Here is a 72,089-nt window from a genome sequence, read left to right on the forward strand (position 1 = left end):
ATCTTGTCCCACAATTATTTCAATTTTAATGGGGATTATTTTCTACAAACCCAAGGGACTGCTATGGGCACCAGGTTCGCCCCCAGTTATGCCAATTTATTAATGGCCAACTGGGAGGAGCAAATGGTAACCCCCAGACTGGGGACGGACCTGGTGCTATGGCAAATAACATCTTTTTTATTTGGAAGTCAGGCAAAGAAAAACTGGATGTCTTTTTAGAAGAAATTAATTTTAATATATTTAATCTTAAATTCATGGGTGTAACAAGTAAGGAACGTTTGGAATTTTTACATTTGTAAATTTATGTGGAAGATAAAAAATTAAAAAGTTGTACATTTATCAAGCCATCAACTAGGAATAGTTACATTTTATATAGTAGTTGCCATCTCCCAAGTTGGCTTATTAACATTCCTCAAGGCCAGTTTCGACGAATAAATCGTAATTATATTATAGAGTGTCCATGCAAACAACAATATGTTGGTAGGACCAAAAGATCACTGAAGAAGTGAATATCAGAACATATCAGAACATATTGCCAACAATAAAAAAGGTTTGGAAACCCATTCATTATCCAACCACTTTAGAATTGTCCACGACAAGAATCCATCAGGCCTAAAGTTTGCGGCCATTGATAAAGTGGAAAAGGATTGGAGGGGTGGTAATCACATCGCTAAGATGTCTAGGTTGGAAACCCAACAAATTTTTGAGTTGAACACCTTGCTTCCTGGTGGTCTGAATGCAGAGTTCGAACTCTTTGGTTTCCTTTAGACACCAGGTGGGCGATGCTGTTGACGGACAACTTAGCCAGGTATTTTAAACGTCCTGGCTGGTTCTCCCTTAGCAGGGGGCCTCCACCCTTTGCTACGATATTCTTCCCGACAATAAAGAAATGCATGTTTGGATATGATAATATGTTGAATATCACAAAATACGGGTCATATGCTATATTATAGTTCCAATAGACCTCTAGCCACATGAGGTCAAGGTAGATTTTCCATTTACCCTTTTTTTTTTTTTTAAACGCATCACTACCGCACCGGTACCGCATGGTGACCAGAAGCGTTTTTTCGACCAATTAAGAGTACCACTAGGATTGTACAACTGTATGGTGGGATTTTTAATTTTTATCATTGCTAGGACATTATTTGTGATTGTTTTTAATCATGATTTTTTATTGTTCTAGTTCATGTTCAAATTTTGTATACCTATTAACTGAAGTATACAATCGTGCATATACACTCACCTAAAGAATTATTAGGAACACCATACTAATACGGTGTTGGAGCCCCTTTTGCCTTCAGAACTGCCTTAATTCTACGAGGCATTGATTCAACAAGGTGCTGATAGCATTCTTTAGAAATGTTGGCCCATATTGATAGGATAGCATCTTGCAGTTGATGGAGATTTATGGGATGCACATCCAGGGCACGAAGCTCCCGTTCCACCACATCCCAAAGATGCTCTATTGGGTTGAGATCTGGTGACTGTGGTGGCCATTTTAGTACAGTGAACTCATTGTCATGTTCAAAAAACCAATTTGAAATGATTCGAGCTTTGTGACATGGTGCATTATCCTGCTGGAAGTAGCCATCAGAGGATGGATACATGTTCTCATTCTGTTTAAGCCAAATTCGGACTCTACTATTTGAATGTCTCAACAGAAATCGAGACTCATCAGACCAGGCAATATTTTTCCAGTCTTCAACAGTCCAATTTTGGTGAGCTCGTGCAAATTGTAGCCTCTTTTTCCTATTTGTAGTGGAGATGAGTGGTACCCGGTTGGGTCTTCTGCTGTTGTAGCCCATCCGCCTCAAGGTTGTGCGTGTTGTGGCTTCACAAATGCTTTGCTGCATACCTCGGTTGTAACGAGTGGTTATTTCAGTCAACGTTGCTCTTCTATCAGCTTGAATCAGTCGGCCCATTCTCCTCTGACCTCTAGCATCCACAAGGCATTTTTGCCCACAGGACTGCCGCATACTGGATGTTTTTCCCTTTTCACACCATTCTTTGTAAACCCTAGAAATGGTTGTGCATGAAAATCCCAGTAACTGAGCATATTGTGAAATACTCAGACCGGCCCGTCTGGCACCAACAACCATGCCACGCTCAAAATTGCTTAAATCACCTTTCTTTCCCATTCTGACATTCAGTTTGGAGTTCAGGAGATTGTCTTGACCAGGACTACACCCCTAAATTCATTGAAACAACTGCCATGTGATTGGTTGACTAGATAATTGCATTAATGAGAAATAGAACAGGTGTTCCTAATAATTCTTTAGGTGAGTGTATAGTAGCATTGATTATATTCGATCAATATTTAATTATGGTTGGTTCAAAGAACAAGAGGATCCGGACCGGATTTTGTATGACATCATATCCCCTATAAAAGAGGGGCATTCTGGGGGGACTAGTAACCACTGAGGAAGGGGTTATTTAATACCCCGAAACGCGTCTGGTTCAAACCCCCCCAAAGGATCACTTGCCATGTGTAATGGAATATTAATATAACAAATTGCCCGTCCAATACCGTCTGCCGCGCAGTAGGTGATTTAAAGCTTGTCGAAGTAAAGATCGTGCACAACTATCGAGGTCCACGTGCAAACAAGCCGCCGGCATGGGGATCTAGACGGAATAAATTCGTATAACTCGTAAGACTATGGTCGACTGTATCGAAAAACCAACGTCTAGAGCAACGTATGGGCATTTGTTTCATCGAATAGTAAGACTGTTCAATTTTTTGGCTTATGTGTGTGGGGAACACACAGCTAAGTGTTTCAGCGGGATGCCACTGAGAATCCAGTATAACGGGACGCCGCTAGGACAATCTTTGGGCGAATAGCTTATTATAAGCTGTATTTGAGTTCCAAGTGACTAATCTTGTTCTTCCAAAGTGATTCATATGGGATTTAGACTTTTATCTTCATATTCTAAAGATGGGATTGAATACTATTGATCTTTCCGATTCGAATGTTACATATTTTACACCTATGAATGCTGCTATTGAATGCTGATACAGTTCGAAAACTAATATAGGCATTTTATTTAGCGATTTTAATTAGCAATTTTTTATCGAATATTTATCGATTTTATTGTTATTGTGATTATTGTTTATGTCCTCGACTTTGCTTGTGATTTTTAACTGTGCCCAGTACCCTTCATCATAGGGTAGCACCTATTTTCTTTATTATATATAATAAATTCAATATTGGTCGTGATTAGAGTTGAGCTAACACCTGGATGTTCGGGTTCGAGAAGTTCGGCCGAACTTCCCGGAAATGTTCGGGTTCGGGATCCGAACCCGACCCGAACTTCGTCCCGAACCCCATTGATGTCAATGGGGACCCAAATTTTTCGGCACTAAAAAGGCTGTAAAACAGCCCAGGAAAGAGCTAGAGGGCTGCAAAAGGCAGCAACATGTAGGTAAATCACTTACAAACAAATGTGGATAGGGAAATGAATTAAAATAAAAAAATAAAAAATAACCAATATCAATTGGAAGGAGGTCCCATAGCAGAGAATCTGGCTTCACATCAGCAGAGAATCAGTCTCTTCATGCCATAGCAGAGTATCTGGCTTCATGTCAGCAGAGAATCAGTCTTCATGTCATAGCAGAGAATCAGGCTTCACGTCACCCACCACTGGAACAGGCCACTGTCACATATTTAGGCCCAGGCACCCAGGCAGAGGACAGAGGTCCCGTAACAGAGAATCTGGCTTCATGTCAGCACAGAATCAGTCTTCATGTCATAGCAGAGAATCAGGCTTCACGTCACCCACCACTGGAACAGGCCACTGTCACATATTTAGGCCCAGGCACCCAGGCAGAGGAGAGAGGTCCCGTAACAGAGAATCTGGCTTCATGTCAGCACAGAATCAGTCTTCATGTTATAGCAGAGAATCAGGCTTCACGTCACCCACCACTGGAACAGGCCACTGTCACATATTTAGGCCCCGGCACCCAGACAGAGGAGAGAGGTCCCGTAACAGAGAATCTGGCTTCATGTCAGCAGAGAATCAGTCTTCATGTCATAGCAGAGAATCAGGCTTCACGTCACCCACCACTGGAACAGGCCACTGTCACATATTTAGGCCCCGGCACCCAGGCAGAGGAGAGAGGTCCCGTAACAGAGAATCTGGCTTCATGTCAGCACAGAATCAGTCTTCATGTCATAGCAGAGAATCAGGCTTCACGTCACCCACCACTGGAACAGGCCACTGTCACATATTTAGGCCCAGGCACCCAGGCAGAGAAGAGAGGTCCCGTAACAGAGAATCTGGCTTCATGTCAGAACAGAATCAGTCTTCATGTCATAGCAGAGAATCAGGCTTCACGTCACCCACCACTGGAACAGGCCACTGTCACATATTTAGGCCCCGGCACCCAGGCAGAGGAGAGAGGTCCCGTAACAGAGAATCTGGCTTCAAGTCAGCACAGAATCAGTCTTCATGTTATAGCAGAGAATCAGGCTTCACGTCACCCACCACTGGAACAGGCCACTGTCACATATTTAGGCCCAGGCACCCAGGCAGAGGAGTGAGGTCCCGTAACAGAGAATCTGGCTTCATGTCAGCAGAGAATCAGTCTTCATGTCATAGCAGAGAATCAGGCTTCACGTCACCCACCACTGGAACGGGCCACTGTCACATATTTAGGCCCCGGCACCCAGACAGAGGTGAGGTTCATTCAACTTTGGGTTGCCCCGCAATATAATGGTAAAATGAAAATAAAAATAGGATTGAATGAGGAAGTGCTCGGGAGTACAATAATATATTGTTAAGGGGAGGTAGTTAATGTCTAATCTGCACAAGGGATGGACAGGTCCTGTGGGATCCATGCCTGGTTCATTTTTATGAATGTCAGCTTGTCCACATTGGCTGTAGACAGGCGGCTGCGTTTGTCTGTAATGACGCCCCCTGCCGTGCTGAATACACGTTCAGACAAAACGCTGGCCGCCGGGCAGGCCAGCACCTCCAAGGCATAAAAGGCTAGCTCTGGCCACGTGGACAATTTGGAGACCCAGAAGTTGAATGGGGCCGAACCATCAGTCAGTACGTGGAGGGGTGTGCACAGGTACTGTTCCACCATGTTAGTGAAATGTTGCCTCCTGCTAACATGTTCCGTATCAGGTGGTGGTGCAGTTAGCTGTGGCGTGGTGACAAAACTTTTCCACATCTCTGCCATGCTAACCCTGCCCTCAGAGGAGCTGGCCGTGACACAGCTGCGTTGGCGACCTCTTGCTCCTCCTCTGCCTTCGCCTTGGGCTTCCACTTGTTCCCCTGTGACATTTGGGAATGCTCTCAGTAGCGCGTCTACCAACGTGCGCTTGTACTCGCGCATCTTACTATCACGCTCTAGTGCATGAAGTAAGGTGGGCACATTGTCTTTGTACCGTGGATCCAGCAGGGTGGCAACCCAGTAGTCTGCACACGTTAAAATGTGGGCAACTCTGCTGTCGTTGCGCATATGAGGCGGTGAGCGGGAAGGCCGAAGTTACGCTGTAGCGCAGACAGGCGAGTAGCGGCAGGGTGTGAACGCCGGAAGCGCGAACAGACGGCCCGCACTTTATGCAGCAGCTCTGACATGTCGGGGTAGTTGTGAATGAACTTCTGCACCACCAAATTCAGCACATGCGCCAGGCAAGGGAGGTGCTTCAAACTGGCTAGTCCCAGAGCTGCAACGAGATTTCGCCCATTATCGCACACCACCAGGCCGGGCTTGAGGCTCACCGGCAGCAACCACTCGTCGGTCTGTTGTTCTATACCCGGCCACAACTCCTGTGCGGTGTGGGGCCTGTCCCCCAAACATATGAGTTTCAGAACGGCCTGCTGACGTTTTTCCCCGGGCTGTGCTGAAGTTGGTGGTGAAGGTGTGTGGCTGACTGGATGAGCAGGTGGAAGAAGAGGAGGAGGAAACTGAGTAGGAGGAGGAGGAGACAGGAGGCAAAGAATGTTGCCCTGCGATCCTTGGCGGCGGAAGGACGTGCGCCAAACAGCTCTCCGCCTGGGGCCCAGCCGCCACTACATTTACCCAGTGTGCAGTTAGGGAGATATAGCGTCCCTGGCCGTGCTTACTGGTCCACGTATCTGTGGTTAGGTGGACCTTGCCACAGATGGCGTTGCGCAGTGCACACTTGATTTTATCGGATACTTGGTTGTGCAGGGAAGGCACGGCTCTCTTGGAGAAGTAGTGCAGGCTGGGAACAACATACTGTGGGACAGCAAGCGACATGAGCTGTTTCAAAGCTGTCTGTCTCCACCAGCCTAAATGACAGCATTTCATAGGCCAGTAGTTTAGAAATGCTGGCATTGAGGGCCAGTGATCGAGGGTGGCTAGGTGGGAATTTACGCTTTCTCTCAAATGTTTGTGAGATGGAGAGCTGAACGCTGCCGTGTGACATGGTTGAGATGCTTGGTGACGCAGGTGGTGGTGTTGGTGGTACATCCCATGTTTGCTGGGAGGCAAGTGCCAACGTCCCTCCAGAGGCGGAAGAAGAGGCCGAGGCGGCGGCAGCAGCAGAAGAGGCCGAGGCGGCAGCAGCAGAAGAGGTAGCAGGGGGAGCCTGAGTGACTTCCTTGTTTTTAAGGTGTTTAATCCACTGAAGTTCATGCTTTGTATGCAGGTGCCTGGTCATGCAGGTTGTGCTAAGGTTCAGAACGTTAATGCCTCGCTTCAGGCTCTCATGGCACAGCGTGCAAACCACTCGGGTCTTGTCGTCAGCACATTGTTTGAAGAAGTGCCATGCCAGGGAACTCCTTGAAGCTGCCTTTGGGGTGCTCGGTCCCAGATGGCGGCGGTCAGTAGCAGGCGGAGTCTCTTGGCGGCGGGTGTTCTGATTTTGCCCACTGCTCCCTCTTTGTCTTTTGCTACGCTGTTGGCTCAGTCTCACCACTGCCTCTTCCTCCGAACTGTGAAAGTCAGTGGCACGACCTTCATTCCATGTGGGGTCTAGGACCTCATCGTCCCCTACATCGTCTTCCACCCAGTCTTGATCCCTGACCTCCTGTTCAGTCTGCACACTGCAGAAAGACCCAGCAGTTGGCACCTGTGTTTCGTCATCATCAGAGACGTGCTGAGGTGGTATTCCCATGTCCTCATCATCAGGAAACATAAGTGGTTGTGCGTTAGTGCATTCTATCTCTTCCACCCCTGGGGAAGGGCTAGGTGGATGCCCTTAGGAAACCCTGGCAGCAGAGTATTCAAACAGCATAAGAGACTGCTGCATAACTTGAGGCTCAGACAGTTTCCCTGATATGCATGGGGGTGATGTGACAGACTGATGGGCATCTGTGCGCTTTCTGCAGAAGACTGGGTGGGAGATAATGTGAACGTGCTGGATGCACTGTCGGCCACCCAATTGACTAATGCCTGTACCTGCTCAGGCCTTACCATCCTTAGAACGGCATTGGGCCCCACCAAATATCCCTGTAAATTCTGGCGGCTACTGGGACCTGAGGTAGTTGGTACACTAGGACGTGTGGCTGTGGCAGAACGGCCACGTCCTCTCCCAGCACCAGAGGGTCCACTAACACCACCACGACCATGTCCACGTCTGCGTCCCTTACTAGATGTTTTCCTCATTGTTACCGTTCACCATAATAAGAAAAATATTTTTTGGGCCAATGTATTGAATTAAAATTCAGGCCTTTTTTTACAGACACCTAACACTGTCTGGCTATCTATTTAGGTACCGTATTACACTAATACAGGCACACCAGTAATGACAGATTTAGCTGAATATAAATGTGAGGCCTATTTTTTAGGCGCTGGGTGACAGGTATACGTTTAATCACAGAATTAGACTTGGATCTGCACTGTAGCGTGTGTGTTAAGTTTTTCAGAATGACCCTATCAGCACCTTGAATCTAATATACCGTTTTAGGGATAGATTTAAAGTAGGTCTGATACAGCAGAAACCACTAATTTTGAGAATTGCAAATTTGGGAATTGTTTTTCAACCAAGAACAAAAACTGTGCTTTTACGGTCACTAAAAATAACTTGACCAGCTAAAACAGTACTGATTTGGAGGAATATAAATGTGAGGCCTATTTTTTAGGCGCTGGGTGACAGGTATACGTTTAATCACAGAATTAGACTTGGATCTGCACTGTAGCGTGTGTGTTAAGTTTTTGAGAATGACCCTATCAGCACCTTGAATCTAATATACCCTTTTAGGGATAGATTTAAAGTAGGTCTGATACAGCAGAAACCACTAATTTTGAGAATTGCAAATTTGGGAATTGTTTTTCAACCCAGAACAAAAACTGTGCTTTTACGGTCACTAAAAATAACTTGACCAGCTAAAACAGTACTGATTTGGAGGAATATAAATGTGAGGCCTATTTTTTAGGCGCTGTGTGACAGGTATACGTTTAATCACAGAATTAGACTTGTATCTGCACTGTAGCGTGTGTGTTAAGTTTTTCAGAATGACCCTATCAACACCGTGAATCTAATATACCCTTTTAGGGATAGATTTAAAGTAGGTCTGATACAGCAGAAACCACTAATTTTGAGAATTGCAAATTTGGGAATTGTTTTTCAACCCAGAGCAAAAACTGTGCTTTTACGGTCACTAAAAATAACTTGACCAGCTAAAACAGTACTGATTTGGAGGAATATAAAAGTGAGGCCTATTTTTTAGGCGCTGTGTGACAGGTATACGTTTAATCACAGAATTAGACTTGGATCTGCACTGTAGCGTGTGTGTTAAGTTTTTCAGAATGACAGTATCAGCACCTTGAATCTAATATACCCTTTTAGGGATAGATTTAAAGTAGGTCTGATACAGCAGAAACCACTAATTTTGAGAATTGCAAATTTGGGAATTGTTTTTCAACCAAGAACAAAAACTGTGCTTTTACGGTCACTAAAAATAACTTGACCAGCTAAAACAGTACTGATTTGGAGGAATATAAATGTGAGGCCTATTTTTTAGGCGCTGTGTGACAGGTATACGTTTAATCACAGAATTAGACTTGTATCTGCACTGTAGCGTGTGTGTTATGTTTTTCAGAATGACCCTATCAACACCGTGAATCTAATATACCCTTTTAGGGATAGATTTAAAGTAGGTCTGATACAGCAGAAACCACTAATTTTGAGAATTGCAAATTTGGGAATTGTTTTTCAACCCAGAACAAAAACTGTGCTTTTACGGTCACTAAAAATAACTTGACCAGCTAAAACAGTACTGATTTGGATGAATATATATGTGAGGCCTATTTTTTAGGTGCTGTGTGACAGGTATACGTTTAATCACAGAATTAGACTTGTATCTGCACTGTAGCGTGTGTGTTAAGTTTTTCAGAATGACCCTATCAGCACCTTGAATCTAATATACCCTTTTAGGGATAGATTTAAAGTAGGTCTGATACAGCAGAAACCACTAATTTTGAGAATTGCAAATTTGGGAATTGTTTTTCAACCCAGAACAAAAACTGTGCTTTTACGGTCACAAAAAATAACTTGACCAGCTAAAACAGTACTGATTTGGATGAATATAAATGTCAGGCCTATTTTTTAGGCGCTGGGTGACAGGCTCAACTTGCCCCTGATGTAGTATATGGCCAAAAAATAACCACACTATTGATGGTTAAATGCACTTGGGTGACACAGGCTCAGCCTGCACCTGATGTAGTATATGGCCAAAAAATAACCACACTATTGATGGTTAAATGCACTTGATGAAAGCTTGACCCTGATGTAGGATATAGCAAAAAATAACCACACTATTGATGGTTAAATACACTTGGGTGACACAGGCTCAGCCTGCACCTGATGTAGTATATGGCCAAAAAATAACCACACTATTGATGGTTAAATGCACTTGATGAAAGCTTGACCCTGATGTAGGATATAGCAAAAAATAACCACACTATTGATGGTTAAATGCACTTGGTGGCAGCTTGTGCTGGCGCACCACAACCCACAGAATGGCCGCCGATCACCCCAGAAAAAAGTGACTGAAAAACGTTCTGGTCAGCCTAAAAACACTGAGCAATTGAATAGAAGCAGTTCAATGATCCACAGCTGTAGATCGATCACTGAATGAAGTCTTTTGGAGGAGTTAATCTGCCTAATCCCGCCCTAACGTCGCAGCTGCAACCTCTCCCTACGCTTGTATCAGCAGAGTGACGTGCAGCGCTACGTGACCCAAGCTTATATAGAGGCTGGGTCACATGCTGCACTGGCCAATCACAGCCATGCCATTAGTAGGGATGGCTGTGATGGCCTCTTGGGGCAAGTAGTATGACGCTTGTTGATTGGCTGCTTTGCAGCCTTTCAAAAAGCGCCAAGAAAGCGCCGAACACCGAACCCGAACCCGGACTTTTACGAAAATGTTCGGGTTCGGGTCCGTGTCACGGACACCCCAAAATTCTATACAGTTCGGGTTCGCTCATCCCTAGTCGTGATATCTGAGAGTGCCCAGTGTACTTTTTGTTCATATATATATATATATATTTATACATGTGTGTGTGTGCGTGTTGTGGCTTCACAAATGCTTTGCTGCATACCTCGGTTGTAACGAGTGGTTATTTCAGTCAACGTTGCTCTTCTATCAACTTGAATCAGTCGGCCCATTCTCCTCTGACCTCTATCATCCACAAGGCATTTTTGCCCACAGGACTGCCGCATACTGGATGTTCTTCCCTTTTCACACTATTCTTTGTAAACCCTAGAAATGGTTGTGCATGAAAATCCCAGTAACTGAGCATATTGTGAAATACTCCGACCGGCCTGTCTGGCACCAACAACCATGCCACGCTCAAAATTGCTTAAATCACCTTTCTTTCCCATTCTGACATTCAGTTTGGAGTTCAGGAGATTGTCTTGACCAGGACCACACCCCAGTTGCATTGAAGCAACTGCCATGTGATTGGTTGACTAGATAATTGCATTAATGAGAAATAGAACAGGTGTTCCTAATAATTCTTTAGGTGAGTGTATATATATATATATATATATATATACTCATGGCAATGTTGAGATGTATGATGTAACCTGCTGATTTGCTGCGTGTCACACCACGTACTAAGTAATCATTTGTAAAGGGATGAAATACTTATTTTCCTAAATGTATATATACACTGCTCAAAAAAATAAAGGGAACACTTAAACAACACAATGTAACTCTAAGTTAATCACACATGTGTGAAATCAAACTGTCCACTTAGGAAGCAACACTGAGTGACAATCAATTTCACATGCTGTTGTGCAAATGGGATAGACAATAGGTGGAAATTATAGGCAATTAGCAAGACACCCCCAATAAAGGAGTGGTTCTGCAGGTGGTGAACCACAGACCACTTCTCAGTTCCTATGCTTCCTGGCTGATGTTTTGGTCACTTTTGAATGCTGGCGGTGCTTTCACTCTAGTGGTAGCATGAGACAGAGTCTACAACCCACACAAGTGGCTCAGGTAGTGCAGCTTATCCAGGATGGCACATCAATGCGAGCTGTGGCAAGAAGGTTTGCTGTGTCTGTCAACGTAGTGTCCAGAGCATGGAGGCGCTACCAGGAGACAGGCCAGTACATCAGGAGACGTGGAGGAGGCCGTAGGAGTGCAACAACCCAGCAGCAGGACTGCTACCTCCGCCTTTGTGCAAGGAGGAACAGGAGGAGCACTGCCAGAGCCCTGCAAATTTACCTCCAGCAGGCCACAAATGTGCATGTGTCTGCTCAAACGGTCAGAAACAGACTCCATGAGGGTGATATGAGGGCCCGACGTCCACAGGTGGGGGTTGTGCTTACAGCCCAACACCGTGCAGGACGTTTGGCATTTGCCAGAGAACACCAAGATTGGCAAATTTGCCACTGGCGCCCTGTGCTCTTCACAGATGAAAGCAGGTTCACACTCAGCACATGTGACAGACATGACAGAGTCTTGAGACGCCGTGGAGAACGTTCTGCTGCCTGCAACATCCTCCAGCATGACCGGTTTGGTATTGGGTCAGTAATGGTGTGGGGTGGCATTTCTTTGGAGGGCCGCACAGCCCTCCATGTGCTTGCCAGAGGTAGCTTGACTGCCATTAGGTACCGAGATGAGATCCACAGACCCCTTGTGAGACCATATGCTGGTGCGGTTGGCCCTGGGTTCCTCCTAATGCAAGACAATGCTAGACCTCATGTGGCTGGATTGTGTCAGCAGTTCCTGCAAGACGAAGGCATTGATGCTATGGACTGGCCCGCCCGTTCCCTAGACCTGAATCCAATTGAGCACATCTGGGACATCATGTCTCGCTCTATCCACCAACGTCACGTTGCACCACAGACTGTCCAGGAGTTGGCAGATGCTTTAGTCCAGGTCTGGGAGGAGATCCTTCAGGAGACCGTCCGCCACCTCATCAGGAGCATGCACAGGCGTTGTAGGGAGGTCATATAGGCACGTGGAGGCCACACACACTACTGAGCCTCATTTTGACTTGTTTTAAGGACATTACATCAAAGTTGGATCAGCCTGTAGTGTGTTTTTCCACTTTAATTTTGAGTGTGACTCCAAATCCAGACCTCCATGGGTTGAAAATTTTGATTTCCATTTTTTTTATTTTTGTGTGATTTTGTTGTCAGCACATTCAACTATGTAAAGAACAAAGTATTTCAGAAGAATATTTAATTAACTCAGATCTAGGATGTGTTATTTTTGTGTTCCCTTTATTTTTTTGAGCAGTGTACATTACATTTTTTTATGACTAACTCTTTATTGTGACACGTAACTTCCGTTTGAGGTCGGAACAGATCTCCATCACAATCTGCTGCTTCTCAGCCTGTTTACGGGTCTGGTCGTAGGCCCCGCTCCAACATACACTGCAGGATAAAGATGCAAGCATGTAATCCCAAATTTTTTACATGCAAGTAATGAACATTATGTCCTTCACAAAACATAAAAAAGTATTTAAGTCTTTGAAAGTGAAATATTACATTAAATGTTACCGTTATAAGATCTGATTGTATTAAAATTGGATGTGTGTCGAGTCGGAGCAATCGGATATTGGCCAACTGAGCAGAAATATACCTGTCTAGTGAAGTGACGGTACGATATGGGGTGTACAGCTGGTTCACCTCCCCGTGGTGCATCCTGGGTAGCGCTAAATGAACCAGCAAATAATGACAGTCAGACAATGAAAGATTCTCCAGAGTCCTGATAGTGAGTGACCAACAGGACACAAAATGTAATCTATTTACTGTGTTTGTGTATGCGTGTGTGTTTTTTGGAGAGTGGGGGGGCAGCGGAGGCGGGGTGTTTGTGTGGGGCAGGGGGGGAGGGGGTAAGTGTGCAGGAGGAAAATGGATGTGCAATGTGCATATGAGAGATATTTCGATGCTGTGCATAAATACATGCTACAGACACAGTTCTGTGATGTCACAACAATACTTACTGCACCAATGAGTAATATCTACTTAGACTTGTTAAAATGTGTAGTTGAATATCATGCGATTTTAAAAATCGCATGATAATGACCTTTCCCTAATGGCGATTAAAAAAGAAAATTATCTACAACTTTATTGTATGTTCAAACATAGGACATGTAACAAATACAGTGCTGGAATATCACATTACTTACGGTGATCAGGTGTTCTGTCTCCTTGGAGTCAAATATACTGTTAGTAGCCATTTTCTCCAATTGCCTCAAACTTTAGATATTTTTTTTTTTTTTTTTTTATAAATATTTTATTTTCTTCCAAAGTGATTCATATGGGATTTAGACTTTTATCTTCATATTCTAAAGTTTGGATCGAATACTATCGATCTTTCCTTACTGCACTTTTTTTTTTTATAAATATTTTATTTTCTGTAAAAATAGTAACATAGCATTTAAACATTTAGACAAAGCCGGACAAAAAAAGAATACAGACTAAATAAAGTTATAGACATAAAAAAAAAGAAAAAAAAAAAGGTGTTAATATAATTTTAGTATCATCACAAACCATAACATTAAGTCCGGCTCTATACACTCAAACCAAATACCTTTAAACACAAGTATTCCCCCCCCTTACCCTTGGCTGCTGTCGCTGGTAACCCGGACCCCATACTCCCCCCCCCCCGTACCCATCCATGTGCACTTACAGCGCCCAACAAGACGCGGCAGTCAGTCCACCTCACTGCTACGGATGCGGGATATCACATACCTTTCCTTCTCCGCCTCTCAATCTCCTCATACAGCTTTATTTGAGACATAATCCGTCTCCACTCCTCAAATGCGGGGGATATGGGGGAACCCCATCTCTTAACTATCAGAACCTTTGCTATCAAACTGCCCTTCAGCCAGATCAGCTGATGTACCGACAAATTTAGCTTTTTTGGTATATAGGATCCCAAGATCACAGAAATCATATCCGGTACACAGGATTGGGGGAAATCCGCCTGAAGAGCTGTAAATACCTGCTCCCAAAATCTCTTTTCTACGCGACATTCCCATAACAGATGGATATATCCGTTAGGGCTGCCACACTTTCGGCAATAAAATTCACGACCTCTGTTATTAGCAAACTTAGCCTGCATCTGCGGTGTATAATATAACCTATGCAGAATTTTAAACTGGATCAATCTATAACTGGTTGCAGATATTACCTTTATCGTATTTTGAAAGATCTGTGGCCATGGAAGTGGGGAAACTCTCAGTTCCTGCTCCCATTTAGGTATGCTTTTAAAATAAATCACCGTGGACAGTGAAGCACGCATTTTCGAATAAATCTGTGCCATTTTAAACTTTTTCCCTAAGTGAAAAAAACAATAATCAAAAAATAAGTGTTGTTGAAACATCATATTTGTTTTATTAAGTGTAGCTTCGTATGCATGTTTTAAACGTGCATACATAAATTGATCTAAAAACGAGGTGTTTGTGAAGTTAAAGTCCTCTAAGACTTTAAAACGGTCTGCGACAAACAGATTTGCCACTCTAGTTATTCCCATACGACTCCAATAGGTGTGATCAGTTATTTTCAAAAATTCTGGTAAGTTCTGATTCTCCCATAACGGGGTAAAATAAAACATGTGTAACACCTTCAAAGTCGTTTTCAATGTATCCAAAACCCTCTGCAGAGTTCTCGGGATTAAACAACTAATGTCCAAATTTCCAAATTGTGCTGTTTCTAAATGCATAAAAATATTATCGAGTGGCCTACCAATTACCCAAGTTAAATAGTGCCCAAGTGCATTCTCTCTAAAATTACAGCATCTTTGTAACTGCACAGAAAAAAAATACCCTTGAAAGAAAGGAAGTGACAACCCCCCTCTGACTCGGCCAGCCACAGATAGAGATGTCGCGAACATAAAATTTTCCGTTCGCGAACGGAGAACGCAAATTTCTACAGATGTTCGCGAACCGGACGAACCGCCATAGACTTCAATAAGCAGGCAAATTTTAAAACCCACAGGGACTCTTTCTAGCCACAGTAGTGATGGAAAAGTTGTTTCAAGGGGACTAACACCTGGACTGTGGCATGCCGGAGGGGGATCCATGGCAAAACTCCCATGGAAAATTACATAGTTGACGCAGAGTTGGATTTTAATCCATAAAGGGCATAAATCACCTAACAATCCAATTTTTTTTTGAACAACGTGGTTTAAAACATCCAGTGTGTGTATACGATCAGGTATGATGTTGTATCGATCAGGTAGTGTAAGGGTTATGCCCGCTTCACAGACATTGATAGACCAAACTCCCCTTTTAATGAACCGCAAACAACCGCAAACAGTCCATTTGCCCAACTGCAAACTTCCCATTTGCACAAGGTTGGATACCAAGCTAGCCATGTCCCATCAATGTCATTGAAGGTTTCTTCCTCCACCCAGCCACGTACAACACCAAGGGTCCCCGAAAGGTGAAATGAATAGATTTTTCGAACGGGGAGATGGTTGAAAAAACGCTGGCTCCCTCCCCTTTGTTTGAATCCACGCCACGGTCACTGTGTCTGCGCCGTGCAATCTACTGTCACACCCGTATTTTCTGTAGTACTATTCTCATCAGTTTGATCCCTGTTACGTCCCATATCAGGGTGGGATTGCCTTTTGTGAAAAAAAATTTAGGCCGGGTACCTTCGACTGCCTTCAAAGTGACAAATTAAACTCCGATGCACCAAACTGAACTGATTTTAGGAATCGGGAGATGGAAAAAGCAGCTTGGTCGGTCCTCTTACTCCCAAGTTGGGGCACTGCGCGTGCAGAGAGCAATGTGCTGTGACACCCTATATGAGTGGTGTCTTAACTAGTACTATTCCTATCAGTTTAATCCCTGAAAAATTGATGTTTTCAAGGCAGAAAGGTGACTAAAACATTGCGGCTTGAACCCTAGTTCGTGGCGGAGAATTCACGAAAGTCATCCGGTATGCAGACATTAAATACAGCAGTGTGGGGACCATTTTGAGGCCAAGGCATGTCATCAGGCCTTTTGTTAGTCAAACGTATCCCCCACTGTCAGTCCCTTCGGGATCCATGCCTCATTCATCTTATTGAAAGTGAGGTAATCAACACTTTTTTGACCGAGGCGACTTCTTTTGTCAGTGACAATGCCTCCTGCTGCACTGAATGTCGTTTCTGACAGGACACTTGAAGCGGGGCAGGCCAGAAGTCCTATCGCATACTGGGATAGCTCAGGCCACAGGTCAAGCCTGCACACCCAGTAGTCAAGGGGTTCATCGCTCCTCAGAGTTTTGATATCTGCAGTTAAGGCGAGGTAGTCTCCTACCTGTCGGTCGAGTCGTTCTCTAAGGCTGGATCCCGAAGGGCTGTGGCGATGTGTAGGACTGAAAAAGCTCTGCATGTCCTCCATCAACAACACATCTGTAAAGCGTCCTGTCCTTGCCGCCGTGGTCGTGTTAGGAGGAGGATTACTTTTTACCTCTTCCCCTGTTAGATTCTCGTTGCGCTGTGACATCCCCCTTATAAGCTGTGTAAAGCATATTTTTTAGTTTTGTTTTGAACTGCTGCATCCTTTCTGACTTTCGGTAAGTTGGTAACATTTCAGCCACTTTCTGCTTATACCGGGGGTCTAGTAGCGTGGCCACCCAGTACAGGTCGTTCTCCTTCATCCTTTTTATACGAGGGTCCCTGAACAACATGACAGCATGAAAGACCCCATTTACACAAGGTTGGATGCCGAGCTACTCATTTCCCGTTCCTCGTCCTCACTGATGTCATTGACGGTCTGTTCTTCACCCCAGCCACGTACAACACCATGTGTCCCAGATAGGTGACAACAATGAGCACCCTGGGATGCCTGCGGTGGTTGGTCTTCCTCCTCCTCAAAGCCACATTCCTCCTCTGACTCCTCTTCCTCATACTGCTCTTGCAGCGTTGCCGCAGGTCCGGCAAGCGATGATGACAAGGCTGTTTCTGGTGGTGATGGTGACCACAACTCTTCCTCTTCACGCTCATCTACAGCCTGATCCAGCACTCTTTGCAGGGCACGCTCCAGGAAGAAAACAAATGGGATGAGGTCGCTGATGGTGCCTTCGGTGTGACTGACTAGGTTTGTCACCTCCTCAAAAGGACGCATGAGCCTACAGGCATTGTGCATGAGCGTCCAGTAACGTGGCAAAAAAATTCCCAGCTCCGCAGAGGCTGTCCTAGCACCCCGGTCATACAAATACTCGTTGACAGCTTTTTATTGTTGGAGAAGGCGGTCGAACATTAGGAGTGTTGAATTCCAACGTGTCGGGCTGTCGCAAATCAAGCGCCTCACTGGCATGTTGTTTCGGCGCTGAATGTCTGAAAAGTGCGCCATGGCCATGTAGGAACGCCTGAAATGGCCACACACCTTCCTGGCCTGCTTGAGGACGTCCTGTAAGCCTGGGTACTTAGACACAAAGCGTTGTACGATGAGATTCAACACATGTGCCATGCACGGCACATGTGACAACTTGCCCAAATTCAATGCCGCCAACAAATCGCTTCCATTGTCACACACCACTTTGCCGATCTCCAGTTGGTGCGGGGTCAGCCACTGATCCACCTGTGCGTTCAGGTCGGACAGGAGTGCTGGTCCGATGTGGCTCTCTGCTTTCAGGCAAGTCAACCCCAAGACAGGGTGACACTGTCATATCTGGGATGTGGAATAGCCCCTGGGGAGCTGGGGGGATTCAGTTGATGTGCAGCCAGACGCCGCAGCAGAAGAGGACTCAGCCGAGGAGGTTATGGAAGAGGATGGAGTAGGAGGAGTAGAGGAGGTGGCAGTAGGCCTACCTGCAAGTCGTGGCGGTGTCACCAACTCCGCTGCAGAGCCACGCATTCCATGCTTGGCAGCCATCAGCAGGTTGACCCAATGCGCAGTGTAGGTGATATACCTGCCCTGACCGTGCTTTGCAGACCAGGTATCAGTGGTCAGATGGACCCTTGCCCCAACACTGTATGCCAGAGATGCCATGACTTCCTTTTCAATCACTGAGTAGAGGTTTGGGATTGCCTTTTTTGAAAAAAAAATTTGTCCGGGTACCTTCCACTGTGGTGTCCCAATAGCGACAAATTTTTTGAAGGCCTCAGACTCCACCAGCTGGTATGGTAAAAGCTGGCGGGCTAAGAGTTCCGTCAAGCCAGCTGTCAGACGCCAGGCAAGGGGGTGACTCTGTGACATTGGCTTCCTACGCTCAAACATTTCCTTTACAGACACCGGACTGTGGGCAGATGAGATGGAACTGCTGAAGGTGAGAGGCGGAGTGGCGGGTGGTTGAGAGGGGGCAAGGTGGACAGCAGTGGTTGACGTGGCTGAAGATGCTGGACCAGGAGGAGGATGGTGGCTTTGAGCTGATGTGCTGCTTCTACTCGTCATCATGTGTTGATCCCATAGGCGTTTGTGATGTGCGATCATGTGCCTTCGCAAAGCAGTTGTACCTAGGAGGGTGTTTCTTTTGGCACAGGTTGCAAATGGCATCGCTGTTGTCAGAGGCAGACATACAAAAAAAATGCCACACTGCTGAGCTTTGCAATGACAGCATTCTGGTGGTGGAAACAGCATGTGTTGATTGGCGTGCTGTCTGGCTGACCCCGGGTGCCGATACATGCTGTCTGACTGTGCCACTAGCTCCTTGCGACGACCTCCCCCTGCTTCCAACTCGTCTCCTCCTTCTCTCTGTCTCCCCTTCTGAACTTTCCCCCTGTTCTTCTTCTCTTCGAGCAGGCACCCACGTGGCATCCACGGACAGATCGTCATCATCAACCACTTCACTTGTATCTGACACTCAGCAAAGGAAGCAGCAGCGGGTACAACATCATCATCATCATCATCACACTGTACACCCATGTGTGTAATGCTGCCTGACTGAGACATATCCCTGTTATCTCCATCTTCTGGCAATAATGGTTGCGCATCACTAATTTCATCCAACTGATGTGTAAATAACTCCTCTGAGGGATCAAGTGAAGTGGCTGTGGTGGCTGTGGTGGTAGTAATGGTGGTGGCGGCGGGCGGGAGAGTGGTAACTTGAGAGCAGGTGACCAAAGCTGACCTGGAGGAGGATGGTGCGTCAAGGTTCTTAGCGGAAGCTGTTGAAGATTGGGTGTCCTGTGTAAGCTAGTCAACTATTTTCTCTGAATTTTTTGGGTTCAGGGTACGTGGCCTCTAGTGGGCCTGATACACACGGGCTTGCAAATGTGATTATATCACAGAAAAAGATTAAATATAATTTTTTTTTATCTGCGAGGTCACTGGAGTGCCCAAAAGCACAAGGTGTGCAATACTCAGAGACATGGCCAAGGTAAGAAAGGCTGAAAGACGACCACCACTGAACAAGACACACAAGCTGAAACGTCAAGACTGGGCCAAGAAATATCTCAAGACTGATTTTTCGAAGGTTTTATGGACTGATGAAATGAGAGTGAGTCTTGATGGGCCAGATGGATGGGCCCGTGGCTGGATTGGTAAAGGGCAGAGAGCTTCAGTCCGACTCAGACGCCAGCAAGGTGGAGGTGGAGTACTGGTTTGGGCTGGTATCATCAAAGATGAGCTTGTGGGGCCTTTTCGGGTTGAGGATGGAGTCAAGCTCAACTCCCAGTCCTACTGCCAGTTTCTGGAAGACACCTTCTTCAAGCAGTGGTACAGGAAGAAGTCTGCATCCTTCAAGAAAAACATGATTTTCATGCAGGACAATGCTCCATCACACGCGTCCAAGTACTCCACAGCGTGGCTGGCAAGAAAGGGTATAAAAGAAGAAAATCTAATGACATGGCCTCCTTGTTCACCTGATCTGAACCCCATTGAGAACCTGTGGTCCATCATCAAATGTGAGATTTACAAGGAGGGAAAACAGTACACCTCTCTGAACAGTGTCTGGGAGGCTGTGGTTGCTGCTGCACGCAATGTTGATGGTGAACAGATCAAAACACTGACAGAATCCATGGATGGCAGGCTTTTGAGTGTCCTTGCAAAGAAAGGTGGCTATATTGGTCACTGATTTGTTTTTGTTTTGTTTTTGAATGTCAGAAATGTATATTTGTGAATGTTGAGATGTTATATTGGTTTCACTGGTAAAAATAAATAATTGAAATGGGTATATATTTGTTTTTTGTTAAGTTGCCTAATAATTATGCACAGTAATAGTCACCTGCACACACAGATATCCCCCTAAAATAGTTAAAACTAAAAACAAACTAAAAACTACTTCCAAAAATATTCAGCTTTGATATTAATGAGTTTTTTGGGTTCATTGAGAACATGGTTGTTGTTCAATAATAAAATTAATCCTCAAAAATACAACTTGCCTAATAATTCTGCACTCCCTGTATATATATATTAAAATTTTTTAAAAAAGCAGACTGATGTACCTTTTTGGGGTGCTGTCAGGACGCTGTCCTTACAGCAGATGAGTCTGTGGACACAGAACACTGCCCTAGCTAACGCTTTCCCTATTGAATCAGCAGCAGCAGCACTGTCCCTCCTCTCACTGAGAATGCAGCTTTCGAATGAATCTAAAATGGATGATGTCCAGGAGGTGGGAGGGTCTGGGAGGGAGGGTCTGCTTCTGATTGGCTGTAATGTGTCTGCTGACTGTGAGGTACAGGGTAAAAGTTTACTCAATGATGATGTATAGGAGGCGGACCGAACATCGCATATGTTCACCCGCCGCGGCGAACGCGAACAGGCCATGTTCGCCGGGAACTATTCGCCGGCGAACTATTCGGGCCATCTCCATTGCTGGGTGACATGAACCCCCTTTTGCCGTGAATGAACCCCTGCTGTGCCTGGGTGACAGGGGCCTAAATCTCTCAAAATCGTCTGTTCTATTGCTGGGTGACATGAACCCCCTTTTGCCGTGAATGAACCTCTGCATTGCCTGGGTGACAGGGGCCTAAATCTCTCAAAATCGTCTGTTCTATTGCTGGGTGACATGAACCCCCTTTTGCCGTGAATGAACCCCTGCTGTGCCTGGGTGACAGGGGCCTAAATCTCTCAAAATCGTCTGTTCTATTGCTGGGTGACATGAACCCCCTTTTGCCGTGAATGAACCCCTGCTGTGTCTGGGTGACAGGGGCCTAAATCTCTCAAAATCGTCTGTTCTATTGCTGGGTGACATGAACGCCCTTTTGCCGTGAATGAACCCCTGCTGTGCCTGGGTGACATGGACCTCGTTCTCTCAAAATCCTCTGTTCTATTGCTGGGTGACATGAACCCCCTTTTTCCGTGAATGAACCCCTGCTCTGCATTGCTGACAGGGAACTAAATTTAGTGAAAACATCTGTTACTGATCGGAAGATGCGCGACTACAAGCGTACGCTGATAATGGCATTCCCACCTGACAGCGGGGGCACAGTGGAAGCACAAGGCGAAGGCAGAGGAGGAGGAAGAGGTCGCCAACGTAGCTAGGGCACCGCCAGCACCTGAGAAGGCAGGGTTAGCATGGGCCAAATGTGGAAAAGCTTTGTCAGCCTTGGGGGTGCTGACCTGGCCTGCAGCCAGTGTATAGTGTGAATGTGTGTTTAGCACGGCAGAGAACATTATCACAGGCCGCAGCCATTGTGGACAATCTTCCGTTTATTAAAATGAACCAGGCATGAAACCCAGAGGACTTGTCCGTACCTTGTGCAGAATAGACATTTATACCAGCCTCAACCATCCATTCTTGTGCACTTATTCTTTGTTTTATTTTGTTATATGTCCCAATATTTTGGGGGATACCCCAATTTAGCAATATAACAAAATAATAGCAAAGACAGGTGCGGTCTTACTACACCCTCAAACTGATTTTAAAATTGAGAGATTAGCCAACATATCCTACGGTGTAGGACATGTCTGAGCCCGAGCACCGCGCCAAGGTTTCTCAAGTAGCTCAGGAACCTAACACTCACCTACCTGAGCCGTATGGGCAATACCAGGAGCCATTGGCATTACCAATTTTGGCCCACTGGCTCCTGGTATTGCCCATACGGCTCAGGTATGTGAGTGTTAGGTTCCCGAGCTACTTGAGAAACCTTGGCGCGGTGCTCGGGCTCAGACATGTCCTACACCGTAGGATATGTGTAACGGGGTTCCGAAGGTGCACTCGGTCTCCCATTAACCGCAGACCTGCTGCTTAGCTTTGGGAGCGAGGTTCTGTGTTTGACCTCGTTCCCAGGGCGGCTTTGCTAGCTGGGAGGCCCCCTGCTCCTAAGTCTGCCTTCAGCGTCGAGCCGATCACTCGGTGCTCGACTGGTTGGTCTGTCGGTCATGTGACGCTGGCCACGTCACATGACCCTCACTCCCCACTATAAACCTCGGCTTCCACCTGACTACTCTTTGCGGACTCCTTTGGTACTTCTCGACTCTCCTGTTATTTATCACCCCGGCTTCTCCTGACCTTCCTTTGCTTATCCCTCTGTACTGCGTTGTCCTCTTGGTTCTGACCCGGTCCATTCACTATCCGTTATTTGTCTTGTCTGTCCTTCCCGCACGTATACTAAGTTAGGGACTGCCGTCCAATTGTCCCCTGTCATCAGGACTTGTGAGGCAAGTAGGCAGGGCCAGGGGTGAGGGTGGAGCGCAGTGGTCACTATCCTCCCCCCTGTGTGTGTGTGTACGTGTGTACGTGACCGTTACAGATTAACATGCCCAATAACCACTGTATAATGAATCGTCTGGTGACCCTGACTGACCATCTGACGCAGATGGTGCAGGAGTTAGGGGAAAAACTCAGTTCTTTTGAGTTAGGGCAAGGTTCTTCCACTCCTCAGGCCTCCAGTCCGCATTTTGAGCCCCAGATTAAGCTCCCAGAACCCTTTTCTGGAGACCGGAAGAAGTTTCTCTCTTTTAAGGAGAGTTGCAAACTTTACTTCCGTTTGAGCCCCGTGTCCTCTGGCCCCGAGAGTCAACGCGTGGGCATTATCATTTCCCGACTACAGGGTGATCCCCAGGACTAAGCGTTCTCTTTACCTGCTGGCGCTAGTTGTTTATCTTCTGTGGAGGGGTTCTTTCAGGCCCTGGGTACCCTCTATGATGAACCAGACAGGGCTCTAGTAGCCGAGACGGCTCTAAAGGCACTGGTTCAGGGCAATCTACCTGCGGAAGATTATTGCACTCAATTCAGAAGGTGGTGTGTCCCCTCAGGATGGAACGAACCAGCCCTGAAGAGTAAGTTCAGGTCAGGTCTGTCTGATAATTTAAAGGATCTTCTGGTCAGTTATCAACTTCCAGAGACCTTAGAGGAGATGATGACCCTTGTTGTCCGACTTGACCGACGGGTTAGAGAGAGACAACAGGAACAACAGTTCTCTTCTCAGATGGTGGTCCAGCCAGAGGCCTATCCCAGAGACAATGCTGAGGTCTCCACCGAGGAGCCCATGCAGGTTGGCATGACCCAAGGGAATCTTTGCCGCAGACGTGGAGAATGCTTTTACTGTGGAGATCCTGACCATTGGATCAACCAGTGTCCTAAGAAGGTCCTCTCTGTCAAGTCTCCTAAGGCAAGGCAACCTAAAGACCAGGTACACTCAGATTTTTCTAAATGTAAGCTTTTGGTACCCATTACGATTTCTCTGGGAGTAGATAAATGGCCGGATAAGGCCTTTATTGATTCTGGCTCAGCGGCCAGCTTTATTGACTCTGAGTATGCTGTAAGATTGGGTATTCCAATGTTTGCTTTACCAACTCCTATCCATGTCATGGCTATTGATGCTACTCCTCTTATTGGTGGTAAGGTGAGCTCATGTACCTCAGAGATTTCTCTAACCGTGGGTGTGTGCCACTCAGAGAGATGTTCCCTTTTAGTCTTGGAGAACCTACCGGCTGAGGTGGTACTAGGGTTGCCTTGTCTCCGACTACATAACCCCACTATAGATTGGTCCAATGGGGAGTTGGTGAGATGTGGGTTCAAGTGTGATCGTGCTTGTCCGTGGCACAGGCTGGGGTCTCAGTAAAGTCTGATACTTTACCCACTGTTGTTAGGGAATATTCTAATCTATTCTCATCACCAACCCCGGAGGTTTTACCCCCCCATAGACCTTACGATTGTACTATAGAGCTAGTAGAGGGGGCCAAGTTTCCTAAGGGGCGAATTTATAATCTTTCTAAACCCGAACGCAAGGCCATGGAAGATTATATTAAGGAGACCCTTGGTAAAGGGCATATTAGACCTTCTGTCTCTCCTATGGGGGCGGGGTTTTTCTTCGTTAAGAAAAAAGATGGTGGTCTTAGGCCATGTATCGATTACCGGAGATTAAATAAAATCACTGTCCAGAATAGATACTCTCTCCCATTGATTCCGGATTTATTTAACCAGGTTCTGGGGGCAACCTGGTTTTCCAAAATTGACCTGAAAGGGGCATGCAATCTAATCCGAATCAAGGAGGGAGACGAATGGAAGACGGCGTTCAATACTCCGGTAGGACACTTTGAATATCAGGTGATGCCTTTTGGACTCAGCAATGCCCCAGCTGTGTTCCAAAACTTCATGAATGACATTCTTAGGGAGTTCTTAGGTAAATTTGTTATTGTCTATCTTGACGACATTTTGATATTCTCTCCTGACTTCGAATCCCATGTGTCTCATGTTAAACAAGTATTAGAGGTGTTGAGGGAGAATCAGCTATCCGCTAAGCAAGATAAATGTGTCTTTGGTGCACAGGAGATTCTGTTTCTAGGGCATGTTGTGACTCCTCACGCCTTCAAGATGGATCCTGGTAAGGTACTAGCAATTAAAGAATGGGCAAGACCTTCATCCTTAAAGGCCTTACAACGGTTCTTAGGTTTCGCCAATTACTATCGTAAATTTATTATGAATTTTTCCGTAATTGCTAAACCGTTGACCGACCTTACTAAGAAAGGGGCGGATTTGGAGAATTGGTCTACTGAGGCCATTTCTTCATTTGAAAAATTTAAAAAGGCATTCAGTAGCGCTCCCATTCTGATCCAGCCTGATCAGGAGAGACCTTTTATTGTGGAGGTGGATGCGTCCGGGGACGGCGCAGGAGCAGTCCTTTCACAAGGTCCTGCTAGCCTCACTAACCTGAGACCATGTGCCTTCTTCTCCAGGAAATTCTCTCCCACGGAGAGAAACTACGACATAGGGAATAGGGAGCTGCTGGCCATTAAATGGGCATTTAAGGAGTGTAGGCATTTTCTGGAGGGGGCAAGGCATTGTGTAACTGTTGTCACTGACCATGAAAACCTTTTGTTTCTCGAGTCTGCTAAGAGGTTGAATCCCCGTCAAGCCAGATGGGCTCTGTTTTTTACTCGTTTTGATTTTTCCATTACGTTCAGGCCGGGAAGTAAAAATGTGAAGGCGGACGCATTATCTCGGAGCTTCCATGCTTTTCAACCTACTGAGGTACCACCTGAATCCATCCTACCAGCAAAGATCTTCATAGCAGCTCTAACCCAGGATATCTCGGCTCGCATTAGGTCTGAACAACATCTGGCACCGGTATCCACCCCAACAGATAAGTTGTTCGTTCCCGTACAATTTCGTCTCCAGCTGTTGGGTGAGTGTGACGATTCTGCCTTTTGTGGACATCCGGGTGTTGAGGGCACTAAGGATCTGGTTTCTAGATCTTATTAGTGGCCCACTCTAACTAGGGATGTCAAGTCCTACGTGTCAGCCTGTGAGGTTTGTGCCAGGTCCAAGACACCTAGGACTCGCCCTGCTGATAACCTACAACCCCTACCCATTCCCAGTAGACCCTGGTCCCATATCTCGATGGACTTTATAACTGACCTACCGCCGGCGGAGGGTAAGACTGTAGTTTGGGTAGTGGTCGATAGGTTTAGCAAGATGGTCCATTTCATTCCCCTGGCTAAACTCCCGAATGCCAAAACCCTGGCATCTACTTTTGTGAAAGAAATTGTTCGATTGCATGGTATCCCAGAAAATATTGTTTCTGACAGGGTGTGCAGTTTGTGTCCAAATTCTGGAGGGCCTTCTGTCAAAAATGTCAAATTTCATTGTCTTTTTCCTCTGCCTACCTTCCTGAGAGTAATGGGCAGACTGAACGCCTTAATCAGTCTGTGGAACAATTCTTGAGGTTGTATGTTGCTGATGACCAGCAATTATGGGTGAAATTTCTTCCATTGGCTGAATTTGCTTTGAATAACCGTGTCAATTCTTCTGCTGGGGTTTCACCTTTCTTTTGTAACCATGGTTTCCATCCCCGTTTTCGATCTGGGTCATTCGTCTCCTCCTCTAACCCTGAGGCGGATAGGCTCTCCTCTGAACTGTGCACAGTTTGGGCCCGGGTTCAATCGAACTTAGAAAAGGCTCAAAGTTCTCAGAAACTCAAGGCCGATAGAAGATGTTTAAGGGGGGTGAATTTGCAGATTGGGGATAAGGTATGGTTGTCCTCCAAGAATCTCTCTCTTAAGGTAGATTCTAAAAAGTTTGCTCCTCGTTTTATTGGACCATATAAGATCGCGGAGGTGATTAACCCGGTATCATTTAGGTTGGAGCTGCCCGAGTCATTCCACATTCATAATGTGTTCCAAAAATCTCTACTTAATAAATATTTTGAACCGGTAGTGCCATCAAAAACCTCGCCTCTGCCAGTTCTTGTTAATGATGCTGTCGAGTATGTGGTGTCTAAAATAGTGGATGTCAGGAAGGTGCGTAATTCCTTGCAGTACCTGATTCACTGGAAGGGGTATGGACCTGAAGAGAGATCTTGGGTACCTGCCAGGGAGGTTCATGCTCCTAGACTTGTTCGAAAATTTCATTTAGAACACCCTGAAAGGCCATCGCCTGAAGTCTTGGGTCCGGTGGCCCCTCATAAAAGGGGGGGTACTGTAACGGGGTTCCGAAGGTGCACTTGGTCTCCCATTAACCGCAAACCTGCTGCTTAGCTTCGGGAGCGAGGATCTGTGTTTGACCTCGTTCCCAGGGCGGCTTTGCTAGCTGGGAGGCCCCCTGCTCCTAAGTCTGCCTTGAGCGCCAAGCTGATCACTCGGTGCTCGACTGGTTGGTCTGTCGGTCATGTGACGCTGGCCACGTCACATGACCCTCACTCCCCACTATAAATACAGGCAGCCTGCTGGCCACAGGTTGCCTGTTAATTTAGGTTCCTGGCAGTTGTTGGTTACCTGTGTACTTACCTGATCCTGTTCCCTGACGATCCTTTGCCTGCTCCTCCTGTACTGCGCATCCTTCCTGGTATATTGACCTTGGCTTCCACCTGACTACTCTTTGCGGACTCCTTTTATACTTCTCGACTCTCCTGGTATTTATGACCCCGGCTTCTCCTGACCTTTCTTTGCTTATCCCTCTGTACTGCGTTGTCCACTTGGTTTTGTGCCGGTCCGTTCACTATCCGTTATTTGTCTTGTCTGTCCTTCCCGCACGTATACTAAGTTAGGGACTGCCGTCCAGTTGTCCCCTGTCATCAGGACTCGTGAGGCAAGTAGGCAGGGCCAGGGGTGAGGGTGGAGCGCAGTGGTCACTATCCTCCCCCCTGTGTGTGTGTATACGTGACCGTTACAATATGTTGACTAATCTCTCAATTTTAAAATCAGTTTGCGGGTTTAGTAAGACCGCAGAGTGCACCTGTCTTTGCTATTATTTTGTTATATTGCCAAATTGATTATCACATCCACATAATTGCTATCTTGTGTAGGATGTCTATTGTGGTACTTGTGGTTCGCTGCGGGCATCCTCCACTGTATGCATTTTTGCTGGGGATCGTCATTAGCAACGGGCCACAAGTGCAGGATCTGCTCCCCTATATATATGCACAACTGCATGTGGGTTTGAGCACTTCCTGCTTGTTTAATACCATGCCATTCTTTTCAGTTTGTAGATACCCCAATTTAAAAATAAAAAAAACAACACAAATCAGTGTTGGCTACCTATTCCTCCTTCATTGCCGCTTCCACCTACACCGTCACGTCAACCTACACAGCCACATCCACCCATCCACTGCCTCCTCAACCTCCTACTCCTAGATCCAGATTGTTATTTTTAATTTTTCAGTATTTTATGTTATTTTAAGTCATTTCCCTATCCACATTTGTTTGCAGAACAGTTGCCATGCTCTTAAGCACATTTTGATGCCTTTTGCAGCCCTCTAGCCCTTTCCTGGACTATTTTAGAGCCATTTTAGTGCCCAAAAGTTCGGGTCCCCATTGACTTCAATGGGGTTCGGGGTCAAGTTCGGGTCAAGTTCGGGTCCCGAACCCGAACTTTTTTTTCAAGTTCGGCTGAACCTGCCGAACCCGAACATCCAGGTGTCCGCTCAACTCTAATCAACAACAACCAGCTATTACCGTAATCTCAAGTCATAATAGAAAACCACATATTATAGACATCATTGAGAATGGACTGGATTAGGGATTTAAATGTTATTGTAACAGAGATATAAGCACACCAGTCAGTCTAGGTTAGTTGAAGTTAATCTTTGTTAATAGATATAATGTATTCAAGGTTAGAGAAAAAAAGGAGCTGGGGGTCATACATCCAACACTGGAACAGGGAGTCCCCTGCAGATCTCACCAATCTTCAGCCCTGCTCCGGTTTTCCACGCGGGGACAGCTTAACAACTGCCAAACGGGCCTGAAAGAATCCGAACAGTGCATTCAATAAAATTCAGTGCAGTTCAAGGTAACATAATCAAGAGCAAATATGGGTGCAGGTTTATCCCTCTCTCCCGCTCTCACAGGGATCTTCAGCCCTGTGTGGGGTAATGCCGAGCATAAGTTAGTGAATTAACTACACAACCAAGCCAGTTCCGGGGGTAGATGTAAAACCAATATATGGCTGTGGCCGGGCTGGGGGGCACTCTTACTCTCACCAAGTGCACCCTTCAGCCCTTCGGCCCAGCACACCAACCAGTTCAGGTCCAATAAACACCCTTGCACCCCACACCTGCACCACACACTGTTGATCATAGCAACAAGTCGAATTGGCCCGATGTCTGTGACCTCAAATCACCAAGAGTTATTGCCACCCGAGACCGCAGAGGGGCGCTACCAAGTCCATTTGTGTGCCCACGCCTGTATTCAGCACTCCACAGACACTATTCAGGCACCTCAAAGTCCACCAGTATTACAGCCTCCTAGAGCTGCTTACTAAGGCGGAGGATAAAGGGGCAGGAGAAAAAAAAAAGCAAAAGCTTCGGGGAATGGGACCTCACATCCTCAAATTATGCTTCCCCCCGGTCATCAGCTGGTCATCTCTGGTCATCTCCGAGCGGGGACTCACGAGCGGCAAAGCTGCATATAGTATACAGCAGAGTATCACCTGAGCGCCGACAAGCTGCAACAGCACTCAGGACAATCGAGGCGATCGCACAAACCTGCCTAGGAGGACAGGGAGCAGTGCAGCAGCCTCTTAATTTTGTGTCCGGCGTCCAGCGTGCAGTGTTTCTCAGCAGAGATGCGACGGAGGAGCGTGGAGCCGAGATGCGGGGGCGGGGCGCAGCATGTCTTATGTCATGCCGCTACGCAGCTACCAAAAAACTTAAGATAGTTTGAAAACTGCGCCCACACCTTTTAAAATTCCCTTATTCTGTGCATTGGACTCTCCCTAATGAAATATATATATACACTGCTCAAAAAAATAAAGGGAACACAAAAATAACACATCCTAGATCTGAATTAAATAAATATTTTTCTGAAATACTTTATTCTTTACATAGTTGAATGTGCTGACAACAAAATCACACAAAAATAAAAAAATGGAAATCAAATTTTTTAACCCATGGAGGTCTGGATTTGGAGTCACACTCAAAATTAAAGTGGAAAAACACACTACAGGCTGATCCAACTTTGATGTAATGTCCTTAAAACAAGTCAAAATGAGGCTCAGTAGTGTGTGTGGCCTCCACGTGGCTGTATGACCTCCCTACAATGCCTGTGCATGCTCCTGATGAGGTGGCTAACGGTCTCCTGAGGGATCTCCTCCCAAACCTGGACTAAAGCATCTGCCAACTCCTGGACAGTCTGTGTGCAACATGACGTTGGTGGATAGAGCGAGACATGATGTCCCAGATGTGCTCAATTGGATTCAGGTCTGGGGAACGGGCGGGCCAGTCCATAGCATCAATGCCTTCGTCTTGCAGGAACTGCTGACACACTCCAGTCACATGAGGTCTAGCATTGTCTTGCATTAGGAGGAATCCAGGGCCAACCGCACCAGCATATGGTCTCACAAGGGGTCTGAGGATCTCATCTCGGTACCTAATGGCAGTCAGGCTACCTCTGGCGAGCACATGGAGGGCTGTGCGGCCCTCCAAAGAAATGCCACCCCACACCATTACTGACCCAATGCCAAACCGGTCATGCTGGAGGATGTTGCAGGCAGCAGAACGTTCTCCACGGCGTCTCCAGACTCTGTCACATCTGTCACATGTGCTCAGTGTGAACCTGCTTTCATGTGTGAAGAGTACAGGGCGCCAGTGGCGAATTTGCCAATCTTGGTGTTCTCTGGCAAATGCCAAACGTCCTGCACGGTGTTGGGCTGTAAGCACAACCCCCACCTGTGGACGTCGGGCCCTCATATCACCCTCATGGAGTCTGTTTCTGACCATTTGAGCAGACACATGCACATTTGTGGCCTGCTGGAGGTCATTTTGCAGGGCTCTGGCAGTGCTCCTCCTGTTCCTCCTTGCACAAAGGCAGAGGTAGCGGTCCTGCTGCTGGGTTGTTGCCCTCCTACGGCCTCCTCCACGTCTCCTGATGTACTGGCCTGTCTCCTGGTAGCGCCTCAATGCTCTGGACACTACGCTGACAGACACAGCAAACCTTCTTGCCACAGCTCGCATTGATGTGCCATCCTGGATAAGCTGCACTACCTGAGCCACTTGTGTGGGTTGTAGACTCCGTCTCATGCTACCACTAGAGTGAAAGCACCGCCAGCATTCAAAAGTGACCAAAACATCAGCCAGGAAGCATAGGAACTGAGAAGTGGTCTGTGGTTACCACCTGCAGAACCACTCCTTTATTGGGGGTGTCTTGCTAATTGCCTATAATTTCCACCTGTTGTCTATCCCATTTGCACAACAGCATGTGAAATTGATTGTTACTCAGTGTTGCTTCCTAAGTGGACAGTTTGATTTCACAGAAGTGTGATTGACTTGGAGTTACATTGTGTTGTTTAAGTGTTCCCTTTATTTTTTTGAGCAGTGTATATATATATATATATATATATATATATTTATATATACAATGGACATAAAAAGTCTACACACCCCTGTTAAAATGTCAGGTTTCTGTGATGTAAAAAAAATATTTTTTATATTTTTTTCTTCCCTCTACCAAAAAGATTTCAGTTTGTTTTTCAATTGAATGGTACATTTTATAGGTCACATTAAAGGTGGAAAAAGTTCTAACAGTTCTAAATTTTAACAAGGGTGTGTAGAATTTTTATATCCACTGTATATATATATATATATATATATATATATATATATATATTATGGTGGTATTTGCGCGTATGTGTGTGTGTATATGTAGATACTCTGTGTATATGCTATATACGAGGTGAGAGGCACCCAAGTGTTACTTCAGACCATTCAAAACTGTTTATATCAGCGTGGTCTGCGTGCTAGACAATCTGCAAGGGTACCTGACCACAGTCATCATCGTCTTGCACGGGCCAGGGAGCATCTACACTAGACAAGGGACCAGCGGGCCTCAGTGCTGTTCACTGAGGAAATTCTATTCATACTGAGTAGAAATAATGGCTGCTAGTGATGAGCGAAGGACTTCGATCTTAATTTCAGGATAAATTCAATTTGCCACGAAGCCGGATTTCCTTGTACTTTGCAATAGCGAATAGATTTAACCTGAAATATTGTAAAAAACAAAACAAAAAAAATAATACTTGATCCATTTGCTCTCCACGGATTGGCCACCTCCATCTTGCTTGAAGATCTCAGCCGAAATCCTGTGCGTGGAAGTAACTAGAAAAGGTTGGGATAGGGAACTTTTGAGTAGGCCCCTTTCCCAAGCAACATCCCCACAACCCCTCTCATCCCGCAACTAGTCAAGACCATCCACACTTGCCATATCACTCCCATCTACTTATTAGTTATACCCCTTAGTTCCCACACACAGTAGTTATGCCCCTTTATTGCCCCCTTTACAGTAGTTATATTGCCTTAGTGCCCACAAACAATAGAATGTCCTGTTAGTTCCCTCATGCAGTCACTGTGACCTATTTGCATCTCATAGAAGTTATGCCCCCTTAGTGCCCCCACACAGTAGTTATACCCCCTTCACAGTAGAATGCCCTGTTAGTGCGCTTAAACAGTATTTATGCTCCCTTAGTGCCCCCTTTACAGTAAAATGCACACTTAGTGCCCCCACACAGAAGTTATGCCCTTTAGTCCCCCTATACTCTAGTGCTCCCCCTTACATCAGTGAATCCCCTGTGGTGTCATTAAAATAAAAAATAAAAAACTGTAATACCTTGCCCTATTCCCCAATTAATGCAGCACATCCCATTCTCCCCAGCAGTTGCAATCCAGTAGCCCTCATCACACCTGCTGAGTCGGAGGGCGCACAGGCTAAAGACAGGCCAGAGAATGATTGTCAGCCCATGCACTCTTCTACTCAGCCCAGCAGGTGCAATTGTGTTACTGCAGTCTGCTTGCTGGAAATAGAACAGAAATCCATTACGACCCAGTCCACCCTGCCACCACAGGCCTAGTAGCAGCCACTACGGCTGCTATGGCGACAATTCCGCAACTTGGAGTTTAGCAAGCCCTTTGGTATTTCATCAAATAATTTAACAAAACACATGAAAAAACAAGATTTGCATTTGTAATATACAGTATATAATTTTTAACTATTTGAACTAAAATAGAAAGAATAGTTTTAGTTTTTCTTGCAACTAACAATAAACTTGCAGAAAAGCTATCTAAAAATAAATGTGCTTAGGGATCATGGATCATGTACTGTGCCCTTCAAAAGCAGCAACATGATTTATGCCTTTAGATATTTTCAATAATATATTGAGCATGATTTGTGTCTTTAGATAAGTTCACAATAACTCATTGAGCATGCTCTAGTAATCTTTTGTGACTAAACATGCTTTGTGTTGTGCTCTGATATCATGTGTAATCATATCTTCCATCAGCTTAGCAGAAAGCCATCATCATTCATGAGGAGATAAAAGTGTGACAGGATATGACTGCAATGATCACTATTATTCAGAAGTGAGATTTATATAATCACCCTTATTTTGCATGCATATATGCAGGTAAACACTGTAAATTTATCTATCACCAGAGCAAAAACTATTACCGTATTTTCCGGTGTATAAGACGACCCCCAACTTTTCCATTTAAATTATAGGGTTTGGGCTATACTCGCCGTATAAGACTACCCTTGAATGCCCAGCCCTCCCTGTCTTCAAGACAATCTTCTCCAGTCCAGGGAACTGACTGGGATCTGTGAATGGCACTGTTATGGGAGGGGGATCTGTGGATGGCATTGTTATGGGGAGGGGGATCAGTGGATGACACTGCTATAGGAGGGGGATCAGTGGATGACACTGCTATGGGGAGGGGGATCAGTAGATGACACTGCTATGGGGGTATCTATGGATGAAACTATATAGCATTTTAAGCTATATGTGTCATCCACAGATCCACCCCATGACAGTGTCATCCACAGATCCCCCCTAAACAGTGCCATCCACAGATCCCCCTCCCAATAACAGTGCCATCCACAGATCCCCCTCCCAATAACAGTGCCATCCACAGATCCCCCCTAAACAGTTCTATCCACAGATCCCCCTCCCCATAAAAGTGCCATCCACAGAACCCCCCCATGACAGTGCCATCCACAGATCTCCCCCATGACAGTGCCATCCACAGATCCCCCTAAACAGTGCCATCCACAGATCCCCCTCCCCATACTAGTGCCATCCACAGATCCCCCCATGACAGTGCCATCCACAGATCCCCGTCTCCATAACAGTGCCATCCACAGATCCCCCCTAAACAGTGCCATCCACAGATCCCCCCTAAACAGTGCAATCCACAGATCCCCCACTAAACAGTGCCATCCACAGATCCCCCTAAACCTTTCCATCCACAGATCCCCCCTAAACAGTGCCATCCACAGATCCCCCCATAACAGTGCCATACACAGATCCCCCTCCCCGACGCTCAGAGGAATATACATTTATTAACTGTAATCCATAACTTTAACTTTAAATAAGCACTAATCTCTTTACTAGGGTATCTTACTCTCAGCTCCGGTAACAGGCAGTGTGGGCAGCGCTCACTCACTGATGTCACGCGCCTGCGCCACCAAGTGGGAGGAGCATGCGCGTGACATCAGTGAGTGAGCGCCGCCCGCACTGCCTGTTACCGGAGCTGAGAGTAAGATACCCTAGTAAACAGATGAGCGCTGATTTAAAGCTAAAGTTACGGATTACAGTTACCGGTAATAAATGTATACTCCTCTGAGCGGCAGGGCCATGTATATTCTAACCCCCAGGCAAGCGTCCCCGTCACCATGAGAACGCCTGGAGGTTAGAATATACCATCGGATTTCAGTTTTCACGATCTAACTGAGATTGTGAAAACTCTATACAATTGGAGTAATCTGTGAGTAGTAATCCTATGGAGGTGGGTGAAACTGCACTGCATGGCACTGTAATTGTAGCAGTATAGTATTTAGGGGCATTGTGGAGAACAGCGGGCACTGTATTGGGTATAGCAGCAGGATGACAATGTTTGGGCACCAGGAAGGGAAGGATGATCAAAAAGTGAGGAATCTAAGTTGTCTGTGTGTGTCAAATTCTTCAGAGACCAGTTACGGCTGAAAGAAGTTGTCAAGGCGGTCTGGTCCAAATGGAGAAGATGAGGAAAGAATACATTTACTTCAGAGGAGACATCACTATATGTAATAGGTAAGTGGTGCTGTATTGTCCTGTGTGTTTTATAGTGCTCTATGTAGTATAACTAAACTTGAAACACCTTCCCACTAATATAATATATACGTTTTAATATTTCCTTTAAAAATAAGCTCAGATCAAGCTCAGAGCCCGTGGGTCATGAATACAGATACACATGGTACACTAATTATCTCAGAACAATATACTCAATGGTTTTACTGAGATTACTCACAGTTTGTTGACATAACCCAAAATTGTTGCAGCTTTACAGCCTTTGAAGATGACGCTGCGTTTCCCCAGTCACTAATGTAGAGACCGGTTCGTCAGGGGATTGTATATTGGAATATATATGCTTAACTGGAGTCTCAAGATAAAGACTCTCACAGTGGTGCCCATCAATCAGGACCAACTGGGAGACTTGAGCTAGGATGCAGGCTTCTAGAATGTCAGGTGTCTCAATGCTAAATTGAACATTGGCGTTCGACAGTGGCGTTCTGCTAGTTATATGGAGTTTTAAGATGCCGAATTAATATACAGTTAAGTCTGGAATGACGGAGAATGAATGGGGATCATAGTCTGAGGCCAATGGGAGCACTGTAGGGATGAGAAGGAAGGTTTTGGGATGATGTATTGATAATATCTAAAGAGGAAGTAGAGGGATGGGACAAAGTGTGTGTGTGTGTGGGGGGGGGGGGGGTAATGATATATAAGGCGCCAATGTTCAATTTAGCATTGAGACACCTGACATTCTAGAAGCCTGCATCCTAGCTCAAGTCTCCCAGTGGGTCCTGATTGATGGGCACCACTGTGAGAGTCTTTATCTTGAGACTCCAGTTAAAGGGAACCTGTCATGTGGATATTTGATTATAATCTAATTTATTATATACAATCATTAACTACTAAAAAGTGCCTTAGATGTATTCACTTACTGGTGTGACAGATGGTTACCTCATAATATACACACAAAGATGCCACATGTCGCATGCTAATGAGCTGATTTGAGTCCAGCGTGATGTCATTGAGTCCAGTGTTTATTTAATTAACAGCTATAGCCACTCCCCTGCCCACCTGCTGCTGATTCCTATGGAAAAAAACTGTCAATCAGCAGCAGGTAGGCGGGGAGAGTCAGGAGCTTATAAATATTCATGACTCATCATTATCAGCTGGAGCTTTTCAATACAAGATGTTGGCAGATTGACTGGGTCAATTAAAGAAAGTGACCCAGCATTTTTCTAAGAGAATCAGTCACTTACCGTATTTTTTGCCCTATAAGACGCACCGGCTCATAAGACACACCTAGGTTTTTGAGGAGGAAAATAAGAAAAAAAATATTTTTAACCAATAGGTGTGTTTTTGGTGGGTTTTGAACTAATTGTGGTCTGTGGATGGCACACTGTTACGGGGGATCTGTGGATGGCGAACTGTTATTGGGGATCTGTGGGTGACGCACTGTTATGGGGGATCTGTGGATGACGCACTGTTATGGTGGATCTGTGGGTGACACTTATGGGGGATCTGTGGGTGACACTTATGGGGGATCTGTGGGTGACACTTATGGGGGATCTGTGGGTGACACTTATGGGGGATCTGTGGGTGACACTTATGGGGGATCTGTGGGTGGCTCTTATTGAGGTCTCTGGATGGCACTGTTATGGGGATCTGTGTATGACACTGTTATGGGGGGATCTGTGGATGACACATATATAGCATCTTATGCTATGTGTCAACCACAGATCCCCTCCATAACAGTGTCCCTGTAGTGAATGACCCTCAATACAAGGGGTGGGGGTCGCATCTGCTTTTATAATGACAGCGGGGCCCGTGCAGTGACTGTATTCTACTACACGGGCCCCGCTCACTGTATAATCGTATCTGTATTCTGTAATAGTTAATTGTGTATATAATGTAATCAGCGCTACTTACAACTACAAGCGCTCGGTAGCAGAGAGGAGGGAGGAGGCAGGCCGGGAGGACGGGCGCTGGCAGCGTGAGTCACTACGTCATGCGCCCGCGCCGCCTGCTTCATTCAAAAAGTGGGAGGCGCAGGCGCGTGACATAGTGAGTGACGCGCCGCCCGCCCGTCCTCCCGGCCTGCCTCCTCCCTCCTCTCTGCTACCTACCGAGCGCTTGTAGTTGTAAGTAGCGCTGATTATGCGATTACATTATATACACAATTAACTATTACAGAATACAGATACTATTATACAGTGAGCGGGGCCCGTGTAGTAGAATACAGTCACTGCACGGGCCCCGCTCTCATTATAAATGCAGATGCCGGCCCCCACCCCTCCTCCCTCACAGCTGATGCACCCGCCGCGCGGCATCGCGGCGGATGTATAATTGAAAATACGGCAAAATCAGCAGCATTCGCCCCATAAGACGCACTGCTATTTCCCCCCCACTTTTGGGGGGAAAAAAGTGCGTCTTATAGGGCGAAAAATACGGTATTTATGTTGCCCTTAGTTAGGACACCATAAAACTGGTGACAGGTTCCCTTTAAGTATATATATTACAATATACAATCCCCTGACGAACCGGTCTCTACATTAGTGACTGGGGAAACGCTGCGTTATCTTCAAAGGCTGTAAAGCTGCAACAATTTTGGGTTATGTCAACAAACTGTGAGTAATCTCAGTAAAACCATTGAGTATATTGTTCTGAGATAATAAGTGTACCATATGTATCTGTATTCATGGCCCACGGGGTCTGGGCTTGATCTGAGCTTATTTTTGAGAGAAATATTAAAAGTTAAATTTTATATTAGTGGGAAGGTGTTTCAAGTTTAGTTCTAGTATATACTCCCCCTGTATGGTTATACACCGCCGAGGCAGCTTGTTTTCTTTCTATTTAGTATCCATAAACATATGTCTTTAAAATGTCTTTAAAGTAGGGCTAGGGGAAGGGGTTGAATTGAAAATTTTGCATGATGGGAGCAGGTCACACCATTCAAATTTTCGTCTCAGGTAGCAGAAAGGTTAGAATCGGCCCTGTGCCTATAGATGATCTAGTGGTACAAAGGTCAAAAAGTTTCTTTCTTTAGTAAAAGCACATCTACTGGTAAAGGGCCCCTCCTCCAAACCTTTATTAATATTTACTGTACTGAAGGCCTCGATGGTAGGGTGTGTCTTTTTGCTGATGACACAAAGATTTGTAACAGGGTTAATGTTCCTGGAGGGATACACCAAATGGAAAAGGATTTAGGAAAACTAGAGGAATGGGCAAAAATCTGGCAACTAAAATTTAATGTTGATAAGTGCAAGATAATGCACCTGGGGCGTAAAAACCCAAGAGCAGAATATAAAATCAGTGATACAGTCCTAACCTCAGTATCTGAGGAAAGGGATTTAGGGGTCATTATTTCAGAAGACTTAAAGGTAGGCAGTAGTGTTGAGCGAACAGTTCGAGCATAGTTCGGGTCCGTACCGAATTTTGGGGTGTTCGTGACACGGACCCGAACCCGAACTTTTTCGTAAAAGTTCGGGTTCGGGTTCGTCGTTCGGCATGTATTTTGGCGCATTTTGAAAGGCTGCAAAGCAGCCAATCAACATGCATCATACTACTTGCCCTAAGATGCCATCGCAGCCATGCCTACTATTGGCAAGGCTGTGATTGGCCAAGTGCAGCATGTGACTCAGCCTCTTATAAGCTTGTGCGCACGTCGGGACGTGCTCACTCCCGATGTGAATAGAACAGGGTTAGACGCAGCTGATGCTAGGGCGAGAATAGGCAGGGATAATTGAATAACTGGAAGCAAATTTCTCTCCTCCACCTGTGATTCATCTGAACAACTGCAGCTGAGCTGCTTTTTTGATAGGGATTGGCTATTTTTAGAGTGGCCAGAGTGATTTTTCCATCCACATGTACCCGGGCTGACCGCCGGCCGCCATTTTGCGACTTGTAGTGCTGCAGCAGAAGCTGCCACAGTGTGCATTCCAAAGCTCCAAACAAGTCAGACATCTACACCTGGGATTCAGACCAATAGCGATTTAGCAGCACAGTCCAAGGCTATTTTTTTTAAAGGTTGTGCAGACCATTTTGTGGCACATGTTACTGGGCTGATAGGCGGCGGCTATCTTGGGACTAGTGCTGCAGCACAATCTCTCCCAACGTCCATTAATCACTTGTAATAGTGGTCTGTGCCATAGAAATCCTACATCAGGGACTTGGGTGTGCTTGTGTCACCCCTACTAATACCAGTCCACCTGTAATCCATACAGTGAAAAGCCATAAAGTATTCCAGTGAGGGAATTTTTTTTTTATTTAAAAAAGGCCAAGTTAGTTTATCTGGCGTTCAATATACTAGATACAGTTAGGCCTGCGTTTCATACATCTGGAATTAGCAAACTAATGTGCTGGGGTTGGGAAAACATATATGTACCCATACTAGAATCTGTCAAAGAAAGCGGTACTCACATATAACAGTCATTCCATCTGTAATCCATACAGTCAAAAGACTGAAAGTATTCCAGTGAGGGAATTTTTTTTATTTAAAAAAGGCCAAGTTAGTTTATCTGGCGTTCAATATACTAGATACAGTTAGGCCTGCGTTTCATACATCTGGAATTAGCAAACTAATGTGCTGGGGTTGGGAAAACATATATGTACCCATACTAGAATCTGTCAAAGAAAGCGGTACTCACATATAACAGTCATTCCATCTGTAATCCATACAGTCAAAAGACTGAAAGTATTCCAGTGAGGGAATTTTTTTTTTATTTAAAAAAGGCCAAGTTAGTTTATCTGGCGTTCAATATACTAGATACAGTTAGGCCTGCGTTTCATACATCTGGAATTAGCAAACTAATGTGCTGGGGTTGGGAAAACATATATGTACCCATACTAGAATCTGTCAAAGAAAGCGGTACTCACATATAACAGTCATTCCATCTGTAATCCATACAGTCAAAAGACTGAAAGTATTCCAGTGAGGGAATTTTTTTTATTTAAAAAAGGCCAAGTTAGTTTATCTGGCGTTCAATATACTAGATACAGTTAGGCCTGCGTTTCATACATCTGGAATTAGCAAACTAATGTGCTGGGGTTGGGAAAACATATATGTACCCATACTAGAATCTGTCAAAGAAAGCGGTACTCACATATAACAGTCATTCCATCTGTAATCCATACAGTCAAAAGACTGAAAGTATTCCAGTGAGGGAATTTTTTTTATTTAAAAAAGGCCAAGTTAGTTTATCTGGCGTTCAATATACTAGATACAGTTAGGCCTGCGTTTCATACATCTGGAATTAGCAAACTAATGTGCTGGGGTTGGGAAAACATATATGTACCCATACTAGAATCTGTCAAAGAAAGCGGTACTCACATATAACAGTCATTCCATCTGTAATCCATACAGTCAAAAGACTGAAAGTATTCCAGTGAGGGAATTTTTTTTATTTAAAAAAGGCCAAGTTAGTTTATCTGGCGTTCAATATACTAGATACAGTTAGGCCTGCGTTTCATACATCTGGAATTAGCAAACTAATTTGCTGGGGTTGGGAAAACATATATGTACCCATACTAGAATCTGTCAAAGAAAGCGGTACTCACATATAACAGTCATTCCATCTGTAATCCATACAGTCAAAAGACTGAAAGTATTCCAGTGAGGGAATTGTTTTTATTTAAAAAAGGCCAAGTTAGTTTATCTGGCGTTCAATATACTAGATACAGTTAGGCCTGCGTTTCATACATCTGGAATTAGCAAACTAATGTGCTGGGGTTGGGAAAACATATATGTACCCATACTAGAATCTGTCAAAGAAAGCGGTACTCACATATAACAGTCATTCCATCTGTAATCCATACAGTCAAAAGACTGAAAGTATTCCAGTGAGGGGATTTTGCTTATAAAAAATAATATATTTCATTGTGGTGCGAGTTGAATCGCAACAATGAAGAAAAATACTATTAAGGGACGAGGACGCGGTCGTGGTGGTGTCCGTGGAGCCTCTGTTGTTGGTAGAGGACGTGGCCGTTCGGCCCCAGGCGCACACAGTAGGGAACGAACTCCCTCAACTAGCCGGCAGAATGTACCGCAATATCTCGTGGGGCACAATGCCGCTCTTAGGATGGTAAGGCCTGAGCAGGTACAGGCATTAATCGATTGGGTGGCCGACAGTGCTTCCAGCACGTTCACCACATGGTCTTCCACCCAGTCTTCTGCGGAAAGCGCACAGGTGGCACCTGAAAACCAAGCCCATCAGTCTGTCACATCACCCCCAAGCATATCAGGGAAACGGTCTGAGCCACAAGTTATGCAGCAGTCTCTTCTTCTGTTTGAAGACTCTGCTTCCAGGGTTTCCCAGGGGCGTCCACCTAGCCCTTCCCCAGTGGAGGAAGACATACCATGCACTGACGCACAACCACTTATGTCTCCAGATGAAGAGGACATGGGAATACCACCACAGCAGAGTCACCGACTCTCTGATGATGACGAAACACAGGTGCCCACTGCCGCGTCTTTTTGCAGTGTGCAGACTGAACAGGAGGAGGTCAGGGAGGGAGACTGGGTGGAAGACGATGCAGAGGACGATGAGGTCTTAGACCCCACATGGACTGAAGGTCGTGGCGATGACTTTCACAGTTCAGAGGAAGAGGTAGTGGTGAGACCGAGACAACAGCGAAGCCAAAGAGGGAGCAGGGGGCCAAAGCAGACGAGCCGCCGCCCCCAGAGTTCGCCTGCTACTGGACATCGCCAACAGGGACCCAGCCCCACAAAGGCAGCTTCAAAGAGTTCCCTGGCATGGCACTTCTTTAAACAATGTCCTACCGACAAGACCCGAGTGACTTGCACGCTCTGCCATCAGAGCCTGAGGCGAGGCATTAACGTTCTGAACCTCAGCACAACCTGCATGACCAGGCATCTACATGCAAAGCATGAACTGCAGTGGGGTACACACCTTAAAAACCAGGCACTCGCTGAGGCTCCCCCTGCTCCCTCTACCGCTGCTGCCTCGGCTTCCGCCTCGAGAGGAATGTTGCCACCTGCCGAGCAGCAAACAGAGGATGTGCCACCGACACCACCACCACCGCCACCGTCAACTAGCGTCTCCACTATATCACACAGCAGCGTTCAGCTCTCAATATCTCAAACCTTAGAGAGGAAGCGCAAATTCCCCCCGAGTCACCCTCGAGCCCTTGGCCTGAACGCCAGCATTTCTAAACTGCTGGCGTTTGAAATGCTGTCATTCCGGCTGGTGGACACAGACAGCTTCAAAAAGCTGATGGCCATGGCTGTCCCGCAGTATGTGGTTCCCAGCCGCCACTACTTCTCCAAGACAGCCGTGCCTTCCCTGCACATGCAAGTGTCCGATAAAATCAAGTGTGCACTGCGCAACGCCATTTGTGGCAAGGTCCACCTAACCACAGATACGTGGACCAGTAAGCACGGCCAGGGACGCTATATCTCACTAACTGCACACTGGATGAATGTAGTGGCGGCTGGGCCCCCGGCGGACAGTTCCTTGGCGCACGTCCTTCCGCCCCCTAGGATCGCAGGGCATCATTCTCTGCCTCCTGTAGCCTCCTCCTCCTACTCGGCTTCCTCCTCCACTGCTTCCACCAGCTCATCCGGTCAGCCACACACCTTCACCACCAACTTCAGCACAGCCCGGGGTAAACGTCAGCAGGCCATTCTGAAACTCATATGTTTGGGGGACAGGCCCCACACCGCACAGGAGTTGTGGCGGGGTATTGAACAACAGACCGACGAGTGGTTTCTGCTGGTGGGCCTCAAGCCAGGCCTGGTGGTATGCGATAATGGGCGAAATCTCGTGGCAGCTCTGGGACTAGCCGGTTTGACGCACATCCCTTGCCTGGCGCATGTGCTGAACTTGGTGGTGCAGAGGTTCATTCACCACTACCCCAACATGTCAGAGCTGCTGCATAAAGTGCGGGCCGTCTGTGCGCGCTTCCGCCGTTCACATCCTGCCGCTGCTCGCCTGTCTGCGCTACAGCGGAACTTCGGCCTTCCCGCTCACCGCCTCATATGCGACGTGCCCACCCGGTGGAACTCCACCTTGCACATGCTGGAGAGACTGTGCGAGCAGCAGCAGGCCATAGTGGAGTTTCAGCTGCAGCACGCTCGCGTCAGTCGTACTGCCGAACAGCACCACTTCACCACCAATGATTGGGCCTCCATGCGAGACCTGTGTGCCCTGCTGCGCTGTTTCGAGTACTCCACCAACATGGCCAGTGGCGATGACACTGTTATCAGCGTTACAATACCACTTCTATGTCTCCTTGAGAAAACACTTAGGGCAATGATGTTAGAGGAGGTGGCCCAGGTGGAGGAGGATGAGGGCTCGTTTCTAACACTTTCGGGCCAGTCTGTTCGAAGTGGCTCAGAGGGAGGTTTGTTTAAGCAGCAGAGGACAGGTTCACAAGTCGCCAGCCAAGGCACTGTACTGGAGGACGAGGAGGATGAGGAGGAGGAGGTGGAGGGGGACGAGGATGACGCAAGTTCACAGCTGGGTGGCAGCCCAGGCCCATCACTGGTGCGTGGCTGGGGGGATACGGTGGACGATGACGATACGCCTCCCACAGAGGACAGCTTGTCCTTACCCATGGGTAGCCTGGCCCACATGAGCGAATATATGCTCCAATGCCTGCGCAACGACAGCAGAGTTGCCCACGTTTTAACGTGTGCAGACTACTGGGTGGCCACCCTGCTGGATCCCCGGTATAAAGACAATGTGCCCACTTTAATTCCTGAACTGGAGCGCGACCGTAAGATGCGCGAGTACAAGCGCACGCTGATAGAGGCGCTCTTGAGAGCATTCCCACATGTCACAGGGGAACAGGTGGAAGGTGAAGGCAGAGGAGTGGCAAGAGGTCGCCAACGCAGCTGTGTCACGGCCAGCTCATCTGAGGGCAGGGTTAGCATGGCAGAAATGTGGAAAAGTTTTGTCTCCACGCCACAGCTATCTGCACCGACACCTGATACGGAACGTGTTAGCAGGAGGCAGCATTTCACTAACATGGTTGAACAGTATGTCTGCACACCCCTCCACATCCTGACGGATGGTTCGGCCCCATTCAACTACTGGGTTTCGAAATTGTCCACGTGGCCAGAGTTAGCATGTTATGCCTTGGAGGTGCTTTCCTGCCCGGCGGCCAGCGTTTTATCTGAACGCGTATTCAGCACGGCAGGGGGCGTCATTACTGACAAGCGCAGCCGCCTGTCCACAGCCAACGTGGACAAGCTGACCTTCATAAAGATGAACCAGGCATGGATCCCACAGGACCTGTCCCTCCCTTGTGCAGAGTAGTCCTTATTAACTGCCTAAAACATGTCTTGTTGTGCTACGGGCCACTTCTTTATTTGATACAAATTTTATGAAAAAACCCACAGTTGAATGAAACTCTTCTCTGTCTGGGCGCCGGGGCCTAACCAGATGAAAGTGGCCGGTTAAACTAACGGGTGACATGAAGCCATAACCTCTGCCATGCTACCTCTGTCTTCTGTCTGGGTGCTGAGGCCTAAGTCAAATAAAGCGGTCTTCTGCTGTGCTGGGGGATATGAAGCTAATCTCTGACCTCTCTCCTCTGTCTGGGTCCAAAGGCCTAAATCACTGAAAGAGGCCTTCTCCTGTGGTGTGTGATATGATGCCAGAATATGTGCTGTGGGGCCTCTCTCCTCTTCCTGGGTGCAGGGGTCAAATAAACTAAATTGTGGCCTACTCCTGTGGTGGCTGATATGATGCCAGAATATGTGCTGTGGTGCCTCTCTCCTCTTCCTGGGTGCAGGGGTCAAAGTAACTAAATGGTGGCTTCTCCTGTGGTGGCTGATATGATGCCAGAATATGTGCTGTGGGGCCTCTCTCCTCTTCCTGGGTGCAGGGGTCAAAGTAACTCAATGGTGGCTTCTCCTGTGGTGGCTGATATGATGCCAGAATATGTGCTGTGGTGCCTCTCTCCTCTGTCTGGGTCCAAAAGCCTAAATCACTGAAAGAGGCCTTCTCCTGTGGTGTGTGATATGATGCCTGAATATGTGCTGTGGTGCCTCTCTCCTCTTCCTGGGTGCAGGGGTCAAAGTAACTCAATGGTGGCTTCTCCTGTGGTGGCTGATATGATGCCAGAATATGTGCTGTGGGGCCTCTCTCCTCTTCCTGGGTGCAGGGGTCAAAGTAACTCAATGGTGGCTTCTCCTGTGGTGGCTGATATGATGCCAGAATATGTGCTGTGGTGCCTCTCTCCTCTTCCTGGGTGCAGGGGTCAAAGTAACTAAATGGTGGCTTCTCCTGTGGTGGCTGATATGATGCCAGAATATGTGCTGTGGGGCCTCTCTCCTCTTCCTGGGTGCAGGGGTCAAAGTAACTAAATGGTGGCTTCTCCTGTGGTGGCTGATATGATGCCAGAATATGTGCTGTGGGGCCTCTCTCCTCTTCCTGGGTGCAGGGGTCAAAGTAACTCAATGGTGGCTTCTCCTGTGGTGGTTAGTGTGATGCCAGAATATGTGCTGTGGGGCCTCTCTCCTCTTCCTGGGTGCAGGGGTCAAAGTAACTCAATCGTGGCTTCTCCTGTGGTGGCTGATATGATGCCAGAATATGTGCTGTGGTGCCTCTCTCCTCTTCCTGGGTGCAGGGGTCAAAGTAACTAAATGGTGGCTTCTCCTGTGGTGGCTGATATGATGCCAGAATATGTGCTGTGGTGCCTCTCTCCTCTTCCTGGGTGCAGGGGTCAAAGTAACTAAATGGTGGCTTCTCCTGTGGTGGCTGATATGATGCCAGAATATGTGCTGTGGTGCCTCTCTCCTCTTCCTGGGTGCGGGGGTCAAAGTAACTCAATGGTGGCTTCTCCTGTGGTGGCTGATATGATGCCAGAATATGTGCTGTGGGGCCTCTCTCCTCTTCCTGGGTGCAGGGGTCAAAGTAACTCAATGGTGGCTTCTCCTGTGCTGATTGATATAAAGCTGATGGTTGTGCCATCTGACATGGTTGCCAGGGTCTGATTCAATGGGGGCCTACTCCTGTGGTGGGTGATCTAAATGCCTGATTCTCTGCTGTGAAACCTCTCTCCTCCGTCTGGGTGTAGGGGTCAAAGTCTTTCAAAGTCGCCTTCTCCTGTGCTGATTGATATGAAGCTGATGGTTGTGCCATCTGACATGGTTGCCGGGGTCCCATTAAATTGGGGCCTACTCCTGTGGTGGGTGATCTAAATGCCTGATTCTCTGCTTTGAAAACTCTCTCCTCCGTCCGGGTGTAGGGGTCAAAGTCTGTCAAAGTCGCCTTCTCCTGTGCTGATTGATATAAAGCTTATGCTTGTGCCATCTGACATGGTTGCCGGGGTCTGATTCAATGGTGGCCTACTCCTGTGGTGGGTGATCTAAATGCCTGATTCTCTGCTGTGTAACCTCTCTCCTCCGTCTGGGTGTAGGGGTCAAAGTAACTAAATGGTGGCCTACTCCTGTGGTGGGTGATATGATGCCTGGTTCTCTGCTGTGGGACCTCTCTCCTTTGTCTGGGTGCTGTGGTCAAAATAATAGTAAGTGACCTTCTCCATTGGTGGGTGACTTGAAGCCTGATTCTGTGCTATGGGACCTCACTCCAATTAATATTGTTTAATTTTTATTTATTTTATGTTAACTCATCATTTCCCTATCTACATTTGTTTGCAGGGGATTTAACTACATTTTGCTGCCTTTTGCAGCCCTCTAGCCCTTTCCGGGTGTGTTTTACAGCCTTTTTAGTGCCCAAAAGTTCGGGTCCCCATTGACTTCTATGGGGTTCGGGTTCGGGATGAAGTTCGGGTCGAGTTCGGATCCCGAACCCGAACATTTTTCGAAAGTTCGGCCGAACTCGTCGAACCCGAACATCCAGGTGTTCGCTCAACTCTAGTAGGCAGACAATGTCATAGAGCAGCAGGAAATGCTAGCAGAATGCTTGGGTGTATAGGGAGAGGAATTGACAGTACAAAGAGGGAGGTGCTCATGCCGCTCTACAGAGCACTAGTGAGACCTCGTTTGGAGTATTGTGCTCAGTACTGGAGACCATATCTCCAGAAGGATATTGATACTTTGGAGAGAGTTCAGAGAAGAGCTACTAAACTGGTACATGGATTGCAGGATAAAACTTACCAGGAAAGATTAAAGGACCTTAACATGTATAGCTTGGAGAAAGACGAGACAGAGGGGATATGATAGAAACTTTTAAATACATAGAGGGAATCAACAAGGTAAAAGAGGAGAGAATATTTAAAAGAAGAAAAACTGCTACAAGAGGACATAGTTTTAAATTAGAGGGGCAAAGGTTTTAAAGTAATATCAGGAAGTATTACTTTACTGAGAGAGTAGTGGATGCATGGAATAGCCTTCCTGCAGAAGTGGTAGCTGCAAATACAGTGAAGGAGTTTAAGCATGCATGGGATAGGCCTAAGGCCATCCTTCATATAAGATAGGGCCAAGGGCTATTCATAGTATTCAGTATATTGGACAGACTAGATGGGCCAAATGGTTCTTATCTGCCGACACATTCTATGTTTCTATATTCGGCCTTATGCACAACATTGTCTGTAGTTCAGTCCGCATGCATATAACCATGTCAGTATTGTGGTCCACAAACCATGGATCTGCAAAATATGGATACCTTCCATGTGCAATCTGCATTTTTCTCACCCCCATTACTAGAAATGACTATTTTTGTCTGAAATATGACCAAGAAGAGCACATGTTCTATAATTTACAGAACTGACACATGGATATGGACAGCTCAAAGATGATATCTAGAACTCTTTTTAGGCTACTTTCACACCTGCGTTTAGGTCGGATCCGTCTGGTATGTGCCCAGACGGATCCGCACCTATAATGCAAACGCTTAGATCCGTTCAGAACGGATCCGTTTGCATTACCATGAACAAAAAAAAAACATTTTTTTTTTTGTTTTGTTTTTTGTTCATGATAATGCAAACAGATCCGTTTTGACTTTACATTGAAAGTCAATGGGAGACGGATCCGTTTGAAAATTGAGCCATACTGTGTCAACTTCAAACGGATCCGTCCCCATTGACTTACATTGTAAGTCTGGACGGATCCGTTTGCCTCCGCACGGCCAGGCGGACACCTGAACGCTGCAAGCTGCGTTCAGGGGTCCGCCTGCTGAGCGGAGCGGAGGACAAACGGAGCCAGACTGATGCATTCTGAGCGGATCCGCATCCATTCAGAATGCATTAGGGCTGGACGGATCCGTTCGGGGCCGCTTGTGAGCCCCTTCAAACGGAACTCACAAGCGGAGCCCCGAACGCCAGCGATGGACTGGCCATCGGGAGTACCGGGAGAATCCCGGTGGGCCGATCGAATTATGGGCCGGCCAGGGCCGCCATCAGGGGGCCCTGGCCGCACGACCCCCCTGCACGCACAGTCAGGGATGGACTGGGACAATAAAGTGGCCCTGGACTTCAGCCAGACCGGCCCACTGACCGGCCCACCGGGGGCGGAGCAAATAAAGGGGCGGGGCTCACATACATCCATTCAGCAGAGCCGGGGGCGGAGCAAATAGAGGGGCGGGGAAACAAGAGAGGCGTGGCTCACATCCATCCATTCAGCAGAGACGGGGGCGGAGCGGCAGGAGGGGTGGTGGCGGTGCTCACAGCCATCCATTCTGCTAAACGGGGGGCGGAGCAGCAGTAGGGGAGGGGCTCACATTCATTCAGCTGCGCTGGAGGGCGAAGCAGGAGGCGGGGCTCACATCCATCTATTCAGCTGAGCCGGGGGCGGGGCTAACATCTCTCTTCAGTCTATCAGGGCCTCGCTGATAACCGCCCCGCCCCCGTCTGGTAGTGATGCCGCCGCTGAGTGTACTGTGCGCAGCGATGGACTGGCCATCGGGAGTACCGGGAGAATCCCGGTGGGCCAATCGAATTATGGGCCGGCCAGGGCCGCCATCAGGGGGCCCTGGCCGCACGACCCCCCTGCACGCACAGTACACTCAGCGGCGGCATCACTACCAGACGGGGGCGGGGCGGTTATCAGCGAGGCCCTGATAGACTGAAGAGAGATGTTAGCCCCGCCCCCGGCTCAGCTGAATAGATGGATGTGAGCCCCGCCTCCTGCTTCGCCCTCCAGCGCAGCTGAATGAATGTGAGCCCCTCCCCTACTGCTGCTCCGCCCCCCGTTTAGCAGAATGGATGGCTGTGAGCACCGCCACCACCCCTCCTGCCGCTCCGCCCCCGGCTCTGCTGAATGGATGGATGTGAGCCACGCCTCTCTTGTTTCCCCGCCCCTCTATTTTCTCCGCCCCCGGCTCTGCTGAATGGATGTATGTGAGCCCCGCCCCTTTATTTGCTCCGCCCCCGGTGGGCCGGTCAGTGGGCCGGTCTGGCTGAAGTCCAGGGCCACTTTATTGTCCCAGTCCATCCCTGCCGAACGCTAGTGTGAAAGTAGCCTTACTGAGTTCACCATCACCACCTCCTGTAGCAGAGAGTTCCACAGTCTTACAGCTCTTACAGTAAAGAATCCCCTTCTTTTCTCTGGTCATAGTGGATGTCCCCTTGTCACTGTCACAGTCCTGTGTATAAATAGATAATTGGAGAGATCTCTGTACTGACCCCTGATGTATTTATAAACAGTAATTAGATCTCCCCTCAGTCATATTTTTTCTAAGCCAAATAACCCTAATTTTGATAATCTTTCTGGGAACTGTAGTCCACCCACTCCAGTTATTATTTTAGTTGCCCTCATCTCAGCCCTCTTTAGGTCTGCTATGTCGTTCTTGTGCAGAGGAGCCCAGAATTGTATGCAATACTCCATGTGTGGTCTGACTAGTGATTTGTAAAGTGGCAGGACTATGTTCTCATTATGTGCATTTATGCCCTTTTAATGCAAGCCCATAGGGGGGAGATTAATCAAACTGGTGTAAATTAGAACTATCTTAGTTGCTCATAGCAACCAATCAGATTCCACCATTCATTTTCCAAAGGAGCTGTGAAAGGTGGAATCTGGTTGCTATGGTCAACTAAGATAGTTCTACTTTACACCAGTTTGATTAATAATCTTCCTGGCCTTGACAGCAGCTGTCTGACACCGGTTGCTACAGGTAAGGCTACTTTCACACTAGCGTTCGGAGCGGATCCGTCTGATGTTTCATCAGACGGATCCGCTCCGATAATGCAGACGTTTGCATCCGTTCAGAACGGATCCGTCTGCATTATAACTTAGAAAATTTTCTAAGTCAGAAAGTAGCCTGAGCGGATCCGTTCAGACTTTACATTGAAAGTCAATGGGGAACGGATCCGCTTGAAGATTGAGCCATATAGTGTCATCTTCAAGCGGATCCGTCCACATTGACTTACATTGTAAGTCTGGACGGATCCGCTCGCCTCCGCACGGCCAGGCGGACACCCGAACGCTGCAAGCAGCGTTCAGGTGTCCGCTCACTGAGCGGAGCGGAGGCTGAGCGCTGGCAGGCGGATGCATTCTCAGTGGATCCGCCTCCACTGAGAATGCATTGGGGCCGGACGGCTGCGTTCAGGACCGCTCGTGAGCCCCTTCAAACGGAGCTCACGAGCGGACACCTGAACGCAGGTGTGAAAGTAGCCTTAGTTTGCCGTCAACTAAAATCCCTAAGTATTTTTCCATGTCAGTGTTACCCAGTGTTTTACCATTTAGTATGTATAAGTAACTTGTAATTTTACTTCCCATGTGCATAATCTTACATTTATTAGTGTCATATCTGCCACTTAAACCTCTGCCCAAACTTCCAATTAGAGTTGAGCGGACACCTGGATGTTCGGGTTCGACGGGTTTGGACGAACTTCACAAAAAAGTTTGAGTACGGGACCCAAACTTGACCCGAACTTTTGAGCACTAAAATCGCTGTAAAACATTCATGGGCTAGAGAGGTGCAAATGCCAGCAAAATGTGGTTAAGAGCATGGCAAGTGCTCTGCAAGCAAAAGTGGATAGGGAAATTACTTTAAATAACATAAAATATGTAAAAATTAAAAATAATAATCTTGATCTAGGAGGACGAGGTCCATATGGAGTAGGAGGTTGAGGAGGCGGTGGATGTGGCGGTGTAGGTGGAAGTGACGGTGGAGGAGGAGGAGGAGGTAGCCTACACAGTTTTTTGGTTTTAAATTTATTTTAATTTTTTTCAATTTGGGTACACCACAAAACATTGGGAAATATAACCTGTCATAACCCCCTCTAGTCGTGCTAAACACACATTCAGACAATACACTGGCTGCAGGGCAGGCCAGCACCTCCAAGGCGTAAAGGGCAAGCTCAGGCCATGTGGCCAATTTGGAGACCCAGAAGCTGAAGGGGGCAGACCCATCATTCAGTAGGTGTAGGCGTGTGCATACATACTGCTCCACCATTTTGCACGTTCCCGTGATGTCCACGATCCAATTGGATATCTTCTCTATCAACTTTCGATGTTCTTTTATGCGCCTACCATGGTGATCACGGGTGGCGGGGATTCAGGATTCCAGGCCAGAAAGGGAGCCTGAGAAAAGGATACTACATCCAAGGGAGGTCAATGGATGAAATTAAATGTAATCGAGTGGAAATGTGGGACAAAGTATTGAAGCATAAGCTTCCAAGTTAAGGAGGGGGCGCGCGGCAATTACCCACTCCCGACTCGGGGAGGTAGTTACGATAAATAACAATAAAGGACTCTTAAGATGCCCTGTTATTGGAATGATTAATAAAAAATTATAGGGAATGTCACTGGGGTATTTTGGATTTGGAAACGTTAGCCAGGAGAGGCCCTGCTGCCGCTTTGTTGACTCTAGATAACTTCTACCTGATCACACGTCCCGGTGATGTCCACCATCCATTTGGATATCTTCTCTATCAACTGTCGATGTTCTTTTCTGAGCCTACCATGTTGATCACTGTTATCGGCGAATCAGGGTTCCACGCCGGAGAGGGAGCGTGAGAAAGAGAGACCACATCCAAGGGAGTTTAATTGTTTTAAATGAAATATGATTGAGCGGAAATATGGGAAAATCTATTGAAGCGCAAATGTGGGACAATTTATTAAAGTGAAAATGTGGGACGAAATATCGAAGCACAAATGTGGGACAAATTATTAAAGCGCAAATGTGGGACAAATTATTGAAGCGCAAATGTGGGACAACTTGTTAAAGTTAAAGCATTGAATGAAAGGAGGTGGCACACATCAAGTAAAGAAGAATTTCTGAAATTTTATTCCCTGTCACCTATGCAGAGCAGGGGTTTATTCATGTCCACAATTGTAAAATGTTAACCTAAGAATGTAACAGAAAAATTAGTGAAGATTATTAACCTGTCTACTTGGTAGAGCAGGGGTCTATGACAGAAAAAAAAATGTTTAATGTCACCCGAAAATGTAAAAGAAAAATGAGTGAAATTTATTAAGCTGTCTACTTGGTAGAGGAGGGGTATATTACACCCAAAAATTGGTGAATTTCACCTGAAAATGTAACAGACAAATTAGTGATTTTTTTTTACCTGTCTACTAGGTATAACAGTGGTACATCACACCCAAAAATTTTTGAATTTCACCCGAAAATGTAACAGACAAATTTGTGAATTTTTTTAACCTGTCTACTAGGTATAGCAGTGGTACATCACACCAAAACAATGGTAAATTTCATCCGAAAAGGTAACAGACAAATTAGTGAATTTTTTTAACCTGTCTACTATTTATAGCAGTGGTATATCACACCCAAAAATTTGTGAATTTCACCCGAAAAAGTAACAGAAAAATTTGTGAATTTTTTTTAACCTGTCTACTAGGTATAGCAGTGGTACATTCGATCACACCCAAAAATTGGTGAATTTCACCCGAAAATGTAAACCCCAAACAGATAAGTTTTAAAACTGCCTGCTGTCGTTTACCCCTAGCTGTGCTGAAGTTGCTGGTGAAGGTGACCGGATGAGGAGCCAGTAGAGGATGAGGAAGCGGAGTAGGAGGAGGAAGCAACAGGAGGCAAACTGAAGCGCCCTGCAATCCTCGGTGGTGGAAGGACATGCGGCAAACTGCTATCCGCCTCAGGCCCAGCCGCCACTGCATTTACCCAGTGTGCTGTTACTGGTCCACGTATCCGTAGTGAGGTGCACCTTGCCACAGATGGCGTTGCGCAGTGCACACCTGATTTTGTCCCCCACTTGGTTGTGCAGGGAAGGGATGGCTTGCCTGGAAAAGTAGTGGAGGCAGGGCACGACGTACTGTGGGACAGCCACCGCCATAAGGCCTTTAAAACTATCCGTCTCCACCAGACGGAATGACAGGATTTCAAAGGCCAGTAATTTAGAAATGCTGGCATTCAGGGCTAGGGATCGCGGGTGGGTAGGGGGGTACTTACTCTTCATCTCCAGCATTTGGGAGATGGAGAGCTGAACGCTTCCGTGGGACATTGTGGAGATGCTTGGTGACCCAGGTGGTGGTGTTGCTGGAAGATCCTCTGTTTGCGGGGGTGGCAGGTGGCACTGTCACTACAGAGGTGGATGAAGAGGCCGAGACTGCAGCAGAAGAGGAAGCAGGAGGAGCCAGAGACCTTTCTTGGTTTTTGAGGTGTCTACTCCACTCCAGCTCGTACTTTGCACTTAAATGCCTGGTCATGCAAGTTGTGCTGAGGTTGAGAACGTTTATGCCTCGCTTCAGGCTCTGATTGCACAGCGTGCAAACCACTTGTGTCTTGTCGTCAGCACATTGTCTGAAGAACTGTCACGCCAGGGAACTCCTTGGAGATGGCTTTGGTGTGCTCGATCCCTTGCTGCGGTGGGCAGTAGCAGGCGTACTGTCTAGGGGACGGCTGCTCCGCTTTTGCACTGCTCCCTCTTCTGTGCTGGTGGCTCTGTGCGACCACCGCCTCTTCCTCCGAACTACATAGGCCACTCGCATGACCTTGATTCCATATGGCGTCGAGTACCTCATCGTCCTCTACAACATCTTCCACCCAGTCTTCACCCCTGCCCTCCTTGTCAGTCTGCACACTTTCAAAAGCCCCAGCAGTTGGCACCTGTGTTCCGTCATCATCCGAAACGTGCTGCGATGGTCCTCCCATGTACTCATCTTGAAACATAAGTGGTTGGGCATCGGTGCACTCAATCTCTTCCACTTCTGGGGCAAGGATATGTGGATGGCCCTGGGAAACCCTGCTAACAGAGTCATCAAAAAGCAGAAGAGACTGCTGCATGACTTGGGGCTCAGACTGCTTGGCTGATTTTCAAGGGGGTGAGGTGAAAGACTGATGGACATTGGCTACAGTTGCCAACTCTGATCTTTCAGCAGGAGACTGGGTGGGAGACAATGTGAAGGAACTGGATCCACTGTCAGCAACCTAATCTACTATCGCCTGTACTTGTTCTGGCCTCACCATTCGTAAAGCCGCATTAGGCCCGACCAAATATCGCTGCAGGTTCTGTCGCCTACTCGCACCTGAGGAAAGGTTTTAACTTGTGCGTGTAGCTGGCACAGATCGACCACGTCCTCTCCCTGCAACAAGAGCTCCACCAGCAGCTCCACGACCTGGGCCACGTCCCTTATTTGACGCTCTCCTCATATTTCTCGAATTTAGGATCTTGCCCTAAATGGGTGTTTAATTAATAGCATAATAGAACAACAGTATGTAAAGGTTGTATCTCACACGTACAGATGCAGACTAGGCCACAATTAAAGTTTTTTGCCCAAAAAGGGTGTTTTAGTAATAGAAGTATAGAACCACAGTATCTAAAGGGTTTATCTCACACGTCCTGATCCAGACTAGTCCACAATGAAAGTTTTTTGCCCAAAATGGTTGTTTTTCAGATATCTGAATAGAATCACAGTATCTAGATTGTGTATCTCACAATGACATATGCAGCAAAGGCTGCAAAATTAAGTTTTTGGCCCAAAATTGGTGTTTGAACAGAATATGACAGCAGTATATAAACCTTGAATTTCACCCGTTCGGATGCAGCAAGGGCTGTAAAATTGTGTATTTTGCCCAAAAAGGGTGTTTTATTAACACACGTCCTGATCCAGACTAGACCGGAATTTAAGTTTTTTGCACAAAATGGCTGTTTTTCAAATAACTGAATATAACCACATTATCTAAAGGGTGTATCTCACACGTCCTAATCCAGACTAGGCTGCAATTAAAGTTTTTTGCCCAAAATTGATGTTTTTCAAATAACTGAATAGAACCACAGTATATAAAGTGTGTATCTCACAATGACATATGCAGCAAAGGCTGCAAAATTACGTTTTTTGCCCAAAACGGGTGTTTGTTTAATAACTGAAAATGACAGCAGTATATAACCCTTGACTTTCACACGTGGTGATGCTGCAAGGGCTCTAAAATTGTGTATTTTGCCAAAAAAGGGTGTTTTTAAAAATCCAGAAAATTATTGTTGTATTTCTAGCTTAAATTGCACACTGACTAATCCTGCAAAGGTACCAGATGTTGGATATTGCCAAAAATTTGTGTTTTTTCAAAGCCAGAAAATTATGAAATTTTTTGTTTTTTTTATAACAGAATATGAAAGCTGTATATATAACGATTGAATTTCACATGTGCAGATGCAGCTAGGGTTGTAAAATAGTGTATTTTGCACAAAAAGGGTGTTTTTAAAAATCCAGAAAATGATGGTTGTATTTCTCGCTTAAATTGCACACTGACTAAGGCCTCATGCACACGACCGTTGTTGTGTTCCGTGCCCGTTGTTCCGTTTTCCGTGATTTTCCGCGGACCCATTGACTTTCAATGGGTCCGTTGAAAACTCGGCTACTGCACCGTTTGTCATCCGCGTCCGTGATCCGTGGTTCCAGTCCGTCCAAAAAATATAACCTGTCCTAATTTTTTGGTGGATAACGGTTCGCGGACCCATTCAAGTCAATGGGTCCGCGAAAAAACGCGGAAGCACATCCGATTGTCATCCGCGTCCGCGTCCGTTTTATTTCTCTTATTTGCCATGGCAAAACTGTCTGCCAGAACTTGTGCCAATAAAATTTTAAAAAATCAGATACAGGAAGTTTAATGTCACAGGATATGCAAATTGCTAGGCACCTGTGGTGAAATTCCAGAGTGGTGAGGCATTACTGTCTGGCTATTCGGTTTTTTGTCTGGCTATATTCTGTTTTGAGGCCAAAAATATGCCACGCTGGAATGTGAAGAAATTGATTTGTTTGGTGCAGGAGAGGCCCGAACTATGGGACACCCGGTCCAAAAATTATCAGGACCGTGTCCGCAAAGATACGGCTTGGGAGCAAGTTTCCCGTAATATGAGGAGGCAAGAGTGATCCAAAGCTGATGGACGTGGCCGTGCAGCTTTAGGTAAGTGCCAGCAATGTCGTTGTACTGTCCTTGCCCAGTCTGTCCCTATGAAATGATGTAGCTATAAATTCCATGCGGCCAGAAGAATGTATATTTAGTGGTCCAGCTTCATTTGGCATAAAACCTGCTCATGGTTTTGTGAACAGTCGTGCACTAAATACTATACCCCATTTTTTTACCGAAAAATGTCTGAGCCTCCCTTTGCTCCAGCAAACAGTACTCATGTCTCAAACCTGTATGTGCACTTGTTATTTCCTCACACGTGTCCCTTTTTGTAATTGAGTATCCTATATAGTTGTCTCCATGTCATATTATAAATTCATTTAGTCCAAATGGCTTGCACGACTAATCTCCTCCTTCCTGAACTTATTGTACGTTAGTATCCCCACACCTGCAGTTCTGTACCATGTGCTGTATAATCCGGCCTATTCATACATTTATCTGAGTTGGCTACTTGTTTTTGAATAAATTTGGCCCTTTACTATTTTTACTGATATATTTTTATTGTTTTGACTGACATTTGTTTACAATAAATGAAAAATGTAATTTTTTTTCAGTCAAACAGACAAAAACGAGATGGAACAGCTGCCGGGACCAATTTCGGCGGGAGCTGATTTCTCAAGGCCGCAGTGGTGAAGGCAGCTCCAAGAAGAGGCCGTACATATACACTGCGCAATTGCAGTTTCTGCTTCCGGTGATGGATTTGAGGCCATAAGTAATTTTGTTGTGATAAAATCCTTTTTTCCTGGTAATTATTAGTTCCAAATTTAGGATTATGCCATAGTGGTCTACAATGAAACGAGTTGTGTTGCGTTGTCAGGGGCGTAGCTAACGGCTCATGGGCCCTGGTGCAAGAGTTCAGCTTGGGCCCCCCTTCCCTCAGTGCATTGTGTGTCTTCTTATGTGGTACAAGGGTCTTTGGGCCCCCTCAGGCTCCTTGGCCCGGTAGCGACTGCTACCTCTGCACCCCCTATAGCTACACCCATGGGCGTAGAACAATTGTTGACCTATCCTTTGTGTTGGTGAACCAAATCATTTTTGAGGGTTAGTAACACCGGCCACCACCGATGATGAGCAGTATGATGACACGACACGTGCAGAGCGCACATGCCGCCTCCTGTATCTTTTTACTCCCTGACTGGCACTATTTTCATGAACAGGTCACATAGATCTCAGCAATTAGAGCAGGAATCAAGAAAGAAGATGGCCCGTGCGCACTGCACGCATTGTCTCCTCATACAGTTGATCGTCATGGTGGTTGGCTGTTGTTCCCCGGCTAATATGATCTTGTGTAGTTATCCTGTGGATAGGTAATAAATGTGAAAATATTTTGAAAAGCCTGTTTTCTTTTTGTGGCCCTGAATAGCGTACCCATTTTTGTAAGTTTGGTTATGTTCATAATTGTTGGAACATACATGCTAATTTTATTATGGTGGTTTTTGGTTTTGGTACCTATTCTGTACTGTAATTGACATTTACATAGTTTTAATGATTTTTTATAAAGCTCAACATAGAGTCCTTTAAAATGAACTTTTTTTTTTATAAATGACACATACATAATCCACTTTATTAAATAGAGTTGAATACAGCTGAATAGTAACTACTACTACCAACATGGCCTTGTGATGCGTGCTCCATGTTTTTTTTAAAGGAAATGATGTTCTTTTTGATTTAGATTACATATGGATGGTAGGAAGTTCAAAGCAGTCCAGATATAGAAGAGACGGACAGAATTTCAGCACTGCTTTTGGTCCTTGAATATGTAGACCTCGTTTTGTGCTTCACTGATTCAAAAGCCAATCATATTTTTAAAGTAGTTTTATATTTGGCGTTGTGAGCTAATTGACGTGAACAAATTAATTTATTTGAATTTAAAAATTTCTCATTAATTAAATGAAAAAATTCACAATTATGAAAAAATCGGTGATGTATGCATGCTCAACGTATATGTAGTTCACACACAGTTCTGTTTATTTAAAAAACATTAACTACTTTTGAAATGTTGTAGACAAATGATGTAATATATGTTTTTATGTCATTTTCCTATACAGTACTGTGGACAGTCTTGAGGAGCCAGAAGACTCAGAGGGCGGATTAAGCTACACGTCGGCTGTTTTTTCGCTAGCAGCTAGTCCTGCCCCAACGCCCGCTGAGGAGCCGGACCAGCCATCCCAGGCTGAGGCCTCCCGATCTCCAAGGAGCCCTTCGCCAGTCCAGCAGCCCAGGCGTCACCGCAATGTCCCTCAATCTTCCCCTGCGCAACCAACTCGGGAAGCTATAGATGCCCGAGTAATTGAATTCCTTGCCAGAGGAGGAGTGACAGCATTGAGGAGTCGACGCTGAGGGGCCTTGCGGGTTTGTTAAAATAAGTGCCCATTGCCAAGCAGCCTGAATGTGTTGCTTCTATAGCACTTGTCATTCAAATGTATGTCTCCCCTTACCAGGGAGACATACACTCACAAATAAATGATCTGCACAAGCAGATATTAAATATCCCCCCACATCTACATGTCCCCGGCTATTACCAGCCTCAAGCCCCACCTCAAGGGCCATCTTCCCCCCCCCCATCCGACTTACCAACGCTTCCAAGACCCGAGACCAACCACATTTCCCCAAAGGATGGCAACTCGGGCCACTGATCCTGGCCAGGTACGGCCACAAACATCTTTTCAGCCTGGCTCGTTCACACGAGACCTTTTTGATCTTTAATTTTCTGTTGTGTACATTTTTATTTATTTTCTTGATTCTTGTTTGTATATGATTTAATTTATGATCTTTAAAAAAAAAAATATTTGAACAGAAAAATTCTATTTCCTTGTGTGATTTTTATTAAACAAACAAATATTTACAGTTCTTAAACACATTTCATAAACACATATAGATGCACACCAGTTCCCAATGTACTTAATTTTTAATTGGAAGGACAGAATCTGTTTTTTGATATTATGTGAAAATGAGGTATTAGAAGATATTTTGGCCCATTACATGAAATACTAATGATGTTAATGTTGGTGACATTTTCAGAAAAACATCATTAGTATTGATATTTACTTTTAAAAATGTGCTGGCCAAAAAACCTCAGCCCGCAAGCCCACGTCAAGGGTCCTCAGTCTCTTGCGAGTCCCTACACTCAACTACCACAATAAATTTAACCTCCTCCCGCTACACTAACGCCGAAAGGCGTCATTGCTGCGGGACTCCCAGGCTACACTAACGCCAATTGGCGTCATCTCGCGTGAGCCGAGATTTCCTGTGAACGCGCACACACAGGCGCGCGCGTTCACAGGATCGGAAGGTAAGCGAGTGGATCTCCAGCCTGCCACCGGCCATTTTTTACACATTTTGATTTCAAACTACTTCGCACGCATTTGGGCCCCTAAAATGCCAGGGCAGTATAACTAGCCCACAAGTGACCCTATTTTGGAAAGAAGACACTCCAAGGTATTTTGTGATGGGCATAGTGAGCTCATGTAAGTTTTTATTTTTTGTCACAAGTTAGTGGAATATGAGACTTTGTAAGAAAAAAAATCTGCATTTTCCGCTAACTTGTGACAAAAAATAAAAAGTTCTATGAACTCACTATGCCCATCAGCGAATACCTTAGGGTGTCTACTTTCCGAAATGGGGTCATTTTTGGGGTGTTTGTACTGTGAATCTGAAAGCAGAGAGTCACACCGGACCAGCACTCCTGTCCGCCCTGAACGCACAGGTGGATCAGTGGCTGACTCTGCACCAACTGGAGATCGGCAAATTGGTGTGTGACAGCGGAAGCAATTTGTTGGCGGCATTGAATTTGGGCAAGTTGACACATGTGCCGTGCATGGCACATGTGTTGAATCTGATTGTACAACGCTTTGTGCATAAGTTCCCAAGCTTACAGGACGTCCTCAAGCAGGCCAGAAAGGTGTGTGGACATTTCAGGCATTCCTACACGGCCATGGCGCACTTTTCAGATATCCATCGGTGAAACAACATGCCAGTGAGGCGCTTGATTTGCGACAGCCCGACACGTTGGAATTCAATACTCCTAATGTTCGACCGCCTGCTCCAACAAGAAAAAGCCATCAACGAGTATTTGTATGACCGGGGTGCTAGGACAGCCTCTGCGGAGCTGGGAATTTTTTGCCACATTACTGGACGCTCATGCGCAATGCCTGTAGGCTCATGCGTCCTTTTGAGGAGGTGACAAACCTAGTCAGTCGCACCGAAGGCACCATCAGCGACATCATGCCATTTGTTTTCTTCCTGGAGCGTGCCCTGTGAAGAGTGCTGGATCAGGCCGTAGATGAGCGTGAAAAGGAAGAGTTGTGGTCACCATCACCACTAGAAACTTATCAGCATCGCTTGCTGGACCTGCGGCAACGCTGGTAGAGGAGTGTGAGGAAGAGGAGTCAGAGGAGGAATGTGGCTTTGAGGAGAAGGAGGAAGACCAACCACAGCAGGCATCCCAGGGTGCTCGTTTTTACCTATCTGGTACCCGTGGTGTTGTACGTGGCTGGGGGGAAGAACAGACTTTCAGTGAGATCACTGAGGACGAAGAACGGGACATGAGTAGCTCAGCATCCAACCTTGTGCAAATGGGGTCTTTCATGCTGTCGTGCCTGTTGAGGGACCCTCGTATAAAAAGGCTGAAGGAGAATGACCTGTACTGGGTGGCCACGCTACTAGACCCCCGGTATAAGCAGAAAGTGCCTGATTTGTTACCGAATTACCACAAGTCGGAAAGGATGCAGCAGTTCCAAAATAAATTAAAAAGTATGCTTTACACAGCGTATAAGGGTGATGTCACAGCACAATGGGAATCTAACAGGGGAAGAGGTGAAAGTAATCCTCCTACCACGACCACGCCGGCAAGGACAGGACGCTTTACAGACGTGTTGTTGAGAGAGGACATGCAGAGCTTTTCAAGTCCTACGCATCGTTACAGCAATTCAGGGTTCACCCTCAGAGAACGACTCGACCGACAGGTTGCAGACTACCTCGCCTTAACTGCAGATATCGACACTCTGAGGAGCGATGAACCCCTTGACTACTGGGTGTGCAGGCTTGACCTGTGGCCTGAGCTATCCCAATTTGCGATAGAACTTCTGGCCTGCCTCGCTTCAAGTGTCCTGTCAGAAAGGACCTTCAGTGCAGCAGGAGGTATTGTCACTGAGAAGAGAAGTTGCCTAGGTCAAAAAAGTCTAGATTACCTCACCTTTATTAAGATGAATGAGGCATGGATCCCGAAGGGACTGACAGTGGGCGATACATTTGACTAATAAAGGCCTGGTGATGATGAGATGAGCTGCCTTGGGCTAAAAATGGTCCACACGCTGCTGTATTTTATCTCTGAATGCCGGATGACTTGCGTGACTTATCTGCCACCAACTGGGGATCAAGCCAAAATGTTTTAGTGCACTTTCTGCCTGGAAAACATAATTTTTTCTGGCCGCTGCTACAGCAGCAGCTGCAGCAATACCAAATTTTTCAGGCATGTGTACATGCCTAATTTTTCTGGCCTCTGGTGCTGCACTGTGGCTGCAAAAACAAAACAAAAAAAAGGCACATACATGTGTCAATTCCCCTTCGTGATCATTACCTTGTTGTGGTGAAGGGGCTTGCATATCACAATGAAGCGACCACCTCTATGAGTGTGTTGGCAATGGCAATTTTGGCACACCCCAGATGAGATAAGGTCGTTGCTTCATTGTGAACAGACCGATCGGCTGGATAATTTTGTATAGAAAAAACATTAATTTTCTTTGTGATCATCTAAGGTGATCATTAAAGCCTACTAGGCCAACAATGGGCCCACACTGCAGAATCATTGTTTTCTGGGTCACTTAACTGTCACTGAACTACCTCAGCACGACCATAGGCTCTGAAAAACCCCCATCGCCTGCAATCTCCCAAACATGCGCACGAGCACAGTCATCACTACACCAAGATTGACGCATAGAGGAATAAAATTTATGTCATGAGTGTGTCAACTATTGACAACTCTTTGCAGTTGTCTAAAATCTATTCCATACACGTCCCCTGATAGGGGACATAACAGGGATTAAACTGATAGGAATAGTACTACTTAACACACCTAATTATTATAATAATAATAATAGGGGACGTAACAGGGATTAAACTGATAGGAATAGTACTACTTAAACACACCACTCATATTGGGATTGCACAGTACATTACACGGCGCACGCGCAGTACCCCAAATTGGAAGTAAGAGCATCTTTTTTCATCTCCCGGTTCCTAAAATCTATTCCATACACGTCCCCTGATAGGGGACGTAACAGGGATTAAACTGATAGGAATAGTACTACTTAAACACACCACTCATATCTGGTGGCACAGTACATTGCAAGGCGTACACGCAGTGCCCCAAATTGGAAGTAAGAGGACCGACCAAGCATCTTTTTCCATTTCCCGGTTCCTAAAATCTATTTCATACACCGGCCCCTGATAGGGGACGTAACAGGGATTAAACTGGTAAGAACAGTAATTAAAAAAAAAGAGGACAGCCTCTGCGGAGCTGGGTATTTTTTGACCGCATTACTGAACGCCGGTTCTTCACCCTCAATCTAGAGTCTTGTCTCTTATTGGGGGTAACAAATATACAGCTATCACACGAGAGCTTGGAAGAGCTTCTTCCCTTGGATCACTACTGGATGCTGAGCAGACTCCTCAACGATCGGGAAAAGGACACCCTCCAGCGGTGGAAACCCCTCTACGATCCGGGGGTAACCGCTACAATAGACACACCCCCTACCCTATAAATAAACCCGATCTGGCAACCATTTTACATTCAGTCTTTTGTCAGTGTAGGGAGAGATTGCTGTGTGGAGAACGGACAGACTGACAGACTGTTAGAGACTATAGAGACACCAAACGTTAGCTATTAGGGCCACAAAAGACCTTTTAAGGACTAGTATAGGTGTGCTGTCGATAGGTGTGACATACTGAGGGGTGTAATATACTTATAATATACTTTCTAATATAGTTTCCTACTGCTACCGCCTCTTCCGCTGCACTCCCCAAGCTCCCCAGAACCTATTTGACGTGCCAGGTGAGATGCTGCCATGCTGTGCTACAGCTTTTGTGCCTGGAAAACAAGAGCCACACCAGTCCTGCACTGTTTTCAGCTCTGCGGTCACAGGCCGATCAGAGGCTAACCCCGTTCAATTTGACAGTTGGTAAAGTGGTGTGCGACAACGGTGCCAATCTGCTGAGCGCGCTGAAACAGGGAAAAATGACACACGTGCTGTGCATGGCACACGTCCTGAACTTAGTCATGCAGCGATTCGTTGCCATATACCCCGGGGTCCAGGACGTCTTACGGCAGGCCAGGAAAATCTCTGCCCATTTTAGAAGATCTTACACGGCCATCGCTCGCCTTGCTGACGTTCAGCGGCGACACCACCTGCCCGTCAGACGTCTGATTTGTGACTGCCCGACACGCTGGAACTCCACCTTGCATATGCATATGCTTGATAGGCTTTTCCAGCAGAAACGTGCCACTAACGACTACCTGTACGAACTCTGCAGCAGGACAGGTTCTGGGGAGCTTGGTTTTTTTCCCACCGCGCCAGTGACTGGTCAGTCGCAGGATGCCATCAGTAACATCGTACCTTACGCTTTCTTTCTTTCTGGAGCATGCATCGTGTCATTGATCAATAGAGATGTCGCGAACATAAAATTTTCTGCACCTTTGACTTTTGTCAAAATGAACCAAGCCTGTATTTGGGAGGATTTTCACACTCCTCTATCTGAGGCCCATGAATAGATCTGGCCTTGGTGGAAGTGCCCCATCTTGTCACTGTTGTTGCTTGCCTTTTTTTGTTCTGACAATCAATACTTGTGTGTTGTATGAGGCAGCCATTCCATCCCTGTCAAGGCATAATTTGGTCCCACAAGCCACTTTTTTTATCCAACAACACTGTGCCATTTGACCCCGATAAGGGACAATTTTTGAAAGCTTTGGAATATGAAAAAGCATGCAGCTGCGGTGTGTTTTTAAACACACTGTATGTTAATGCTGTCAAACGTGCATTTAATAATAATAACAATTATTATTATTATTATTATTATTATTAATAATAATATTATAAAAAATTATTTTAGATTATTATTAAAGCTGTTAAGCGTGCATTTAAGCACAGCAATGTATGTCAATGTCACATTTACATACTATTTACTATTGCAATCATTGCCCAACAGAGCTTGGGAAGGTGCGGGGAGGAAAAAAAGGCATAAAAAAAAAATTAAAAGGTAAATCAAGTTTTCCTCAAAATTTTGAGTCCTAGGAGTCTAGAAGGGGTTATATACAAACTTTCAGGGCAATATGGGAAACTTTGGTTCAGCCCAAATCAATTCAGGTCTGAACTGAACATAAAAAAAAAAAATGGCGAACCAGAGCAGAAATGAATCTCAAATAGTTTCTTCATCTCTACTGACCAGAATTGCAAGTTGTTTGCTTGTTTACTTAAGTACTGACAGGCATATCATTCACATGAAGCAGTCGTATGATTACCGGATAGTCAGTCATTCTTTTAGATCCGAAAGGGAAGCCAAATAATTTTATTACCCGGAAACACTGCGTATGCCGTTTGCTGCAGCTTTCGTCGAGCAGATGCCTGACCTCAACATGATGAAGCATTTATTTCAATTGCTACACCAGGCTGAGGCAAATCAGCAAACGGAGACCTACTGCCTCAACACTCATGTTCAGTCCTACATAGACTCTGGCATTTCTATGGTACATACAATGTTCCCTTGGACTTTTGGGTTGGCAGACTGGAATAGTGGCCCAAACAGGCCCAGTATGCTGTCTCAGTTCTTCACTGACCAGCCTCCAGCATCATGACAGAGATAATTTTCAGTGTGGCAGGGAGAGTTGTGACACTCAAACAGAATATGTCCTCCACAAGTGTGCAAAGCATCATGTTTGTCAAAATGAACCAGGAATGGGGGTGTGGCCTGACCGAGCTTGATGGCGGCTGCTTGAGAGCGGAGCTCCCGCTACTAGATTATACTGCAGCCTTTCTAACAGCACTACCCGAGATCAGGGATAAAGATCCACCCAAAGAGCCTCCTAGAGTCTCGGCCAATCAGAAAAGAGACCCCCCACAGCATTTTGACATGGAGAAATACTTCCAGAAATCGGCTCCCCAGACACCCGCACGTACAAGTAAGATGGCGCCGAAGCGGAATGGGGAGGAAGGAGCTCATGGTGATCCGAGTCATGATGCACAGCATGTTGACACAGAGGAGGTGAGCGGATCGCAAGCCAGGCATGAGCTGGCTGCGCTTACCCGCGACTTCTTAGAAAAAGCACTCCACAAAGCACTGGCCCCGATCGCGGCAGACCTAGCCACTATCAAAGCAGATGTCCGCCATATTGGGGATAGAGTTGAATCCCTAGAAAACATGCAGGACGCCATGCTGACTTTTAATACAGCAGTCAGAGACTCGCTGGGGACTCATACCAGAGCCATAAATAGCCTACTCCTCCAGATGGAGGATCAAGAGAATAGAAGCCGACGACGAAATATACGAATCAGAGGGCTTCCATAAGCAGAGGAGAAAGAAGACCTGATGAATATTATGAGTTTACTTTTCACCTCGCTGCTAGGCCCAGAACGGGCTAAAGGTATTACTGTGGAGAGAGTGCACAGAGCATTGCGGCCTAAGCCAGGCTCCTCTGAAAATCCCAGGGACATTATCTGCGGCATATTAAGCTATAGGGACACAGAAGAAGTTCTACAGAAAGCAAGGGAGAAAGGAGAGATTCACCTCCAGGGAAGAAGCGTGCAATTATATCAAGATATAGCGGCTTCTACACTTCAAAAAAGAAGATTGCTTAAACCGCTGACAGATCTTCTTCGGTCTTCTAAGATACCATACAGGTGGTTATTCCCATTTGGCATCCTGATATCAGCGGGGAACCGTAGGTTCACAATCAGATCACCTGCCGACTTACCACCTGTTTGGGAAATGCTGGACCTTGCACCTGTTGAAGTTCCATCCTGGCTTCCAGTCCCTTCGGAGGAGGACTTACCACCTTTACCGCAAGCCTCGCCATGGCTGAAACCGAAGCAACCGAGAAACGGACGTAGCAGGAGAGCGGCAATTAGAGGGATAGACACCTGAGACTTTGGCAGACACTCAGATGCTTACGGCCATGTTGCACTAGTAGTTGTTCAATCTACAGGGTTCCATTATGAGCGTTATTAATCCATCCCGGGCTTACCTAAGTCACTTTTCACTCAAATAGTTATGATCCCATTGTTGTTTTTTTTGGTACACAATATCTACACAGTTTAAAGGGGTTAATTAATAATTAATGATTGATATTGCGAAATAATGGGTAGTTAATTAGTAAGTGTTGTTTGCTCACTGGGCTGTAGTAGGAATCTAGGCCGATCAGGGGATACTGATGGAAATCGATCCCCCCCCCCATCAAGAAGAATTCCATGTGGGATTCTGGTGATACCCCATTTATGCATAGTTTGCAATAAGTTTATTGTTATAAGTTTATGCTCCATCTTTTGGTCACACTTTTATTTGCAAGGATGTTATCTCATATTTATGGCACATGAATGGCACCGTTAATACTTAATGTTGCCTCCTATAATGTACATGGCTGTAATGGCCCTGTCAAGAGGAGCCGCATTTTTCGGTCTATTAAAAAAGAGGCCATAGATATCATTATGCTGCAAGAGACACATTTTGCAGTTCACCATGTTCCTAATCTAGGCAATTCAGCTTTTCATTACTGGTACCATTCCTGTTCAGATAAATTTGCGTCTAAAGGGGTCAGCATTGGATTGAAGAAGAGTGTTCCGTTCACATTTCACTCTCAATTGGTAGACCCAGAAGGCAGGTATCTCTTGGTGAATTGTGAGATAGGTTATACAAAAATCACATTGTGTAATTTATACGCTCCAAATGTAAAAACAGTCCACTGGCTGCTAGAAACCCTGGACAAGATAACTGCATTTGCCTTTGGCTGGTTGTTAATAGGAGGAGATTTTAATTTAACTCTAAACCCTCTACTGGATTCTTCTTCTGGGAGGTCAGCTATCTCGTTCAGGGCACTGAAGTCACTACAGACACGTTTTAGGGATATCCAGGTTGTAGATATATGGCGGTCGGTACATGGAGATAAGAGAGATTACTCTTTTTATTCAAATCCTCACAGATCTTATCAGAGATTGGACTACCTTATGATTCTGGAGAATTGTCTCACACTAGTTCAGTCTGCTACTATAGATTGCATAACGGTGTCCGACCACGCAATGGTTCGCTGTGCTATACAGTTTTCTAGTCTGAGAGAGAAGAAGTGGTCATGGAGATTAAACCATACGTTACTGGACACCCAATCGCAGGTGGACGCAATTTCTCAGAAATTGCAGGAGTACTTTGATGTTAATGTAAATACTGCAACTACACCTGCTATTACGTGGGAAGCACATAAAGCGGTCATACGGGGAGAATTTATAGCCTTAGGCTCACACGTTAAGAGGGAAAGAACAAAACAGCTTCAGGAGTTACTGACCCGTATTTCCCTGCTTGAAAGAGCACACAAAAAATCTCTAGCAATAAGGGACCATGAGCAGTTAGTGATACTTAGGCAGGAACTTAAGTCTTCGCTTAATATTAAGGCTGCTAAAGCGTTTTTGAGAGTGAACCATAAGCATTACATTCATGTAAATAGAGGCAGCAAAGTCTTGTCTGCTATGATCAAAAAACTAGTAGAACAAACCTTTATTAAGCAAATGATGACTCCAGAGGGTCAGATTACCATGGATGCCACAGAGATTTCTAGGGTATTTACTGCATATTATCACGATTTATATAACTTGCAAAAAGACGAAACTAGTGAGGCAATACGGATCAGACAAGAAAATATATCTTCTTATTTGAAGGAACTAAAGCTACCAGTACTGTCAGTTGCAGAGAAGGAGAGCTTAGTTGCCCCAATATCCCTAGAGGAAGTTCAGAAGGTCCTGAAGTCAATCCCCAATGGGAAAAGCCCAGGACCTGATGGTCTGACTATAGCTTATTACAATAAATTTCTTCCAATACTGGGCCCACAAATTGTCTCTCTCTTTAATTCCCTATTGAGGGGCACCCCGCTTCCCAAACAGTCTTTAGAGGCTCACATCACGGTACTCCCGAAACCCGGCAAAGACCCAAGCCTACCTTCCAGCTACCGACCAATTTCCCTACTCAACGCTGACGTCAAACTATGGGCAAAGGTCTTGGCTTACAGAACCTCCTCCCTTCTCAAGGGTTTGATTTCCCAGGAACAATCGGGCTTTGTGGGAGGTAGGGAGTGCAGGGATAGCACATTCCGGGTTATACTTGCTCAAAAATACGCTTTGTCCAACGGAAAAAGTATTACCTTTTTAAGTACTGACGCTGAAAAAGCGTTTGATAGAGTGGACTGGCAGTTCATGGCAGCCACTCTTCACAAGTTTGGTTTTCCTCCTCAATTTGTGACTGCTGTGCTATCTCTGTACTCCTCTCCCACAGCGAAAATTCGCATAAATGGCAATCTCACCACCCCCTTTGATTAGGGGGGGACCCGGCAGGGTTGTCCGTTATCACCCACTCTGTTTATTTTATGCTTAGAAGCTTTTCTGCAAGCTATTAGACAGGATAAAGCCATTCAGGGACTCAGTATTGGTTCTCAAATGCATACAGTAGCGGCATTTGCTGATGATATCCTTTTACTACTTTCCAACCCTAAGGTAGCCTTTCCTGCGCTTCTCAGACAGTTGGAGTGCTTTGGGTCATTGTCTAATTTTAAAATAAATTTTGCCAAATGTGTAGCTCTAGGTGTCAATACCCCGCAATCGACCATAGATCATCTCAAAGCAAACTGCCGCTTCCAATGGAAGACAGATAATATTAACTACCTTGGTATCCAGATAACGAAGAATCCAGACCAGCTTTTCTCCCAGAACCATCCTAAGCTGCTTGACGATATTAAACAACAACTGAAAGATCTAAAGATCCCCTTCTTAACATGGTTAGGTAGGAAAAATGTAATTAAAACCTACGTTTTACCCAAACTGTTGTATTTAATGAGGACATTGCCAGTAGCACTACCCCGTCAGTTTTTAGGGCAGGTTAGGAAAATATTTTCCTCTTTTGTCTGGAATCAAGCCAAACCCAGAATTGCATACAGAAGATTGGTGCTACCAAAACACAAAGGTGGTTTCGGACTACCAGATGTAAATGGATACTATAGGGCGATTCAAATGAGGCTACATTCGGATATAATAAATCCTAAGAATGATAAACTGGTTTGTCAGATAGCGAGGAAACAGTTAGGGACCAAAGGGCTAGCTTTATTATGGGATGTTAGTGGAAAACTTCCATATAAAGAAAATATACCCATACCACTGAAAGGTGTAGTTGACTCTTGGTTCAAATTATCTACATTCCTACATCCCACAGCTTCGTATCCCCTCTGACTCCCATTAGATTTCTGCCGTACTTATTTAATGTAGGATTTAGAGATGACATGGGATTATGGGAGGCCTTAGGGGATGTGGCAGTGGGTGACCTTTTGGTAGACCGTCAGATTCCCATTTTGTCATCTTTAAAGGACTCATTTGGTAAGGTGCCATGGACCATGTCACATCATTCGCAATTTAACAAAATATGCAAGCAGTATCTAGACAACACATCTGGCAATTACACCCCCACCTGGTATGACACAATTTGGAGTCAGTCAGTGTGCAGTAAAGGCGCAATCTCCCGATTGTATAATAAAATTTTGGAATCTAGTCCAGACACCAGACCGCAATTTGTTGAGCAATGGGCTAAAGAGATGGATCTTACTATTGATAAAAACACACTAGAGAGAATACTTGCCCATTCCCATGGTTACTCGCGGTGCATAAAAATACAGGAGAATTCTTTTAAGATTATTACAAGATGGTACAAGACACCTGATAAGTTACACAGCATTTCTCCCTCCTTTTCCGCAGATTGCTGGAGATGCGGCGAGGCTAGAGGGACAATGTTCCATATATGGTGGTCATTAATAAAGAGTTTCTGGGAAAAGGTGTCCAATAAGGTACAAAGTATTTGCAAAATTGGGGTACCTATCACCCCATTGGTAGCTATCCTTAATTTGCCGGATAGCAATTATAAATTGGTGGCGCACTCCCTACCGGCACATTTGATTGCAGCAGCTAAATTGCTGATACCAAAGTATTGGTTAGCTAAAGAAACACCTAGCTTGCAGGAGTGGAAGTACAAGGTCCAGGAGTTGTGCCAACTGGAGGAATTAACTAGCTGGGAATCCTTATCCCATGATAAGTTCCTATTGACCTGGGGTAAATGGAAGGAGTGGTACAAATCTGTTTCTGATGGAGAGTAGAGAAAAATTTCAAATATGTGCCTTTTGCAGTTTTGTTGGCATCTGGCTCAGCATCCTGGGGGTTAGGGATGGAATGTGCTAACAAAACTTCAAAATTGGAGAGAGGATTCTTTTGGGTAACAGGTAGAAAGTACAACTTTAGAAACATATTATCAGGCCATGTACGAAGGACATATGTAAATCTAGTGTGTATGTGTCTATTCTTACGTTTTGTATATTTGCCTATGGTAACGTATCCTTGCATGTAGCTTTGGAAGTGAATCATGTGACCAGATTGTTTTTCATGGAGCAGTTATTGTTCTTACTTATTATTCTTCTTATGTACTATTATTGCTGATAACCGAAATAAATAAAGATTTGACAAAAAAAAAAAAAATTAACCAGAAATGGATCTGTGAAGTTTTTCACACTACTTCCAGCTAAGGTCAATGAATAGATTTGCATTGCTGATGGTGCTCCATCACACCACTGCCACTGCTTTCCTTCCTACCATCATGTTCCTAACCGTATGGCTTCTGATGCCACTATGTCACTGCCACTGTCTGAATGCCTACCATAATGTTTGGATCTGTATGGTCGCTGTCATCATGCCACTCTTGTCAGCTGTATCAAAACGGCGGGTGGTGGATGAAAAATATGATGTTCCTTTAGACTGTCTAATCTTAAATTAGCACATATTATGTGGCTTACTTTGTGGCAAAATTATGAGCCTAAATTTGGTTAATCTAGCTCCATCCACTGCTAAGCCAGACCCCCCCCCCTTCCTTAATTGTGGCAAAAGGTGCCAGTGACATTTAATAAATGTGTCGCATGGTCTCTACAGCAGAATTCTGGCACAATCCTAACAGTAAATCTACTGCATTGTTCTTATAATGTTTTAGTATGCAATTTGATTATTTTAATTGTATATTGGCTATTTTTATGTTTCTTCCTTCTGTATTTAAAAATATGTGGCTACAAGTAAACAGATTAAAATACTCCATAACCTGTTTTTTTTTCCCTAAGTACTTGTATAACCAAAAGTCTTAATTAAAAAAAAATCTGTAATATCCTACCCGAAGTGACAAACCGTTAAAAATGGTAAATGACCAACATATTGTGCAAATGTTGTTCCTTAATTTAGAATCATTACCTTTCTGGAGCATTGGCATTGTGTCATTTGTTATAATTTCTTGTAGTGAGTGTTTAAGCTACCATATTGTATGATTTCTCAATTTAGGCTTGTGG

The sequence above is a fragment of the Bufo bufo genome, chromosome 3, assembly GCF_905171765.1.
Source record: "Bufo bufo chromosome 3, aBufBuf1.1, whole genome shotgun sequence".
NCBI classification, from domain to species: domain Eukaryota; kingdom Metazoa; phylum Chordata; class Amphibia; order Anura; family Bufonidae; genus Bufo; species Bufo bufo.